This window comes from Pezoporus wallicus, unplaced genomic scaffold (assembly GCF_028554395.1).
Source record: "Pezoporus wallicus isolate ANWC-B61680 ecotype Strahan unplaced genomic scaffold, APGP_CSIRO_Pwel_v1 contig_8732, whole genome shotgun sequence".
In the NCBI taxonomy this organism is placed as follows: domain Eukaryota; kingdom Metazoa; phylum Chordata; class Aves; order Psittaciformes; family Psittacidae; genus Pezoporus; species Pezoporus wallicus.
Genome location: NW_026639809.1, coordinates 2,585 through 74,258, shown reverse-complemented (window position 1 = coordinate 74,258; position 71,674 = coordinate 2,585). Strand labels below are relative to the sequence as shown.

The 71,674-nt window shown below is 41.2% G+C and overlaps 1 protein-coding gene across 3 annotated transcripts; it reads left to right on the top strand.

The window, feature by feature from the left end:
- The first annotated feature begins 16,168 nt into the window (after positions 1-16,168).
- On the top strand, positions 16,169-64,748 carry SMAD1 (SMAD family member 1). 3 transcript variants are annotated; one of them, XM_057416278.1, is made up of 7 exons: positions 16,169-16,190; positions 36,905-37,526; positions 50,502-50,759; positions 53,351-53,467; positions 58,856-59,077; positions 61,196-61,452; positions 63,345-64,748. In XM_057416278.1, the coding sequence occupies exons 2-7, from the start codon at positions 37,127-37,129 to the stop codon at positions 63,486-63,488; spliced, it is 1,398 nt and encodes a 465-aa protein (XP_057272261.1). In that variant the 5' UTR covers positions 16,169-16,190; positions 36,905-37,126; the 3' UTR covers positions 63,489-64,748. The 3 variants fall into 3 exon arrangements, with proteins under 3 accessions (XP_057272261.1, XP_057272260.1, XP_057272259.1); XM_057416277.1 differs by lacking the exon at positions 16,169-16,190 and adding an exon at positions 16,266-16,316; XM_057416276.1 differs by lacking the exon at positions 16,169-16,190 and adding an exon at positions 16,438-16,569.
- The last annotated feature ends 6,926 nt before the right edge of the window (positions 64,749-71,674 follow it).

The following is a 71,674-nucleotide window of genomic DNA, read 5'->3' as shown; positions in this document are numbered from 1 at the left end:
ACTCAAATGCTACATGCTGAAAAAAGTTGTTACTCCTGTTAAATAACCCTCTTGTGCCCATTTCTATTAAGGCTTCACAGTTTAATCTTTGAAAGCTGCTAGTGATGTTGAAAATTATGAAGAATTATGAAAATACTGTGCAAACTAAACTGCGGGTCTGTCCTCTCCCAGTCTGTTCCCACTGTTGCTTTCACTCACACATGGTGCTGTAAGGCAATTAATATGAATTTAGTTTATTCATTTTGCTCATCCCAGAAGTATGAAGTTTCATGCATGTACGCCAAACTCACTGTTTCATATACTGTAGTTCTGTTTACCCATGTTTGGAAGTTTCAGAAAGCTCACTACAGGAAAACAGGTAAAGTTTTTCCATTGCACAGTGGAAGAGGCATAATGGTAGGCCAATATTATACCTGTCACGAAGAGAATATTATACGTGTGTCCCATTGTAATATCTGTGTTAGTTTAAAGACCCCAAGTCCCTCAGGGAGCACCACAAATCCATATAATATCCCTTTGTGCCAGAGTTTTGTATTTCTATCTCTGATTTAGTAGACAGATGTGAAAAACCATATGAAGCCAGATAACTCCCTAGTAACTACACAGCTGCAAATGTTGAAGAGAGCAAATTATTCTGGCTAAGGTCAGTATTAATTTATGCTCAAAACTTTCCTTCCAGACATGACATTTTTTGATGGTATAATATATCTTTCTGTTATTTTGGGCTGATCCCTCCCACATTGATCAAGCTGCTTCCCCATCTGTGGCCTCTTCTAGCATAAAGTTGTAAAGCATTCGAATCCCAGTATTTGCTTTTCCTGGGCAAGGGAAATAGTCTTAACTCACAGACTAGGTTAAAAAAGTCTCAAGACAGTGGAATTTCAAGGCTTTATGATATCTTACATCTATAAGAGTTTGCAAAAACACTTTCTTCTCTTCTTTCATCTTGTTATTTCTGCTCAGGAGGGCAACACAACAGAAAAAAGTTCTAGTTTGCTTTTGTCACTGGCCAAATTCTGAATGTTCATGTCTTTTTTTCCTCCCTTTGATCTGCCTAAAACCCCTACCAAATTCCTATTCTGCTATGACCCCAGGTTTGGCAGAACCACTATATGTACTCTGTATAATATAAACAGATAGAGCAAAATAAAGTACTCCTTTATAGACAATTGGCGTTAGCTAGTGGTCATTCATGGCAGGGTAACATGGTTGCCTAATGCTTTAAAATTTGAAGTGGATTGAATAACCACACAGTTTTAGAAGGTATTTTAATGATGAACTGATCTGATTTAGCTTGGACACCTGCCTTTCCCATAAAGGAGAACATTAGTTTTATTTTTTTCTTAAGTATATTTGGAAAGATACTAGGTTAAAGAAGGTCATTCAGAAGTTTTAAAACCTCTTATGTCATCCCTCTGTGTTTAGTTAGGAGTCTTTCCACTTTCTTTAAACATTAGCGAATCAGTTCTTGAAAAAGAACAAGCAGCTGGCCTTCAATGGGAAGGCTTCGAACACAGCTTGATGTATTGTAGACATATGCCTTTTTGCTGTCAACCAGACAATAAAGTTATAGGTCTGTCCTAACTTGGCACATTCAGCAGTTCTGTCTAGTTTCAGCCCAGCACGATGCTTATGAGGCTGAAGGGCTTTAGGTCAGCTTGGAGCATAAGTGGGAACAAACTGTCATCTGCACAAAATACATTGTTTAGATATACCTGCAAAAGATTACCCCACATACACACTGTCCAATGCTAAATGAATCTATCACATTTTGACAGCATCCCAGCAAATGATCTTATTGACTCTGGGAGTAGAGCAAGGGGAATTAATGTGGAAAGGAAATGATTCAGGTTCAGAAAAGTATTGCAAAAGAAATGTTGTAACCTACTGATGTAGGTGACGCATGGTATGAATGCTACAGTTCTCCTTGGTATTATTTCATAGAAATTAATTATGCCTTGAGAAAAACACCTGTCTGTGTAACATATCTTTTAACTCTTCCAACCCATGGTACAGAAATACCAGATTCCTCACTGGAGAATCTCAGACAATCTCAGTACAGGTCCAAGATCATGACTGGGAACAGACTTTTTAGCAGGGCCTGTAGCAAGAGGACAACGGGTAATAGCTTTAAACTGAAGGAGGTTAGATTTAGATCAGATATTAAGAAGACATTTTTTATGATGAACATGGTGAAACACTGGAAAAAATTGTAGATGTAGATGTTATAGATGCACCATCCCTGGCAGTGTTCAAGGCCAGATTGGATGGGGCTTTGAGCAACCTGGTCTAGTGGAAGGTGTCCCTGCCCATAGCAGGGGGGTTGAACTAAATGAGCTTTAAAGGTCCTTTCCAACCCAAACTGTTCTATGATTCTCTGATTCTATGACTTGTGTCACAACACACAGTGTTGTGGTGTTCATGCCTGGTTTTGGAAATAGCTATTTTATTTCTGCTAATTACCGATTTTGCCTGCAGGATTTCCTCCATATGCACAAAGGTGCAGTGTTTGCATATAAGGCAACATAAGAGGATTTGTTTTTTTTTTTTGTAGCCACTTGCACTTCAAATTAAAAAGTCATAGGGAAAGCATATGGTCTCAGAAAAAACAAATGAATAAAGATGCTTGCATTTGCAAAATTCAGATCTGGAGTAAATACAAATAGACTGTTACCTGTCAGAATTTAGGGAGTATGCTTATTTTGGTCTGGGTCATCACGACGTGAACCCAAAGTATTTACTTCTTTTTGAAATGAAAAATTTCACCTCTGAGAAAGCTTTAGGTTATCTTGAAAAAAGATAGCATAGCTCTAAAATTGAGATATCCAGCAATTCTAAAGGATCTAAACCCTATAAAAGTCACTAGGACAATTTCCATTGATGCCCACTGAATTAGTGTCCAGTCTTAAGAAACAACAACTTTAGTTAGCTTAATCTTTAAATATTCCCTTGATAGAAAGTGCCATGTAGTGTTGAGCAAATAGTAAATAGAAGTTACTAAAGTGAAAAGGCCTTAGATGACAATCGTGCTCTTGGTCTCCCAGCCTTCTAGACCAGAGGCCTAGCCAAAGAATGCCATGGCTCCTTCTGAGCTAACATGCCTGTTTCTCTACCTGTAGTGAAAGCCAAAGTGGGGGCCTGATGAATGGGTGTGTCTCTGCTATGAGCTTGTGACATAGCTGGGATGCACATCCAGGAGTTTGGGGGTATTCTGAGTGCTCAAGTTAAGGTATAGTTACTGTGATCTTTGAATACAATAAACCAGCAAGTTAACTGAGTGGGTTGAGTATGGTTGTAGCCTTTTGCATTCTTTGGACTTTGTTGTTTAAACTAGTATTTTTGCTATTAGAGATACTTTCAAGACACTCCCTATGTCCTTCTCAGTTTTATTAGTGTCTCTCTACTGCTTATGCTAGTGGTTGTATTCTATTCTTAGAGATGTTACTTCGCCAATATACACTGCCCCTTAAAATCACTCTTATTTATTGCCTACAGCATACATGTAATATCCATCTCTAGTAATTTGCAGATGATCTCTCAAAAATGCTGCCAAAATTCCAGGAAGCTTCAGGATGGTCCCCCTTATGTGTTGGATATAGTGTTTAATGGCAAACCCATTTCAGAAATGCTTGTCACGTTTTTTCAGCTGTGCACCTGCTTTGGAAAGGAATCTGAAGTGGAGACTGATGTTGCCTTCACAAGATAGAGCATCCTAACTCCAGGCACAGTATATCACTCAGCAAGCAGAGTCAGCAGCAGAAATTCCAGTTACTGTGTTTTGTAAATGCCAGATGTTAAGCTTCAGCTCTGTAGCACTAAACTGCAAAGTGCCACGGATCTCATGCCAGAATTAAGGTTGCCTGTTCATAGTACAGACATGTCTTTCATCTAAGGAAGAACCAGAGATAAGACAGATACTGGCAAAGGGAGAGAGGAGAAGGGAATTTCTACATTTATTAGTCATGTTGTTAAAGAAAGAGGAAAGATTTTATCATGCCTGCCTTGCTGTAAGCAAGGCTCTGGGTTCACAAGATCGGCTGGTAAGTGTGTAATTGAGTCTTGTTTCGTACATGATAATGCTAGAAGGCTGACATCACTTTTCTTACAGTAAAGAGGAAGAAAGTTGTGTCATCAAGGTGCTTGCTGCACGTATACCTCTGTATGCATGATCAGTAGGTGAGCATTAAACTGCCAATTGCTCTAGCCATTAATAAAATGTGACTGGGCATAAGACAGCGGTAATCTAAACAGGGAGGGGAGGAAAGCTACGTCATGGACACTCCACTGGCCCAGCCTGATGAAAGGGCCAAAGTCCTCCTAGCTACTACCCACTGCTTCATAAATGTGTACCTGGTAATTAAAGCACTTAGCGTGAACGAAATAAAAGCTAATAATGTGAATGGAATGATAGCATTCTACTTATGGTAAGCCCTTTAATGGAAAATAGACTTATTTACTAATGGGTTTTGTTTCACTGGTAAGAGGAGCGTGGTCCCTTTAAAAGCCTTGGCCTCCTTTTCTAAACGTTGTTGCTGAGCTGTGCCCCACCCCTGCATAAGCAACACCTGCATACCTGCAGGGTACTTTCTTCTCTATAGCTTGTACACCTTGATAATGTATGCTGGTGGAGTGGTCTATGTTCGCAATGCTTCGCCATCTGTTTTATTAATATAAGGACATTGATCTAACATTTGCCAGATTCCCAGTGATGTAACAACTTAAAGCACTTCTAATATCCTTTCTGCGGCATTTGTGTTCTTGGTAGCCACTGGGCTGATGAGTTTTAAAAGGAAAAAAAGGCACACACACACACAATACAAAACAATTCCGTATGGCTTGGCACTGCAGGAGCTGTGTACCACAGTCTTATCAGCAAACTGATAGAGTTTCAGAGTGGTTTCTTAGTGTTGACTGACTGCTTCTGACATATGTTAAGCTGAATTGGGGTTTATGCAATTGCTGTGGATACAGAAATGTGTTAACATGTCCAGGAATCCTCACAGTACAGATCCTATGAGGTCTAAAGAAGCATGTTGGATTTTAAGGAGGAGCGAGGCACTTGGGATTGATACAGTATTCAAAGCTTCCAGAAACCTTTCTTCACCAACCTGTACATATGTGTATTGCTCTAAGAAGAAATCATTAGCTCGCAGAAAAATATGCAGAGGATCGTGTTCTTTGCCTCGTGACGTGCATGCTGCTGAAGTTCTGCAAGGGACCAGGCTGCTGCTTTGAGGAGCAGTGGGTTTACTAACAGGCTTAAGGCTACTTTCAGCCATTTCCTTTTCTCACCAGTAGTGTGGAGCGGAGCATTACTGAAGCACTCTGATGGTTATCTGCTTTTGGTAGGGCTCACCAGAGTAGAGCAGACATCCTCCAACAGGTATTTTGGGTCTCCAGCACACTCAACACACAGGCAGCGTATTTATAGATTTAGGTCACATTTTCCTTGTTCAGTGGAGGAATAGGCGAATAGGGAGCTCCAAGAGTGTATGTAAAATGTAAATGGACTAAATAAGATACTCCTTTGAAACAATGTGATCTTCATTCTGTGAGAAGGAGGGAGAGAGAGAGAACAAAATGTTAGGAGTGAGACCAGGGAGGTAAATACATGGAGGAGAATAATAATCATAGAGCATAGGCACAGTGTAAACTGCAGAAAGAGGCAGAGGAGAAACAAATGTGGGGTTTACTGGGTCAGCACAGCAGGAGATAGAGAGATGGTTAGCAAAGAACAAAAATGAAGGCATGTGCATGCCCACCAGCCGGAGCTGCACAAATATCAGCTGGGGAGGAGCTCTCTGCCCATGCTTTACAGGATCAAAGAGCAAGTGCAGTGTTTTGGTGTATGTACAGTGTATAACACAATGCAGTTGCAGGCCTGATTACCATTAAACGATAGTGTAGACACAATCAAAAATTACCACCCCAGTAGGAAAGGCAAGACAAGGGCTTGGCAAACCACTGGCTGACCTAATCTGTCACTCTTTGTTTTGTTCCCAGTTATTCATTGTAGAGCTAATTAGTGGCATGTTGAAGAGCTGAGCTCATTACAACTTAGACTTCTTTGCATCTTCTTCAGCTAATCTTCAAACCAACTACAGAGTTTTGGTGCATTTCATTTTTGTAGACAATGCCACTGTATTCAAACCCCGTTGTGCTTTCTTTTGGCATTTGCACATTGTCACTGCCATTAGTAGGGCTTCTTTCAATGCAATGGCTGGAGATTGCCTAGTGTAGAAATGCTGCTGTTCTTTTTTCTGGACTATAGTCCTTGCCTGGAGTAGGTGGGAGCAGTATACAGATTTTGCCCCACACACTTCATATCACAAGGACCTCACTGGTGTATAGATGGAGAACTGAGCTGCACTAGAGAGAACTTCCAGGTTGACAGACAGCTCTGGAAAATCAAATCAGATTTAAAGAGAAACACACAGCATATAAGGGCTCTGCACTGATAACAAACATTTACAACCACTAGATCATGACAACTGCAGCACGCAGGGATAATTGTCTGTTATAAATGGCACTCTAGTAAGGAGGAGACCAGTGATCTGTCTTTAACATGATTATATACCACAAATCAACGATAAGGCAGGCACTGCTTCTGTGATTCACTTTTGCCAAAGATGAATGACCATAAAGCAAAGAAAAACAAAAGTCAAAACAAAGCATATAATATGTGGATGCTTTTCAGCCTAAAAAAAATCTAGAAATTAATTCTCTTGTAGACTGATAGACTCGTATATCTAAGCAATACAATCATAGAAAGAATGTGAGGTTTATGAATTCATTTTGGCCTTAGCATTCACTCTGCAGCATCCTGCACCATGCAGCACACAGGAGCTGTTACACTGGGGAGACAGGAGAGTAGAGTCCTGACAACTTGCAAGTCCCAGAATCCTTGTGTGCACATTCTTTGTGAGCCAATGGTGCCATTTCATGGCTAAATTTCAGGTTAATTAGTTACACTCTATTGTATTTCCCCAAAAGCGTAACTGTCATTGTCTTTAATTATTTGGAGATAAAAATTTGCATTTTTTTTTGAGTATGACAGTTACGTATAAAATTCTGCATGCATACTGTGTTTTTCAAGCAAAGAAAAAGATACAGTATTTGAAGCAAGGAGCTTAATATCCACATAAGGATGAAACCACATTAGAACAGCATCTGGGGAAATGAGCTGAGGTAAAGGTTGGTAACTGGAAGAGTGAATGGATGGGAAATGTGAATGTAAAGGAAAATAAGTGTATTTGTAAAGCAATAGATTATATAATTTATTTTGCATGTGTCTGGCTAGAAAGTTCTCATGATGTTTGCAATCTTAATGGAATTAAAATTTCTTGCTTTTGGTGCCCTAATATTGAAAAGCTTTCAAACGGGATTTTGCAGAGACAGCAGGCAGGTTGTACCAGGATCACAGAAACCAAACAAGCTGCTTTTCTCTGTTTAATGTTGCTTCTGCAAATGCCATGTCCGCAAAGACAAGAATGATTTATTTAATTAATCACAAGGCATGACTGTAATTTTATTTCTCATCTGAAAAATGAGGAATATGGTTACAGCAGTACAGTGCCCCATCTCCATGACAGACCTTTGGGACTCTAGCCTAAAATTGGGACAGTGCCTTAGCAGTTTTGTCAGCTGAATCCTAAATCTGAATCCTAAACTGTTTCTTAGAGTCTCTGTGTTTTCCCTAGAGTGTATCTCATCTAAACACTGACCAAGCTTGACCTATTTTGTTCAAGATTTGATGAGATCACAGTGCAAGCCTGTCTAACTGCAGGCCATAAATTGTTGTAATCCTCCATCTGGTTGCTCTATGACAAGCATAAACTTTGCTCAGCCAGGTTGATAAAGTCTGCCAGTGCTGTCTTCTATGTGCCTTAGGCATATGAACAGGGTGGGGTAGCAAGAGGGTTCCCCAGGCTGTAGGGCTTATATACTGTGTGGCTGGACTTTGCAGGAGCTGGACCAACTGTTCACTCACTGTAAGTCCACTTCTAGATTGCAGTTTTTGAGACAGAATAAGGCAGCATTGCTGTCGCTTATGATTTGCAGTTTTCTGGGGACCTTCCGTGGTGATGTCCATGCTGAGTGTTTGATCCTTCTCTATAAAGAGGATACTTTTAGACAACCAGATAAAATGCTTTACACTGAAAACTACTTTATACCTTATTGTCTGAAGAGGAAATGGGTGCCTTAATCTTGCCTTTTGGGTTTTTTTTTTTTGTCCTTCCCCATTTTAAAGAAACATTGACTATGGTATTTAGAAAACCATTTAGTTTTCTTAAGTGCTGGTAACCTGTGTAGTCCTTTTCCTTCTCTCTGATACCTCCACCACCAGCAGAATCTCTAGTATGTGTAGCATGCTTTGGTCCTTTAACTGTATTATTAGTAGACTGAGATCGTCACTTGTAATTCAGGTTGCCCAGTACTTCCTACATTGAGACTATATTGATTTTATGTGTTCAGAACTTCATCAAACATTAATTGTCCTCCCTGTGTACTTCAGGCAGGATATGTGTAGAAAATGTCAGCTAAAAGTTCAAGTATTTCTGAAAACAGGATAAAGAATAACAAATTGATTTGCCAAAGCTGAACGTATTAGAGAACCCTTTTTTCAGAGAGAGAGGGTCTAGTGCTCCTGTCCACTCAGGAAGAGAAATGAAATCTGGCAGGCAAAGGAAAGATGAATTTTGTGTCAAGAGATCAGCTATGAGCTGTAAGCCAATCTCAGTTTTGCAACTAAATATTGCAAAACCAGTTTTCATAATGGCTACCTGCAGCATGAACCTGGGGAGAAAGCAAAATCACTCTCCATTATTTGACCTATTTGTTCTGTTCACTGAATGAGACAGGGGTCTTTAGGAAGGAACATATATGAGCATGAAATTAAAGATGCACCCAAACTACTGGTAAGATTATATCAGCAACAATAATTTTGATCAGTCACAACTTTTAGGTGCTTTTTTTTTGTTTTACAATTTTTACTTGTAAGAGGGTTTACAGATGTGATTTATCCAATAGTGTATGAAGTGTGGAGGTGGTTGCTTTTAAAACTAAAGCTTTTAAAGCTGCTCAAACTTGTTTGCAAAAAATTTGGTTCTTCTTGGTCAAGCAAGAAAACAGTGGAGTTTAAAATTGGTCTAAACGTTCTTGTATTGTGTGCAACCTTGTTCAACACTTGGCATGACTACCAGGATGTTTGAAACCTACAAGGTAAATTCCTCCTGCAGGTGCAAATGGAAACTGATACAATACTGTACATTTATTATCAAGGCTGGCTGTGACTGAGAACTCGCAGAGAACCCATTGTTTTGGGATGACTAATCAAATACTGATTTGCTTACTCTCTGGAGTTCAGTTTCTTCCATACCTTATGCAAAGAACAAAGAAAAACTCTGGAACTGGAGAATATAAAAGAAAAAAACATGGGAATGCAGGCGTACGCACTGCCCAGATACTGGCTTCTTTAAGCCAGCTGAGCACAGTTCTGCCTTTTGAAGAGTCAGTTAATGATTTTTGATGGGATCCTTGTGATTCTTTGGCCTCTCTTGGTTTATGAACAGCAGAGGGGCAACAGGTTTCTGCTTTTTACTATATAAAGCAGTGTCCAGCAGTTGCCTTTTCTAATATGCAGTAATCATACCAGCACACTAAATTCCTCAGTACTACCATGCTTTCTCCTAGCTGCCTGTTATTCACCAGTGAGCACTGCTCCTATGCTTAGTATAGTTCTTCTCTAAGCATGTTTGCAGAATTGTTCAACATGAAAATATTTTTTCCTTGTTTAAAAAAGAAAGTTCACAAAGTCTACCACAAATAACCACTTTAAACTGGCTGAAGCCAACAACATTATCAAAAATATAAGTTTTGCCCTTTCTCCCACCTCAGTCCTGCCCCTGCACAAGATCAGCACAAGGATTTGGACAGCCACACAATGAACCAGATCAGGGAATTGTTCCAAATTAAAAATGTGCTTGGCCCCAAAACATTTGTTTTCCCCAGCCAGATCAGTTCCCTGGGCCTGTTCAGCTCGCAGCTGCACCAACAACTCTGCCAGCACAAAGGGGATGGGTGACATGGGGTTAGGGATGAGCAGCTGTTGTGGAGGAGGAGGAAGGGTGGGACTGTTTTACTACTGACTTATACAGCCAAGAGTGACACTGAACTTGGGCACCATGACTTAGACTTGCACCATTTCAGACAAATTGAAAAGAGGTTTCTAAATTACTCAAGATAAGTACCATTTATATGGGGAATTAAAATAAGACATGGTGCCTTTTTATTTTAAGCTTTTGATCATTATATAAAATGGGCTCAGTATTTTGTCACAAAATATCAACAAAACGTGGAAGTAAAGGGATGCATTTAGGTGCAGTGTGTGGGGTTGTTCAGCCTGGAGAAGGCTCAGGGGAAACCTTGCAACAGTCTTCCACTACCTTAAGCAGAGCCTACAAGAAATATGGAGAGGGACTTTTTACAAGGGCAGGTAGTGCTGGACAAGGGGTAATTAATGGCTTTAAACTGACAGAGGAGAGATTTAGATTAGATGTTAGGAAGAGGTTCTTCCCTATGAGGGTGGTGAGGCCCTGGCACAGGTTGCCCAGAGAAGTTGTGGCTACCCCATCCCTGGCAGTGTTCAAGGCCACACTGTATGGGGCTTTAAGCTACCTGGTCTAGTGGAAGGTGTCCCTGCCCATGGCAGGGGGTTGGAACTTGGTGAGCTTTAAGGTCCCCCCCAACCCAAACCATTCTGTGATTCTATGATTTTGCTAGTCTTCAATGGTGTAATATAGTTGTGTCCTCTTCAGGTATAAAGGAGGTAAGAGCCCTGCATGCCAACAGTCGTCATGGTTTTCCCAGCCTTCATCCATTGCCATGATCCAGTCCTCCCTATGGCTTCTTTAGCCTGTGGATGCTAGTGCAGCTACTGACCATGGCACTCCCTAGCCCTGCATAGCCACTTGCACAGTACTGGTCATTAGTACACTAGTAGTGCAGCCAGTGCAACCAAGTGACCATGGTGTAAGAGCTCAGGATAACCAAACCACCTTTGATTCATTTTCTCATAGAGTTATTAGTTTTCATTTTATATCTGCCACTTGTCTGAATAAATTTTAATATATCGTTCTCTGGCAGTTTCTGCAACAAGATATAACTGGGACAAGGACTGTAAGAACTTGAAAACAGTAATTAAAATAGGAGATAAGATTACTTTTAGTGGTGTCTTCCAAGAAACCAGTAACAGAGCTAGGTTATTCCAGTTAAGCTGAGTGACTGAAGAGGAATTTAGTTTTAAAAGAACTACTACATGATGTCCATTATCTCTTGCTGAAGTGATAGCCAGGAGAAAGTGAAACTACCTTCAGAAGCTTCTACCTGGATGCAGGCAAGATCAAAAGGGACAATTTTGTTCTTTAGAAAGTACAGTACTGGTGCGGTACAGTGGGCAGGAGTACTGCGCTTCGTGGCAGCATGTGATTAGGCATCAGAACAGAGTGCAAACTCCCTTCTTTACCAGCAATATATTGCCGGAACAAAGTCCTTACATCAAAGTCTATAGACAAAACAACCAATAAAGGAGATAAGGGAGGGCCCTGCTTATTACTTTGTTTCGGCCCAAAACTTTTGGATTCATAACTTTTAATAAAGATCTTGGCAGCTTTAGCTGGGTACATTAATCTTCAGAAAGTAGCAAATTTTGGTCTGAATCCCATCATCTCAAGGGTGGAAAAGATGAACGACTGCTCATTCTGATCAAAGACCTTTCTGGTATCTGCAGATTTATGGCAGGAGCCTTATTTAATGTAACAAAGGGAAATACATGTCATAACCTTGTAAACTTATCAGTTCTACATTTATTCTATATGAATACCACTTAATCACAGTGGGCCATTTTAGGAAGAACTTCTAAAGGCAAAATGGGTTCTTTGTTCTTTTGCATATGAGAGTGAGCCAGGAAACTAAGGCAGGTCCCAAGCAGACATTTGACTCTACAGAGACAAACTCATGAAGGGTTCATTCTAGAAAATAAACAGATACACCAAAGCAGGAGTATAGAGAGACCTCATGTCACAGCTTCTGTCTTCAAGGCCTTTCACAACTTAGTTCCTTTTTATGTGTGATCTACACAGTGCCAGCTCAAAGCTTCTCTTCCATGAGGTAAAACTGAATCTTGGCCCTCAAGGATGAGAACAGATCGACTTATGTAATAAAACGGCTTACTTTGTCTTCCACTGGGGGATGCAGAAGTAATTTTTGTGAGGATGGCACCAGAACAGTTCCTCCAAGCACCAGTTTCCTTAAACAGCTCAAAGTAACAATATTTCTGCATGCCCATTACAGTGCCGGTGATGGGCCTCTGTGCTCAGCCCCACTCAGCCAGCCTTAGGCAGGTGCTTAGGGTGGCTGAGGCTGCTGGGGAGCAGAGGAGTTGGTAGGGAGAGAGGTGGATGGGAAGGAGAGGAGTCCCAACAGCCCCTTCACTCCAGCTGTGCACAGAGGCCAGTGGTGACAAGAAGGCCACTGAGCCCTCTTTAATGGGGTCAGGATGTCGGATGAGAAGCTTTGCTGCTGCTATTTTGCTGCCCTGTTCAGTCTGTGTCTGGAGGCCCATCCCACCATACTTGCATGGGCTGAACACTTCTGCAGTGGTGCAGGACTGAAGTATTCAAACTAGTTCAAACCCAAGTGCCTTTCTCGACAGTGGAAATCAGCTATGAACTCTGTGCTGCTGTGGCTAGAGAGCTCCTTGTATCCAGATGGGTGTGGAAAACAATATGCAGCTTTGCACAGTTACGATGACCTCCTAAAAATACTCCTTACCTTCTCCCACATGCTGTCTTCTGCCCGAGGCATCTTTCCCAAACACATGTGTGTTGTTGCTAAACAGTCTGCATATCCTATTTTAATAATGCTGAGGTGGGAGGCTTGCTTAATACCTCACCTGTGCAAAGAAGAGGCAGACAAGCCATGAAGGATAGGGGTTGATAAACTTTACCAGCCAGGCCAGGTAGCAAGGAAATAATGAAATAAAATATCCTTAGAAAGCTGTTATACTTCTTGACAGAACTGCCTCTTCTCTCTGAAAATATTGTTGGTATTTTCCCACACCAGGGCAACACTGTAATGGCTAAAAAGTACTGCAGTGATTTTAATGTAAATAATATGTGTTTGATACAACTTAATTATCCATGAAACTGCTTTCTTGCAGAAAGCTGGTGTACATAAAGTTGAAGCAAAGTTACTGAGTTTGGAGCTAAACTGTCTCCAGAAGGCATTCTATCCCTGGAAGCTCCTGAATAAGCCAGAAGAAGCCTGGCTGAGGCTAACAAGAAATACTAAATCATAATCTGCATATGACCTCTAAATTTAGAGGAAGATTGAAAGCTAATAGTAGTAGTAGCAGTATTAGTAGCAGTATTTCTTACATATTTGTTACATAATACAGTAGTATAAAATATGCAGCATAATTAATATCTTTTTAGCACTTTGCCTTCTGATATGCTGATTCTGAGACAGATTTTAAAGGTGATTAGGCAGGTGCCTGGTGGTGCCTGGTGAGATGTCAAAAAGTGCCTATGAGATTAAAGTTCCCTTTGAGAATCTTGTTAGAAGTTTATTTGCATAAGTGCCGCAGGTCCGTTAAAATACAGGTTCACAGGCCTTATGACTGATGGGGTCATTGGATTGTACACCTGATCTGTTGAAAAGTCAGGCTGTTTACAGAAGGGATAGTTCATCTTTTTCTTCATTTCCCCAGCCTCATGGCCTGTTTTCCTTGCACCAGTCTGAATGATCATGTAGTTGCAGAGGAAAAAGAGGAAAAAAACACAAGTTCTCTGTCACCTCTTGATATAGCACAGTTATTCAGGCCAATGCAGAGGAGGAACGCTGTTATAGAAGTAGAATCAAGCAAGACACCCAGGTGTATGTGCCCCTCTCCTTTCCTTTTTTCATCTTCCTCATGTTTTTCAGAATACCTAGGCAGATGCTAATGATGTTTAATTAAAGTATATTAAAATAGCCAATGGAGTTAGAAGTGGTGAACGTACAAGTAAGACACTCCTGATACTACTCACACACAGAGTAATGGGCTTGGACAGTTAGCTACGAGTTGGACATCTTAACCTGAAGTTTTGACTCAGCTGTGTACCAAAACAGCCCAGCCAGGGAAGCCTTATGGCAGATTTGACCATGGAACACTGCTTCTGCTTGCCCTCTGGTCTTCTCACGCAACAAGAACCCATTTCTAACCAGCTCTCTCCTGAACAACCATTCTGGTTGTTAAACATCGGCAAAAGGCCATACTTAGCTGTTTTAGAGCCCTTTTTAGGTAAAGGAGCATATTAATGTGATTCTCTCCAAGCCTCAATGTAAGTAGAAAATAATTTGATTCTCTTATGCCAAAGCAAACCAACCAGTCAACCCTAACAACAGCAAAAGCCATAAAAATGCAGTTCTAACAAGACACCTGACAAACTGCAGTGCTTCCCTAATTATCTGCTTGTCATATCTGTTTAGTGTGAATCATGCACTAAGATACTCAAGTAGTGAGGATCCAGTGGGTGGAGCTTGATGCCACCCATGGTCCTGCCAAGTCAGGCTGCAAAGCACAGCAGACCTCAGGCACATGTAAGGCCTTTCCTGTGTATTTCTCTCTGTGAGACCGTATCACCGAGACTGCCAAGCTCTTGGGGCAGACACTACTGCTGCATTCATCACTCTTTACCCAGGACACGTGGCCCTGATTTAAGCATTGCCATAGTACAAAACCCAGAAGCAATCTCATGTTTTTCATACCTTGCTTGCAAATATCCCCATTACATTGACAAAATTTAAAGGCATTTTAGTTTGTCTTGAGATAAACCCTTATCAGTTATACCTGCAGCCCAGTGTTGTACTGTATCTGTGCATGACTGCATGTAAAAAGTATACTTGCTAACTGTAATTGCATACAGTACCACCCCAAAATACGAGTTAAAACTGATTACCAAAGCTCACTCATCTTGAATCACTTAAGGCTCAAAATTTAAGCAGTAAAATACTAATTTTATTCCAGACTTCCCCCATCAATATTATGGCATCATTCTTTGTGGGAGTTCCTCACTGTGCTTCTGTTGTAGCATGCTGCTTAGCAATGTAGTAGAATTTACCTGTTTGCAATTTATGTAGTATTTCCACAAAGCAATTGATGAATTTTAGATTATGAAGTTAAAAAGAAGTGCTAACATCACAGCCATAACACTGGGTGTTTTTTAGTGCTGCTGTCATGATCCTTCTGTGACCTTGGGCAAGTCATTCCAGTTCTGCATCTTAAGACTTCTAATGAACCTGGGTGGGAAGGTGGGTGACTCCAGGACTACTGGTCATCCTGTAAAAAACTCAGCCTTAGCTTTTCTGGGCCTCAGTTCTGATAGGTTTTAAAGAGAAGTTAATACGTACCTAGAACTTCATATACATGTGAAAATTCACTGGCGTAAGTACAAGGTGTAATTACACCAGTGTATTGTTATATTTTGCCATGTGGAAATATCTCGCACATGTTACTTCATATCTCCTTCCAGGAAGCATGACTTGGTAAAAGCCAAAGGAATTGTTAAATAATCAGTTTCAGTTCAGCCCAGCTTGCACTGTGCACACCCAATTACTGTCAGCATTCCTGTAAGCACAGCAGGTAAGAGAGGCTTTACTGTTCCTCAGGTGGGCTGTGAACTTCCAGGTAGGTCCACTTTCGACCAGACACTTGCAGATTCAGATAGAGTTCAGGTTTTCACTTCAGAGGGCCACCAGGGTGAGACCTCATTGCTGTATATCTGATTGCACAAGAAGCCTCAAGCACTTTAATAGTTTCACTTGCATAAAGCAGGAGTAACCACAGCAGTACCTATGGCCAGGATGAGGTCCACACGTAAAGCACGTGGGGACAGTGACCTGGTATTGGAAGGTGTTACAGCAGCTCCTGCAGTATTAAGCACTGACCAACCTAGGGGCTGAATCACCTGTAAGCAAGAGACAGGATGGATGGACTCCAGCTCCATCGGAGCCTTTCAAGACTGAATTCTAATAGCCAGTGTCGCGGCACTTGGAGCTTTCCCTCACCCTCGGCCGCCACAACATCACGGGCGGATCCATGAGCGCCTTTTTGACCTCCATAGGCCCCGAGGGCGGCCGCGCCAACACGGGTTGACACCGGGACGGAAGGAGCGTGGGTGACAGGGGCTGAACCCACCCGAGCTCCTTCCCGCCTCCACCTCCCCTCCCGATCGAGCCAGGCGCTGAGGCAGGGCGAGCGAGACCCCGCGCCGCCGGTAACGGCAACTTCGCGTTACCCACCCCGCTCCCATAACCAGCCCCTTGCTCCTCTCCCCGTTTATCGCGCCGGGCGGCACAGCCTGCGGCGCTCTTCCCCTTTCTCCTTCCCGGCGGGCCGAGAGAGGTTGCTCCGCGCCGTGGAGGGAGCGCGGCTCCGCTCGTTTCCCCGGCATGATGGCGTCCCTCCGGTTGCCCGGGGGAGACCCAGGGCCGCTTGCCAGCCGGCCGTTCCCGGCTCGAAGTTTGTGGGTAGGTGCCGCGTCGGGCCCGGCGGGAGGGAGAGCCCGGCTCCACCGGGAAGCCGCCCTTCTGCCCCTTGGTGAACGCGGGGTTGCTCCCGCGGCGCAGCCCCGGCCGTCCGGAGCAAGCTCTCCTTTGTGTTTGTGAGGAAAAGCCTGCCCCGGCCGGCCCGTGTCCCTGACCGCTGAAGGTGGGGGTTCTTTCCTCATTCCTTTCTTTCCACAGCCCCTTCCCCTCCTTTTTCTTATTTTAACCTCCCCCCTTTAATGACAAATCTGTGCTTAGAGGTCAAGGTAAGTTCAGTAATTTTTTTCCTCCTCCCTGTTACAAGGTCTGAATGCATGAGATTTTCCCGTCCCCAGTGTAGTTTCTTCATATACTCGGACTCTACAGCCAAGCTGAATATAGATCTTTAAAGCCTATTATAACTTACTGGTGTGGAAATATTCAGTCATGCCTTCAAAAGGATCTTGGCCAAATCTTGACTTTTTATTTTTTTTAATAAACTGAAGTCATTTGGAGTCCTGAGTGAGAAAGGGTTGCCGTGCTTGCTCTTTTTTTAGTAGATCAATCTGACGAAGATGCATGGTCAGACCTTACAGTTTGCTTTTACGGTGTCTGAATAATTGGAGTTTATTCTGAGCAATAAGACTTATTTGGGTGTATTTTGGGAAAAAGTGCTGCTTGCTGCATGTTAAAACGTAAAAATTTTATTCAGGGAAGAAGTATTGTTAGATCCAGGTGGGGAGGAATAAAAATAGATGATGTGTATTTCAGATACAAGCAAATGGAAAAGCTCATCGCATGAAGCATGTCAGTGTTTAATGGATGTAAGCGTTTAAGGATATTATATCTTGAAACTAATGTGCTTAGGAAAAAGCTGTATTTCAGACATGTTATAGCAGGTAGTTCAGATCTCTTTTGCACCCAGAAGTCAACTTTGTATTTTCTCCCCCAACAGTTATATGTGATTTTAAGCAGTGTTTGAGAATAAGAGTGAAAACTGCAGCTAGCACAGCCCACAGAGACTACGTTTCTTTGCTGGCATGTGTCTGTAATTCTGCTTAGGCTTCATGTGGCTAACAGTGTGCACCTTGTCCTGTCAAACAATAGGAGCTAGTCATGTGAGGGAACCTGAGGTGTTGACTTCATTTTTTTTCTTTTATTTGTCAGTAACTGCTGAATTATGGGAGATGAATTTCTATTTGCAACTGATTAATACTTACTTTATTTTCCATAGAACCAGCGAACAGTGCTGTGATGCTTTTTAGAGGTTCTCATTGGATTTTAGTGCAAGTTTTGTGTGATCACTTCTTTACTATGACTGGAAGACTGGAAGAGAATCATTATAAAAATGAAAGATACCTAGCCCTTTCTGAAGTTCTTGCTGTGTTCTTACTGATGAAATCTTGCAATTTACTTCAGGCTGTAATTGGGCACTTGAGAGAAATTTCTCTTGATTTGGGTGATCCAGAAACCTTCACAGCTACCAGAGAAGATTTGTTCAAGGCATGATCAGGTTACCCTAAGGGTAGGGATTTGTCCTTCCTTTGGTTTTGATCCCATCAACTGTTGGATATGTAATCAAATACATTTTTTTTCCTACTCTCTTCTGTTTGGTTTGTCTTTTTGTGTACCCTTGAAGATGTGATGATCCAATACATTTGAGAAAAGGTGACTGAGTAAGCAGATGGAGATGTTTCTGTATAAATATTAACTATCAAATGTTTGAAAGCTGATGAATGTTTGCTTTTCCTCTGTTGTTTGAACACTAAAGAGTTGAACATAAAGAAAAGCAATACAGAGGTTAATAAAAGTGCTGCTAGTGTTTCTGTGTATTGGGAAATTACTCAGATTAAATGATGAGGTTTTGCTTAGTATAAAGATTTAAATTTTAAAAAATGACACTTCCTTTTATTGAAGTGTGAATGCTTCAATATTACAATGCATATTACATATAGCCAGTGTTCTGCTCTACGAAGCCCAAGCTGTGTGTGTAGAATAAAAGCTCATTTGAGTAGTCTTGCAAGCCTAATGGAGGCATCATCTCAGCTTTATAAATAATGTAAGTTGTGTATAATGTGGGGTCCCCAGAGGCTGCAGAGAAAGCATCATTACCAGCCTTTTCAACCTGCTGGAGATCTTAAATTGATTTGCAGCACTAAACTGGTGCAAAATGATACATCAGGATGACACAGGGTCAACCTGTAAAAGTCTATGATGTGAGCCCGTTAGTTCAGTCATCATAATTAAACTGTATTATGAGGGCAGCAAAGCAAGTGTCTGTGACATGTCCCATTGTGCTTCAGATATGGGTGGCTGAAGAATCAAATACAGAGAGCACCGTGTGTATTATTTAACTTATGCAGGAAGTGGTTGAAATTAAAGCTTGCGGCCCTGTCAAGAATAAATGCTGAACTAGTTTAGGTTGACTCTTAACCTCTTTCTTGCAGTCACTGGCAACTGGAATAGATGAAGGCATGTACAGGTTGGAGGTGTATGTGGGGGAAGTGGTTGTGAGTGAATCTCTCTGCATTTTGTATACCTTTCCAAGCCTGAAAATCAGCTAGACTGTACCTGCAGACTGTGCTAGCTGGTATTAAAGGGAAAAACAGGCATTTCCTAGTATTTTATTCTACTGAAGTTTGTAACAGCCTGTTGAAGTGTTCCTGCTGATCTGAGTTCTTGTATAAGACAGAATTTTAGTCATATCTTGAGCTATATGACCAATTTGATTTTGGAACAGAAACTGTAATTTTGAATATGGGTTGGCATAGGTCACTGCTCTTCTTAGTGAAGGTATCTGTGGCCTTGGATTCATGTTTCATCTCTAAGTAGCTTAGGAATTTGCATGCCACAGATAGGAAAACCTTGATTATATACCAAACAGATCTTGTTGTTCCTGCTGATAAAATCACTGTGCAGTGTGTTAGGAAAGTTTAGAGATTTAAGCAGAGAAAATAAATGGTCAGTAATGGCAAGAGATGTGTTGCTCACCAAGTTCAGTTGCATCTTGATAGGATGCCCTTTAGCTTAGGTGCTTTCTGAGTGGCAGATAAAAGAAAGCTCGCTTTCGGTTGCAGCGTCTTGCAGAATTTGTATATGGAACTCTCTTCTGCTGTATGAATGCAGATGAATAAATGGAGCTACTTTATTGAAGAGAGAGCGATAAAATCAGATTTCACAAATTACCGTCTAGTTAATAGATTCTACTAATTTTTGTTTGGTTTTAATTTCTGGTTCAGGTTTTGATGACAAACTCACCCAGTTGTGCTTTCGGAGTGGGGAAAGGTGTGTTCTGCACATAAAAACTTCACTTGTTTTCCTCCAGTAGCTGCAGACTGGTATACTTCCACAGGCCTTTCCTCTGTGTGTAGCAGTGTCTCAAAAAATTGAATGCATACAAGTCTTAAAAGGTGATACGCAGTTCCTAGAAGTTTACATTTGAAGTTACTGAATAGAAAATTTGAGTTTGAAACATAAACACCAAGTTGGCAAGTGTGGCTTGAAATGCTGGTGACTTAAAGGATTTCTGCGCAGGCATCTTGGACTTCTGTAGCTATTTTGCCCAAGCTACGATGGTGTAACTTTAGAACAGCACAGAGGATTTTTGTGTTAGAACAGTGTTTTTAATTTGGGATGGGAAAGATTTTAAATTGATACTTTCTAATTGCTAGAGTTGAATCCCTGCAGGCTGCCCTATAACTGTTTCCTTTAGAATGTCACTATTTCTTAAGATTCAAAATAAGCAGAGAATATGTTAGATTGGGCCTTTTGTGAAGGGCTTTGCAGAGGGTGGATTCGGGGGTGAGGAGGAGAACACTTTTGGCAGCTAATGGCTGCCACAAAGATCCCTATCCTCCTCAGAGGACAAATGTTAATTTGCATTACAGAAGGTTTTGGGGTTTGTGTGTATTTGAGTGGGAGATGTCTTTGTTTTTTAACTGAGAAGCCAAACATTTCATAAAATAAACAGGCTAATTTCAAGGAACTTAAAACGTTCTTCAAAGTGAACCCAGATTGTACAGGATTTCTCCCTCCTTCAGCTTTATGTGTGTATGTATTGGCTTTGAGAAGTGCCTTCTGGCCGAATAGGAGCAAAGATTGAGCACACTACCTCTAATTAGACTGTGTGAGGTCAAGCATTCAGTGCAAGTAAGGCTGAACTCTGCTGAACTGTGTGAATGGGTCCGCGTTTATTTATGTTTTATTCTGGGGGAGGAGGGAGGATGTGTATCAGGTACTGTGGCACTGGGATTATGATGGTGGAAGTGTTGCACAGCTGTGTGACCACGGTGCTGCCCTCTTATAGCACTAGTGTGTGAGACACAGTTGCTGGGTTGAGCTGTCGTTAAGTTACAAAAGCTTTTCTGCAAGTACAGATTCCTTTACTCAGTTGTACTCTTCTTGCGGGTGCTGTCTCTTGCGAAACTGCATAAAAGCTGAGTTCAGATCAAGAGTTGAAACTTTTTTTCCCCTCTAGACTTGCAAATGCAGGGAACTTGACCAGTACAGCTATTCTAGTCACTTGGGCAGTTCAGTCATTCAAACATAGATCTGTAATTGTTCTAGACTATATATCACTTGTATTTCAAAATGAGATACCCACTTGGGAGACTGATACTAGATGTCACCAGTCTTTCTCATTTTAATCTTTCCCACTTTTTCCCCCAGCATGCACAGGCAAAGTCTAGGGAGTAGGGAGGGAAAAAAATTATTTTAAAACATGCATTTTTATAAATAATTATATTTAGGCACTGTTCAAAGCAATATCATCTGATACTGCTGGCATGTAAGCAAATCATTAACGTGGCTCACCAGTGATTTCTGAAGCATTATTTCATATTTCTGTGCTTACAAAGGGAACACTCATCCCAATATGGCAGCAGATGAGACTGAGAGCAATATAGACAGTCTGAGTTCTAGCACTTAATGGTATTCAGAAGCATTTAATTTGCAAGTTTTTGCCATTGAAATCATTAAAATGCCAATCCACATCAAAGTGATGTATGGACTATTGGTCCGGTATTGAGTAACTTGGAAGCAAGATACCCATTAAAAATTTTTGTACAATGCTGAAGTGATTATAGACAGAATTGCGAGTTTTCACTGTCTCCTTGCTGCTGTCCCGATCATGAGTGTAGGGTAACATCTGCCCTCCAGCTTTGACTGGTGGACCTTCACTCAGTACTTGGTCTGATGTACTGTTTGAGGAGAAGCTGAAAATGTATCCTCTAAATACAGATTTTGTGCAAGAGTAGAAGTTGAATTTTAGGATTTACAGCATTACAGTTTCTTCTACAGAGATTGCAAGACTGATGTACAGTTTAAAAATTTGTGTAGGTAAGTGAAAGCAAAAAGGTGTGTGCACACAGGGCTAACATCTTGACACTGATACAGCAGGTCAAAAAGTCTTCGATGAATTCAGAGAATTCTTTATGTTCAAAGTGCTTGGGGCAAGTTGATCGTACTTCTGCTTGCTTTTCTTTGTCACGTTGTTAAGTACTGAGAATTACTGTCTCATTTGTCTGTGTTTACATGAAAGACTGACTTACTGAGGATATTTTTCTTAAAAATAATTTCATATTTTTGATTTCAGGCATTTTAAGGCATTGACAATAATAGCAGCATTCTGTGTGGTGTTGTGTGATGAAACCAGGGCATGAGACTCTTGAGGACACCTTATTCTTATGCTGGTATGTATATAGGGTTATTCACACTTGATAGCTGTGCTGTATGTCCCTGTGCACCTATGGGTGCCTAAAATAACATTCACTGCTGTTGCAAGTTAAGTTACTTGGATCAGATGAAAGTAGACTAAACCTATATATAGTTGGGAAAAGCTTGTAAATTCATCAAGGTGTGTCTATGTAATACTATTTACACATAAATATTTAAATACTGTTTAAATGCTTAAAACCATAAAATCAGTTTTAGTTAAAGATGAATTAAATAACTAGAAATTCATGTTGCAACAAATTGTGGCTTCCACTTAACTATGTTTCTACGGGAGATAGGAGGAGGAAACATCTGCTGTTTGGTTAGATGCTGTTAATGAGCTGCATGGTTGACTTTATTCTACCAATACATTTCACCTTTGTACCTGTTAGGTTTCATTTGAATATTGACATAAGAGGAATTAATCTAATGTCTTTGTGGACTTACATGTACCTTACTAATAAGGACTTTCAGCTGGCATGCTGGGAGCAAAATACGTGGCTTGTAAGTAGTCGTATTTCCAAGACAGGTGAAAGAGAGCTCTCAAAAATTTTCTCCAAGACAAATTTGGAAGAGTGTGTGTGTGAGAGAGAGAATGGAAGATAGTGTGAAACTGACACATCTCATGTTATTTCACTTGATGGCTTAATTCTCTGTGGTGTCCATGTAAATTAGAAAGCTAAAGAATAGCAAAAGTGCATGGGTTGGGGTTTTTGTGGTTGTTCTTGTCTGTTGTTTTTAAATTCTGTCCTTTTCTTTCTAGCTCCCTCAAGGTGTTACAGAACAAACTGCTAGTGTTCTGGTAGGACAGAAAAGTTGGCACCTTTGCTCACTGTTGGCCAGTTGTTTTGTTTTTTTTTTCCAAGGGCTTCTGAGCTGCATGCTATGAGGCAAGTAAGTTATTTCCAAGTTAGGCCACTAGTGCCGACTTAGGAGTGTAGATTCTGCTCACAGGTCCTGGGAGACAAACATGACAAGGGTTAGTCATGGTTACTTAAGTTACCTGGTGCTATAGTGGTCAGGATGGTATAGGAACCTCTATAGATCAGTAGCTTTCAGTAGGTCACAAGCAGTGAAAAAAGGGGTAGAAAAGCATCTTCATACCAGGGCTGTATGTGAAGCAAGGTGGCAGTAGTGAGGACTTGCATTTGAATGGAATGAAGCCATGTGTGAAGCCAGACTTCGAGGTTACAAGCAGTGGAGGAAGGATGAGCGAGGCAACTCAGACTTCTGGATGCTTTGAAAATATTCTGAAATATTCTAAAAGTTACGTAAAATTTGGAGAGGGATTATTTCTTGTGGTATTGTCCTCTGCTTTGCCTTCTGCTCCCCCTTGTTTGGATTTGAAATTCTTAAAGGTAGTACTTGCTTAAGTATAGTTCTTACTGTTAAGTTGGAGGGCAGTTTTTAATAGGACTTGGTGAAGTGGTCAAAATCAGGGAAACAGTGATCTGATTGAGATTTTTATCATTATTTATGAGAGTCTATTATTTGTCGAATTACTTTAGCATTACTAGAATATTACTTTAGAAAGCAGTTCTTCTGTGACTCTGCCTGTGAATGGCAAATAGAGCTTGGGCCCTACCTCTACCTGGTAGCAGTTGATGTGATTCTGTATTTGTGTCAAGGCAAGCAGAGTTCTCTCCAGTTTTCCTGGAACAGTTGTTTTTTTGATGTGGGCCAAATTCTTGCTTTCAAATGATTAGCACATGGTTGTGTTGAGAGCTTGACAGAATCACAGGGTGGTTGAGATTGGAAAGGTCATCTGGTCCAGCCCCCTGCTCAAGCGTAGTCGCCTAGCTTGCCCAGGACTATGTCCAGATGACTCCTTTTTATCCAGTTGTATAACAACAGCATTATTGTTTTATCACAACAGTAATGAAAGTTGATTTGAAATTTACCCGACCTTCTCATAGATATGATGGCTTCAGGGATTGTTAAATGCCTAATGTGATTACAGTGATTTAATTTCAAATGTGTAGTTTTGGGGAATTTCAAACACATCTGAAGTGTGTGCTTCCCTGCACAGGTTGGAAAGAGATGAGGAGCACAGACTCAACTTGTGTGGCTCTACTGAGGTCTCACCATGGATCTCCAACATTTAGGAGCAGAGTTTCATCTCCCATCACACAATCTTTTGGTCTTTCCTCTTGCTGTCAGATGCTTCTGCCTTTTTATCACTGAGGAGACAGGTAGATAGCTAGCGTGCACAGACATTGGTTATGTCTTTGTCTGTGTTCTGCTAATTACCTGGTGAATGTTGTGATTTTGAAAAATGTGAATTTTGACCTTGCTGAATGTCTTGGAAAACTTGGCTTATGTCCAGGTTGCCATCTCGGGTATTGCAGATTCCTGTTTTGCATTTTTTGCCCACTACTGGCTTTACAGTCTGCCATACTTAATAATAGGCCCTTTATTATCCGTGCTAGTTAGTGTCAGTGTTAAATGCTTCCACTTGGATGTGGTAGCCAAATAAAAAATCTTTGTCTTTATTAACTTAAAACCTTAAGATAATGTAATTATAGCTTCTGTAATGTGTCATATTAGATTTCGTCTGGAAAATATTTTAGAAATACTCTCAGAACTCTGTGGTGTGTGGTATTTTTTTTGACAGATGAATAGGGGATAATTTTTCTTTTTGCTGTAGTTTGCTGTCTGGTTACCTAGAACAGAAGGCACTGTCAGCAGCATGGGGGGTGAAGTGCTTCCTAGGGTGGTTATTCAGAACCAGCTGGGGCAGAGCTCATTGCTCTGGGGATGAGATGAGGTTTTGCAAATCAACTGAAGTACTCATGTCTGAGTGTGAGCTAATCTTTGTCTGTGTATCGTGTAAAATCAGAGGGGTGTCAGTTCTACAAGACAGAGAGAACTCTTAACAGTTTGACTCCTCTCAGCCTCAGCCACAGGTTTCTTTGCATATGCTGGCTGGTGACTTGGGTGCTCATCCTGCTCTGAGCTGTTCCAGCTGTTCTGCTGGACCACAGCAGTGGTTTTTGTTGTTGTTTTTGCTAGGTTAGGAAGGTGAATTGGCCAACAGAATGTAAGCAGATGGGAAATTATGTTGGGAGTACCAAAGCTGGCACAAGGGAGTTAAGGGAAACCTTTTCTCTTTGGGTGGGAGCAAGCTGTTGAGCTGCTCATCTGCTTGTGGACCTGTGACCTTGCTGGCCCAAGGCAGCTGTTGGAGGTAGCCAGTTATAAACGAGCACTGTAGTACTCCCAGATGAAGACTTCCTTAATACGCTTGCCAAGCAAAGGTCTAATTTACAGGGTTTTTTCCCAGATACTTAGGTTGGTGATTAGCATGGTGAGGTTAGACTGCCAACAGTTACATCAGCCACAAAGCCCCAGTGTAGTTACATTGGCAGCAGAATGACAGTGATTAATGATACAGTATATTTTATGGGGGTGAGGGAGGATGGATGGGAAGGAGCACTTGAACAAGCTTTTCTGTTGAAGTGCTGTTCTGCTAGTATAAACTGCAAGCTATATTAGAAATGTTTTTCTGGTTTAATAAAACTGTATGAGCAGAGCACATCTAGTGCATGTATGAGACAGGACCAGTGTTTTTCCTCATGGGAAAAGTGTCCTCAAACTTTTAACTTCTTAGTAGTGGAAACCTCTTTTTCCTCTTTAGAGGATGAAAATAAATTGAAACAACTGGCCAACCAGGTACTGTTAGCAGCATTATCAAGAAAGTAAAGAAAAGCTAAATATTAAATCCATTAGAAACTCTTCTGTAAAAGCAGACTGATATTTCCAGAAATCACTGCCAGTGAAGACAGTTAGGGCACCTGAAGCTGATACGTTATGTAAACTAGTGCACTGCTTGTGCATCTTCTGGGTTGTGTACCACTGTGTAAGTCACTTTCAAATTTTTGGCTTTCAATCCGTTTTTCTCAAAAAAAAAAAAATTTAGAAAGCACTTGTTTTAACGAGATAAAGTAGATATATTTAAACCCCCTTTTTCTTGTTACTGCTAGCTATTGAACATCTTCACACACTGCACCTTTGTAATATATTTCTTCAAGGAATCAGACTATGTAGAAATTTAAAATAGAAACTTGAGTTTTTTTTTTTCTCTAGAGGCAGTGCTGGAGTGATTGATGTTCTTGCTGAATTCCCTTGTAACCTTCTGTTATGTGGGAAGTTTTTTTTACTCTGACTTGGCTACGGGCTTCTTTGAAATTTTGTTCTGTGCAGAAAGCATCAGCTAACTTAATTGGCATAAGCACTCCAGAGCTGTTTACTACGGTTTACTGGATAACTGTTCCCTTTGCCTTTGTCCCCACTAGTTTATCAGCTGTGACTGTTGCTCATGGTCAGACCCAATGTATTTGCTGTGATTTGTGAATTGGGAGCATTGGTGGCAGGCTGCTTTAGCTGAAGTCTTGTATTTGTGAATGCAGGCAGGTTTCCATCACACCTTTGCCTGGCTTCTGGCCTTCCCTGACTTGGGACACAAGGGCTCTCAGTCTTCTAGGCCAGCAGTCAGGGTTATTTGAGCCTAAAGGCTTGTTATCTCAGGAACTGGGGAGTACTGGTTTTATTCCCAGAATTAAAGGCTTAATTTAGATTGTTTAAAGCCAAGTAATCTGAAATCTTCATGTGCTCTTTTTGTGCGCTGGCTTTCAGCCTGGAAGTAAGTAGTCATGGAGAGTTGTAAGTTCTCGAAGTTCATCTTTGCAGTCTGACTCAGCAGCGTGTTTGGGGCTTGGAGTCCTGTCCTCTGTAGTAGGATGGCTGTAACTGTTCAGTAGCATAATGTAGTGGAAAATTTAGAAACTTTATGGCTGTTTTAGCTTTCCTACTGACGACCTCACAGAACCTGTCTGTGGTGTTTGGGAATTACTGTGTCTTCTTGTCTCAGCTGTAAGGTTGCAGTAGTGTAACTTTGCAAAACCTGAATTTTGAAACTTGAAACTGGTCTTGGAAAACTGTTGTGGAATGAATAACAAGTTGCCTTAATTCCATATGCGGAATCATATAGACTCTGTTATTAAAAAAAGGTTGCAGATAAAGAAAGGGTACCAAGTAATCCTTTATGTGGCTCGATTCCTTTTCCAAAGTCATAAAAAGCTTACAGATAACCAGGGGATCAGATAGATAAATTACAGCCATTTTCTCGTATTGTAAAACTTCCGTATTTTCAGTAAGCAATGTAGGAGGATGTCTCCCACTTCCTTTCAAGTTATGCAGTTTCCAAGTGCTGTATGAATTATCAGTTCCTATCTGTGGGTTGAGGCCTTTGTACAAAACCCTCCAAAGCCTTGATCTCAGGAATATGAGAAAACAGTTTGACGTGAGATTCTGCAGATGTTCTGGCACAGGGCTGTGGCAGCTGCTTTTGCCTCATCCCACAGTTTTCTTGGAGCTTTCTGGCTTTTCACATATGGTCACTCCCTTGTTTTGCCCTTTCAGAAGAGTGACTTTTGGATCTGTGCTCAGCCGTTCCCTGTTGGCAGTAGTTTGGAGGCACTTTTGTTGGCTGTGGTGAGTCTGATAGTGCTGGTACATACTTCAGCCTCAGTCCTGGTGCCTTTGCCCTCAGGCCCCTCGATGCAGTGGTCCCTTCGAGATCTTATGTTCTTGCTCAGGGCAAGCTGCCTCTGGCTGAATGACTTGCTGCCCTCTTCCTCTGTGGTGTGAAGGCGTTGCTTGGGGGAATGGCATGTGCTCTCACAGAGCTGTCTCGATGCTGCACTGCTAACAAATGTTTTGTGCCGATGGTCACCTCTGTGGCTTTCTTTGTCTAAGACTTGCCTCTCAGTCAATAGCTTTCAAGAGGTTCATTCTCTGTTTGTTAGCAGGAGAAGCTAAGTCTTGACATGAGAAAGTGGCATGCCCAAGGGAAATGGGAGCTAAGTATCCTGAGCAGCAGCCCAGTGCCCTTCACAACAGTACTCCTGCTGACAGAGTTTTACAGGCTCAGGTATGGCAGGAAGAAACTGCATTGATAGCAAAACCAGTTGCAGTCAGTAGACTTGTTTGGGTTAAAATGATCCTGAGAACAGAGCTTTTGGGCTTTGGACTTCATTGGTGAAACGACTGTCATCTGGAAGGTTGCTGGCCTCCAAGCACAATAACATGAGATGCCTGTTTTGTTCTAAGTGTGCCTGCAGGTTTGGGGGAAAGCTAGTGCTCTTAATGCCTGATGTACAGGTGAACCAAGAATTGTTCCTTTGGTTCTATAGAGTTAATTGTCTGATGGAAAACATTTGTAAAAGTAAGAAACCATGTAGATCCTTTCATTCTAGTGTGTCCATAACTTTATTCTTTCACAAGTATAGGTTTTAGTATTGATGAAATGGTACCTTGATCTAGGATTACACTGGGGTGTAGTTGAAGGCAATTCAAGTTTTTAGCATAGGCTCAGACTTGTACCTCACATGCCAGTAAAGGCCTTGATCAACCTAGATCTGGGCTTGCTGGTATATTTTAAACACAAACGTGAAGTTTCCTTGACCTGATCGTCAGGAGGATCCCTACAAATTTGTATTTGGCTGGAAATCGTAATATTTAAAGAGTCTCATTTTCTTGTGTGTAAGTGGCATCTTGAAATACTGTGATCTTGGCTGCTTCCATTTGTAAAGGGTCTGTTGAGTTCAGGTGGCTTGATGCATACCAAGATACTCAAGGGAATCTGCTGTGATGTGGTAGTGCAGCTCTGCTCACAGGGACCAGAAACAGACTGGGTTTTGTGTCATCTGAAGTCCAGTTCCTGTTTTCAGCAGGCCACTAGTCATATGCTGCCATGATTGAAATCTGGCAGATCTTCATGTTTGTTTCTGGGTTGTACTAACTTGGTTTTGAAAGCTGTATCATCTTTAAACACTTACTCTGTCCAGAATGGTATTTGTGAATTGCAGGACACTTCACAAAATTTAACCTATATATTTTGCTCTGCCTCTTGACATTTTAAAGACATGATAAAGGTACAGTGCTTTAAAGGTCTATCTAAGGGAAAAAATAGCTCCTTAGTTTTTGCAAATAAGGCAAAAAATAGGAAAGCTAGAGAGATACTTTTAAAAAAGTAAAGCATGCATCTCATGAAATGCATTGAAATATCTTCAGTATTGGCAAACTGAAGAGGCTGTTCTTATTTCAAGTACATAAACGGTGGGTGGGGGACTAATGTATAAGAAGATTAACTGATTTATTTTAATGATGTTCCTTTTTGGTTTAATTTTCATCATTTTTTTCTGCTTTGTTGAGGCTTGACCTTATAGTGTTTCTATTACTGGAAGAGTAATTTTTTTCTCAGCTTTTGTTGTCTCTTGCTTTGGTGAAACATTCTGCTCTAAAGCTGGGGATCTTGAGCTGTAATTTAACATCTTTACTTAATCTCTGATAAATGAGGTCTGGGTCAGTCTTTAGAAGTGGTTTAATGCAGCTGACGTAACTGTATTGGCGCATGCTCTTGGTAAAATGAGTCATTTGTAGGAGCAGCGGCTTGCATAAGCTGAGCATAACTGGAGTGCTAGTGGGGTTCCCTTAAAAAATACCCTGTTGTGGCTCTACTGTGGTTGGGGCTGACAAATTCCTTTCTAAATCTGTGCAGCCTGTGCTAGGCTTTGCTGTTCTGTGAAGACAAAAATGTATCTTGCATTTTATAAGCTTTACTCAAAAAATCTCGATGCCTGGGTGGTGAGGGGCTTTTTTTTATTGTTTTAAAAGGTTTTTCTTTATGCTGCAAGTAGATGTTTTAACTACTGTAAAAAAAACTCCACAACCTGAATCCCTGAAAGTGACATCAGTAAATTTTCCCCATCTCACCTGTGAAGGAAGTTCCTCCCGCCCTGTGCTGATGAATTGGAGGGAAATGCTTTTTTCAGCTGATAAAAAGAAATAAAATTCCATGCCCTTCCCAAAGGAGGAATTCAACAATTGGACAAGTGGCGTGGGACCATGTGTTGGTTTGTAAAAGGATATAGTTTGTAAAGATGTTTCCTTTGATGCCTGTGATGAATATAGATGTGTTTCCGTTGGAGAGGGTTTTGATTAAATTATGCAATTAGAGCTGACCAGACAGATCTAAATATAGGAAGAGGTTTCAGTTATCCTGCCTTTGTGTGTATTAACACACCCACACAGATGTGTGTTTGTTATTGTTGTAAACAACACCTGTTTTCTAAAGACAGTTCAAAAAGTCAGGAAAGGGAATGGTCTTTGTGGAAAAAGGGAGTTATGCAGGAGTTTTATGATTAAAGGGAAAAAACCTCCACTGTTTTCCTCAGCTTTTTGACCTTTTAGAAAAGGACTTCCAACTTTAATAGCTAGAATAGTCATGGCATCTTTGCGGATATCTCATGTTCACAAAGCTGTAGTCAGTTCTCCAAAGCTGGCTGTCAGTTGTCCTGCATTTGTCAGGATATTTCCTGTGTCATCTAACAATGCTTGGCCAAGCTCCTTGCACACTTCTGTACTCCATAGTGCTCCTCATGCCTGGTGGGACAATGTGTGGAGTTAAATACCGACCAGCACAAGAGGATAAACCTGCCCCAAATTTCACAGTGAAATACCCACTAGGATGGCTGGTAACTCATTCTGTCTCATAACAACTGTTCATATAACTTTTTCTTTGTAATGTTTTGTCTTAATTCAAGAATTTCTTTGAGCTCTTCAGCTTGGAGAGAGTGTGAAAAATGAAGATCATTTTCTTCATAGTATTTGGGGGTGGGGAAGCACACCTCATGAACACCAATCTGGCAAGTTTTGTGGTTCATAGCGTTTTATTCATTTTATAGGTTATTTCAGTGAAGCTCATGGTTTTGTAATCCCACCTGTGCTGGAGTTTTGACTGAATCATCAAATTACAGTTCCTTCCTGACTTCAGTCAAAATATTAAATTGCTGTTTTAGAGTTATCTTTGATAACACATTCGATTTAGTCCCAACTGCTTGCCAACACCAGAAGGGATTTGTCCACACCTGAGTGTACCTTTTGATGTATCCTACTTGTACTAACCCTGGTGTGCAATAGGCTTATCCATCTTCCTGACCAAGTAATTTGGCAAAGTTGGTGTTAGATTTTTTTTCTGTGGTCTTGGCAAGTCAAACTAGCATGGCAAGGAGACAAGTGGGTGTTGGAGGAAGAGCTGGCAGTTTGTGACTTTGTGGAGTCTTATAGTTCATCTGAACACAGGAATGCATAAAATTCAGCAGTGCAAGCTAGAAATCTACCATTGTTTCTCAACTCTGGTGAGAACTGCATGATTTGAGGATCTGGTGATCATTTAAGAGGCTGTATGTGTTAAGTGTTTTTTGTAAACAGGCAGGAGCTGTCCTTTAATGAAGGTGTAGGTATGACTCTTGCGAGATGTGTTCAAATTCGTTTCCAGTACAGTTTTTAATACATCAAAACAGTTGCAAAGGCATTGTGAAGAAGTAATCTTGATCAGAAAAAGGGCAGATTTAATTCTTGATGCATCTCTTAACTGGGAAAGCACCTTTGCTATGTTCTTTACTCACAATTACGCATTTGCTTACAAAAACTTATGCCATTTTAGTGGAATTGTAACACAGGATTCAGTTTCTAATGTATATGGAAACTTGGTATTTTCTCTGGAGATGCAATAGTGAAGACAAAAATAAATCTTTCATATCTAGTAACTTCAATTTGAGAAGGCAAAGTACAAATCCAGAAAACCTATAAGAAGAATTTGCTGCTGTTTTACTCTTGGAATTGGCATAATGGAGACTTCAAGGGCAAGGAGGACCTTGCCTGCCAGGAGCTGAGTGGTGTAGATGGAGGAAAAGCTGTGGTTCGTTGTAGAAACTGGCTGGACATTGTGTACTTGGTTTGAACTGTGGTGAGCATTGGGAAGGAGCTGTCAGATAATGATAGTATGAAGTTATTTCTTCATGCTCTGAAGTAATTGGGCAGTGGGGGTTTTATTGTTTGGGTCACTGTTACCCCACTCGTCTCTCTCAGTAAAACATACGCTGGCCCTACTCCCTCATTTTGACCAAGTGGTGAATCTGCTCTTTGGTGTTCAGGTCACACTCAGAACTCATAGATTTGATTTGTCTTATCAAGTAAGTTAGAAGTTGTACAAGTCCTTCTTCTAAAGTCAAATGTTACTGCCCTGTTGGGAACATGTAGGTGTTTCTTACAAGAAGCTCTACGAGCTGCTGTTACAGTTAGCTGGGGTGCAGTCAGCACCTGCTCTTTACATAACACTCTTGCTTTCCTACTGCCTGCTGAACTAAAGGGTGCATGTAGGTACCTAAAAGGATTTTCTCTCTGGGCAGGAAAATGATATATGGGAGGTTTTCTTGGAAGGGAATCCCTCAGGCAAGTAGCATGAGCAGTGGGCCTAGAGGAGGTTTCACAGACCTGGGTTTTTGGTTTCTCAGGATCCAAGGCAGAGAGAGGCTGCTTCACAGAACAGGCTGGAAATACCCTCCCTGCCGTTACTGGGCATAAGTAAGGGAGGTCTAATGCAGCTTGAGGGGAAAAAAGCTGCCAACTTCCAATAAAGATGTTAAAAGTGTTTCAGCACCAGTATGCTCCTGTTTCCTCAAATAATATGATATGTGTCAGAAATTAACACAGAATCACGTATTTGTTTTCTTTAATTCTTTCTGCCATGCCAAGAAGACACGTAAAAAAGTTTTGGTTTTCTTCTTCTTTTCCTATTTCAGAAATACAAGGGGAGCCAAGTCAGGTGCTGTATAAACTCTCTAAGGAGTTTTGCAGTACTTTGAAATGAAACTTGATTTCTTTTGCATCTGTATTGTAATGCCACTGAGTCTTCTACTGGATTTCTGTGCATTTTTCCAAGATGAGCAAGATCTGATCTTCTACTATAAGAAAGTGCAAAGAAAGAACTTTTTGATTAAAACCAGAGTAATTCAGCAGAAGACTCTGGACTTTTGTTTTACAAGTCACATCTCTTGAAGAAAGAAGTCAAAGCGTTTTGCTGTTTGCTCTAGAGAATAGGGAGTCAGAGGAAGTTAGTGCACAAGCTTTGTAACACATTCTAGCGTTACAGCTGCTTAGACTGTGTGCTTAGTAAGACATAGAAATCATTCTTGCAGGAGTAAAGTGACAGCTCCCTGGCTTCTATGCCAAAATCTGATCTTTTTTTTTCTGTTTGTAAAAAAGCTCTAAATACTGTACTGAGTACATGAGTTGCTGAAAAGATGTGTCTTTCAGAGAAAGTAAGTTACTAAATATTTTTGAGAAGCAAATTAAAAATCTCTCTGCTTGTTATTCCTTTATATTGTCAGTAAATAATGGACTCTAGGAAGAGGTACATTGAATAAGTAAGATAAATTGAATTTTTGTACTGTAGTCAAAGGCTAGGCAGTTTTCTCTCTTACAATTATGTAGATTCTCTTCACTGTGGTTCCTGCCACTTATGTCAAACTGCTGAGTGTATATTAAAAATATTTAAAAGAATACTTTTTGCCTGCATCACTGAGCCTGTAATACAAACAATGAAATTAGTAGAAAAGTTAGAACTGCTTCTTGTTTGCCTGAAACTTGGGCTAGGATTTGTTTCACTTCCCATCCTCCAGGAGAGGATCATCTAATAGTCCTAACCCTTTCTCCACCCACCAAAACCAGTCATTTATGCAAAGTGAGACAGTTTCCTATGGGCTCTCCTTTGGGAATTTGAAAACATTCTCTTTGAATATTTTACTGTCAGCTTAGTATTGCTGACAGAATTAACTATCCCTTCTTTGAGGGCTAGAAAAATAGAACATTCCATGACATTTTGCCTAAATATATTTGTTTAAATACAAGGCTGGCAAAACATCTATATCTGTAATGCTCACCTTTTTTCTTTTTTTTTTTTTTTATTAGCTTCTCACAGGCTTCGTACAGGTTTGTATGTAGTCCAAAGACTACAAAAGAGACGGCAGCAGTGAAGGAAGACAAATAAAGCAACATTGCCATTTAAAATAAATTTGTTGATTTCAACTCATCTATCACCAGGCAGAACATGTAATAAAAAGTGCATGGGTTTTGATATGTAAAGAGTGGCAGATAAGTGGGTAACAACTCGATTTCCTTTAAACTGACTCCAGGCTGCTGTTTGGGAGGTGTCCTGTCACTTGGTTTAGGCTTCTGTTTCACCCATACCTTGTGAATAAACATACCCTTCAAGGGCTGGTGGTCCTTCAGTTACTGGAAATACTAACTCCCACTTTTCCAGAAGGGCACAACGTATTTGGGGAAGAAGCATGCAGGCTGTGTCATCTGCTGACTCGTGGTTTAATCTTTATTTTGCACTTCCAGCTGATAAGACCACTTTGTGCAAAAGTTAATACAGGAAATGATGCCCTGCAAAAACCAAGAGTGACAGAAAGGGAAACGGAATGTACTGGCAAGAGCTCAGCACTCTGGATGTGCTCTCTGCTTCTTGGAAATTAAAAACTCCACCTACACTGCCTTTTAAACTTTTTTTTAGCTTAATGCTGGTATTGGAGTTTAGTGTGTGGAGTGTACAGTAGCCTGTGGGTTTTCTCCCCTTTTACTTTATCTTGTGGCTTGTTCAGGGTTTGCAGTGTGCTTAGATTTGCAGGCAGGACTTCAGCAGGAGTCCCTGAGCTGGAGGCCTGTGGCCAGCTAGGTCCTGCTGAGCTGCATTACTTCCAAGCATATCCACAGTACCTGATACTGCTCCTTCTGCTCCTATTGGATTTCTTGCCACAGTTGTTGCGACAGATGCCAGCTGTTAAGATAATACGTTTGATTGTGATGGTGAAATAGTTTTATGATTTTGGGAGTGTGATGTGTGTATGTTGGGAGGATTTGATCCAAAAACTTTGGAAAATCTGTTCCTACGGCCTGACTACTCGGGGCTGCAGCTGAATGTCATCTTAGTCTTTGCTGAGTTTGTATGCTACTAGCTCATGTTAGGGTTGCATTTTCAGGCTAGTATAAACACAGTCTTACTAGACAGGCAAGTAGGTTGGCCACTTATTTTTAAAGTAGTTTGGTGAAAATGGGTCAGGCCTAGGTAGAACCATGTCTGCAGTCATTGTTAATGTTGACAGAAGTTTGGATCAAGATTTATACTTCATACTTCCTTTTTGATTAGAACTTCAATCAATTCAAGTCTCTTAAATATTTTTTTGTTTCATTTGAATAAATGTGAAGTAGAAAGCTCGGCTTGATTTCTTCACGATACACCACTGGAATTTCTAACTTTTGTGTGTGGAACCTGTACATTTTGTGTGAAATAACATTTATGATTTTAAGAGCAGCAATCTTTTCTTAGTATAACTATGGAATTGTGTCTGATGTGGGTGTGCTGCCTCCTATTCTCTGTGTGTGTGTAGGTTGCTGGTTGTTTAGGGGTTTTTGTGTCTTTCTGATGGCAACAAAAACATTCATATCCTTTTCCCCTTCTCCCTTCCTCTGCAACCTGTTGGTATCCAGTCCAGGATGCGTTTCCTGTCTGTCTTCATGCTCTGTTTGAAAATTGGTGGGTTAGTGCTCTTTGTCTCATTTTCTCCTCCCTGACAGTGCAGGGTCTCTCTTGCTTCCCTTGGCAGAGCCTTTTGGCTGATCCCAGCCTGGACAAGTGTGAAACAACAGGGACTTCTTCATACGTGGTGTTCCTCTCCTTCTTCACCCATTGCTGCATTCCATTTCATGTTTCCCAAGTCAAGGACCACTGTGCTGCCTGAAATCTTCTTATCAGGACTTCCTTGTCCTTCCCACTCTTTCATATGTCCATGAGTGCACTGGGCAGGCAACGTGCTCAGCTTGCAGTGGGAAGGGTCAGGATGTAATCAGTAAAAGTTCATGATATCTTTCCCTCACAGTCTGCTTATGAGCTATGTGAGGGATTTTTAGTGTGATGAGAAAGTGTAGTTTTCTTTCTTATGTGAGATGAGTGAGGGTGAAGATCTTTCTAGTTTTTTTTCTTCCTTTTGGTTTGTTCCTCAAAGCAAGCCAACTGCTTTGAGCTCAACTGGTTTTGTTTCAGATCATAGTATGTGCAAGTCTGGTGCAGTGATTTTTAAGATGCATCACTGGTATTTATATATATGGTATATATATAAAATAAATAAGTAAAGCACCAGTGATCTTGCACAGGTTCCTTGGGACATTTTGCTCTTTAAGGTCACAACAGGTAATTGGTAGACAGGAGTGCCCTTCACACTGAACAGTGAAAGATGAAATCTGGGGAGCTTGGTTTAATGCGAACTGCATTTCTAATATAGGACTAGATGATCTCCAGAGGTCCCTTCCAACCCTAACTATTCTGTGCCCTTTTGTGGAGTATGTGTGGAAACATAGCCATGTCTTCTTGTGTTTTAGCTTTTTTTTATCATGCCTTTTGTGGTACTAACTGAGGCCATGCTCAGACATCAAGCAGAAGTATTGTTTGAAGTTGGCAAATGCAGTTGCTCTCCCTCTTGCTGCCTGGCACAAAAATCCAGGGTGACCTGGGGAGAAGGATATACAGGGTTCAGCAACAGGCCCTGTGGCTTAAAGGTCTTCATCAGGTGTGCCTTGAGTACAGTTCTGGAGGCTGTCAACCCTTTTTTTTTTTTTTTTTTTTTCGGTTGGTTTTGGTCACTTTTGTGGGTGGGTGGTGGATGTTTTAATTGTTGCTATGTTAATTTAATATTTTTTCTATCCCTCTGATATTCTCCTGTAGGTTGTTTGCCAGAAGGGTTTAGAGTCATGAGGAGGTTGTGCCTGTCAAGGGGGGATGTCAGCCCCGCCTTCCTGGGACTGGAGGACTGAAAAGGGGGAAGGACCAGAATTATTTCATACAGGCTGCTTTTAACTACTGACACAATCTGCTGTACCCTAGTGGTGGTGGAAGAACAGGAGAATCTGCTGCTTGGTTCTGTGGTACCACCACAGTGGGGTCACCATGAATGTGACAAGTTTATTCTCCTTCACCAGCCCAGCAGTGAAGAGGCTGTTGGGATGGAAGCAGGGGGATGAAGAAGAAAAATGGGCAGAAAAGGCTGTTGATGCATTAGTGAAAAAACTGAAGAAGAAAAAAGGTGCTATGGAGGAACTGGAAAAAGCATTAAGCTGTCCTGGTCAGCCCAGCAACTGTGTCACAATTCCTCGTTCCTTGGATGGTAGGCTTCAGGTTTCGCACCGGAAAGGGCTACCACATGTAATTTACTGTAGAGTGTGGCGCTGGCCGGACCTTCAAAGCCATCATGAACTGAAACCACTGGAATGCTGCGAATTTCCCTTTGGTTCAAAACAGAAGGAGGTTTGCATCAATCCCTACCACTACAAGCGGGTAGAGAGTCCTGGTAAGTTCTTCCTTGTCTGTACCTTTACACCTTATCTGAACAATGCAAAGTATGGCAATTAATCCTGTGACTGCCATCTTAAATAAGCAGAAGTGGTTGTTTGCACATGTCAGATTCTTCCTCTGCAGTTTATCTGGATGTAAGCATTAATAAGCAGTTCTCTGTTTCACATGGCAAATGCTTCACTTGTGTAAATGTTTTATCGCTATACAGAGGCATAGTCTTAATATATGCCTTAGGCTGCTAGGCTTGGTATCACCTGGTTTTGTTGGTGACCACTATCCTTCAATTAGTTTGGTTTTTACTGTGCGGACCAATGTATAAAACCCTGCAAGCTAATGTAAAGGATTACTGCAGTCTGTGCATGAAAGCCATTCTAACATATTGCAGTAGCGGTATTATTTCCAAATTACTGTTATCTTCAGTCACTTCTGTTTCTTCAGACCCCTGAAGAAAATACTGTCTTTAGGATGTCCCAATTTTGTCCTTTTGAAAAGACTGTAATTTTAGACAGCAGAATATAATTCCATCAGTTTAAAGCTTTGATAGCAGTGTTTCATTGTATGTGAAGTTCTACCATCAGCCTTTCTGTAAGCACAGTTTGTTTACCTGTTACCCACTTCTTTTTCAAGTTGTAACCCATTCTCGCTGTCTTCTCTTAAAAGGCCAAATCTCTTTTTGATAAATCTGTGCTAAACTTATGCAAGTTTGTTATCAGGGAATACTTACTCCCAGGGACTAAGATGAAATGTGCTTGGACACATCTACACTAGTTTCCAGCTACTGAGGTTGTACAGGGACATCTGCAGAAATGCAGTGCAGGCATGGGTGGACTTCCCCGCTTTAAATGTGTTAGGCATTCCATAAACTGCAAAGCTGCCTCTCCAGACTCGCATGGACACTTTGAGAACTACACTGAAAATCAGGTTGTTGCAAGGTTGTTTTTCTGGGGATGGACATTGCATTTGTCTTGGATCTACAACAAATAATGCATATAGAGATGTTAAATATTTCACTTTGGTGTGTTAGTATTAACTTGGAAAGCATGTGAATTGCAGAATACCCATAATGTATGTATTTATGCAGCAGAAGCTTGAACAAAGGAACTCTGCACTGGAAAAACAGTTCTTAAAAAGTTTAAAAAAAATAAAGGTTAAAATTGCTAACAATTCCATGTTAGGCAGAAGTGGGATAGTAGAATAGTTATGTCCTTTTACTGCTGGCTGTTTGCATATCTCTGTGCTAGTTGTTTACATTCAGTGTTCCAAAATATTGAAAATTAAAATTCCTGAAAGAGATTTATTCCTGTCAGATTGAGCAACAGTTGGGCTTTGTTATTGTAATGTCAAATGGCATGGTCTAACTCATTTTGCTGTAATCTTGAAAACAATTACTCAGTTTCAGAACATTCTCATTTGAACCATCTATACCATATTTAAAAATAGGTATTTGTAAACCTGTTGTCATTTTAATAAGATATGTAAATTAAAAATAGTTTAAAGTTTTCAAAAGATGGCTGAAATATGCATTTTAGTTGAGTGCTGCTAAGTAGCTTAAGTGGTTAGAAAGCTGGGGTTTGCATGTTAAGTCATCTTACGAATTTTGTGTTTGGGAAATGAAGCAAAAGTTATTAACTGTAAGCTTAAATTCTGGGTTGCTCTTTAATTGGTTTTGGATGAGGTAAAAATCTCTACATTCATGTAGCTACAGAATTTTTGTTGGGGGAAAAAAAAATTCCAAACCAGTAACTTAAGTTGGAGATGGTAGAAATAAAATGCTTTCTGTTTTGTCCAGAGAACACCCTTCTTCCGGAAAAGCTAGATATGCTGCCTAAAGGGCAGCTGGGCAGTTTTCCTGTAAGCATGCTGGTTATAATCAGAGCTGGCAGAAGTATTCAGTCTTCCACAAGCTAAATGTGTTGCTTTAACCACTTAAAATATCCTGGAGGTAGCTGCTGACCAAGAGCTACTGTTGACCTCTGCTGAGGTGCCCTGTTAAATCCAGGTCTGGAGGTACAGTGTTACATGCATGATGAAGTTATGTCTTGAACTTTATAAACAGCTTGTGTGAGTGAGAGTGGGGCTGAAGCCCATTGTGGCTTTACTGAGTTCTCTGGCTGGCTGTGTAAAGGAAGAAGGGTATATATTTAGTCATCCACAGGCCTGCTGTTGTTTGGGAAGATACTACATGGGGATGGTGGGAAAGCATGGCTTTTGGAAATGGGTGGTAGCTGAACTCCTGTTTGGCTTGGAGAGCTGTGCTTCATACCTTTATGACTTCTTTTCCTGCCCCTTCCCTGTCCTTGCTGTCCTCCAAATGTCATCTTTATCTTCCTTTCCTGACAGTCACTCCCAAATTCTGCTAACCATTTTTTCCCATTTTTGCCAGGACATTAAAACACCACTATTGCTGCATAAGTGCTTACACTTTGAGATTAATGGGTAGTGGGAATTCATGCATGAGCCACTGTTTCCAGCAGTGTATGGGCACGAGCAGATATCAAGGTTTGCATTTCCAAGGCCATCATAACAGTCAGGAGGGTTTGAAATGTACTGTCTCTTGACAAAATAAAATTGAAGCTCATATTGCATATGATGCACATTTTGTGTGCAAGGTACGTCATGAAATTCTGGTCTGATAGTGTGGTCTGTATTTAAAACTCCTTTGTGCAGATCCAGTTACTGGAGAACTGAAGCGTACAGTGCATGCATTGGGTGGCATCTATGTTAACTCTTCTGGTTGTGTGTGGTTTGTTTCAGTGTTGTGTAAGTTTTGAGGAACAGATTAGCAGTAAATCCTCAAATACATAAAATCAGGCAAAGCTCTGTGTTTGGAAGTTAGTGCTATGGACGCATCACTTTTTCTCCTTGTGCCAGAGGGATGCATGGATTTTCTATCTTTATACTTTAATTCATCCTTGCTGTTCAACTTGAAGATAAGCTTGGAAAACACGAGAATTGGCATGCTGTGGTGTCTGCAAGCTGCAAATCTACACCTGAATGCAAACAGGAGATTTTTCTGTTAGTAGGGTAGATAGGAACCAGTTGTAAACAGTCAAAGGAGGTGGAAAACTATCCGCAGTCTCAAATAGGGAGCCTCCCAGTGTCCCTGAGCACAGGCTGTGCTGCTGCATCTGTGCAAAGGGGGATGTGGCATCTGGCAGGGTAAGGTGTGGTGGTACATATGAATGCCTAACCTGACCTGGAGGTTCTGTGCAGGCATGGATGCCTATCTGATCCTGCAGATCAAGAAAACTAAACGGAAAACTGCATTTTGTCACAGTTAGCTTGGCAAGCTTGGTGCCCTTGTCTCACTCTCTGTGGGGTCAGTTGGGGCAAGGCAACATGGGGGCACGGGGTGAAGGCGAGGAAGGGTGGCCTTCCTGTCATGGTCAGCTTGGTATCAGCAAGCCCCCCAGGCGATAAAGACCTGGTCCATAACTGGGTACATAAACAGCTCCTGCTCGCTGTGTTGTGCCAGCACAGCTGTTTGTGTGGCCTTTGCTGAACCGGCTCACAGTCACTTTTTCCCTCCCTGGCTGTGTTGTCTTCCAGGATGATCAGAGCAGCGCAGGGGCTTGCTGTGTGATTGGGGGAACATCAGTACTAACAGAGCCCTGCGGATGATGTGGGGAGGAGTGGAGGTAATGGAAAATGTGAGGAGAAAGTAGAGGCTGCTTTGTTGCTGGGGATGGGAACACAACCTTGTACTCGACTCTTGGGAAGAAGTATTTCCTTGAGGTGTGTTATGGTAGCTCACTGGTGCTGTTTCATATGTCTCTTGTGTGCAAAATTATTTCTGGTGCAGGGTAGTTAATGGCTGTCAAATTTCTCCTTTGGCAAGGCAAAGCAAAGCTTTTAATTAAGGAGGGCAGGGTCTAAATTTGATGCCTTTTATAAACTGGCATGCTCAGCCTAACTGGTGTGCTCACTTGGCTGAATCTGCTTTTTCTTCTCAGTGTTTTTTACTTTTGTTTTGAGATATCTGGAATTCAGGGTTGTACCTGGCTTGGGACTATCCTTAAGCATGATCAAGACTTGACAAATAATTAGGTGTAGAGTGTAGGTAGGGAGTGTGAGAAAAAAGTGAACACGATGTTCTTCATCTCTCAAAAAATGCCCCAAATAATCTCTCAGGTTTTGCTGGCGAACATGTGAAATGACGCTTGGAAGTTCTTCCTGGGATACTCCCTTCCCTTCTTTTATTCCTTTGGTTTCTGTGGAGAAACAGCCTCTGTCACTTGCCTCTCTCCTCAGTTATGTCAATAGGATCAGGTGAAAGATGTCATCCAGAATTTAGGGGGGCAGAATGGGATTTGTCTTTTAAATCTTGATCCTGTTTGCTCTAACAGCAGAACAAAAGGAATGGGATAGGGAGCATGGAAGATGAAAGGTGCTTAAATTGACACTGCTATTAAAGATGTAAAAATAAATCAGACCTATAATGTGACTTTAGGAGACGTAGTTAAGTTCTTTTGCCTTAGCTAACAGGAAGGAAGGAAGATGAAGAAACTGAATATTTCAGTTTATTAAAATACTAGTGAACACTAGCTGTTGGTTCCATCTGGTGCAGAATTGTGTTCATTTGCATCTTGCTCATCAGCCTCCTAGGAGGCTAAAGAGGATTTGAGTTTATAATATGTAACAAAGGAGGAAAAAGAGGAATTAATTTCACTTCTGTGCTTTATATGTGGAAGTAGTTGAAGGTGCAGAGTGTTTATGTAAACTCTTACATGCTGCCGCACAGCTGCATGATGTCTCCTCAGAGTGTCCAGAATCTGCTGATGCCTCCTCAGGGGTCAGGTTTGGGAAGAAACTGTGTTCATTGATCTGAGTGAGCTTAAACCTCCCTTGGGAAATGCAGTTGTTAACTTTTCAGTATTCATTTCTGGAGGTGCCTCTGATGGTCTGCTGTGTTTGCAAGATGCAGTGCTGGGGGTACTAAAACCAGTCAGTCTAGAAGCAGCCAGTCTGTCCTCTGAAATATTCTAGTTCCGTGGATCAGCCTGTCAGCACAGACACTTGGAGGTAGAAGATAACTACAGTGGTTCAGGTGTTTTTGCAATTACCAGTAAAGTATAGATAAATAAGGTTGGATGTTTTCTTCTGTTAAGCATCTCCTCTTTGGGAAGGCTGGCTGCAGTCTGCTCTACGTCATGGGGCTTTATGAAGCCAATGGTGACCGTGTTCCACCCCAGTCAGGCGATGAGCAGCAGTTACTTTTTCATGACACAGGCAAATACAGTTGAATTGTCAGTTCTGCTTAAAGATCATGATGTTCCTTTACATTATAACCAAGAATTCAAAGTGGACATGTGCTCCAGCAAGCTTGCTGTTGGCAAGGAATGTTTTACCTTATGTACAGCTGTTTTTTGCCACAAGAAGAGGCCAGGTCCCCAGGCTCTGCAGGAACGGTAGGTGTCATGCTGTTTTTTGCTCCCGGTGTGGACTACTTGCCTGTGACTTTAACCTGATTGTTTTCATATTTGTCTTTGATCTCCTCTGCTGTTTGCTCTAAGCAAGACTCCATGAGGCTGCACACTTACTGCAGGCACCAGGGGTGCAGAAAGAAACTTGAAATGGTGGAAATCCTGGGTAAGGCAGGTTTAGACTCATGTGGTCCTGGAAGTAAATGTTCCTTGAATGCTCCACTGTACAATGTTGCAGCTGTGGTCCTCAGTGAAAGAAAAATAAGGCATGTTTAAAGGACCTTTTTAATGCTATTTGAAATAAACAGATTTCTGTTTGTGTATATTGGTCTGGTAATGCTTTTGAGTTCTCTTTTTTTTCAGTACTTTACAGAAAAACGGAATGAGTTAGTCTGCTTTATCTGCCTGTATTCAATTGTCCCAGGATCACTGCATAAAAAAAGGATATTCCTAAGCTAGTTCTTGACTTGGATCGAGAAATGAGAAGAGGATCTTTAAAACCTGTCATGGCATACTCCCTCTGTGCTTCCAACCTGACTCAGCCTGTTGCAGCAAGTCACCTCTCAGATTGCTCACACCTGCAAACAGCAGGGTTCAAATGTGGCTCCTGGGACTGTCAGATTGAGTCTGTCCAGATCAAATTTGGAACCAAGAGAGAAAAATTGGGAGTAAGAAGCAAGTCCCTTTGGGTCTGCAAGCTTGTCTGGCTGAGCTCTTTGGGGTCCTGGCACTTGCTTGCTGTCTCCCACCACCCAGCACCTGGGAGACCAGGGCTCGACATGAGAGCCTCCGTGCCACTTCCAGCAAGATGAAAGAGCTTTGATGGCCCAGGCCAGAGGGAGCCCAGTGGAGCGGCTCCTGTCAGCACCAGGCCTGGTGGAGGATAATGGCATCAGTGCCAGGCATTGGAGAGAGAATGGCCAGGAGACCAAAGGCAAAGAAGAAGGTGCTGTGGGGGATGTAAGGGAGGAGCATCCCTTTGGAGTTAATATGTAGAACGCAGTTAGAAAAATCCTTGTTCCCTCATGGGAACAGCAGGATTTGTGCACCTCTGCAGGCTGCACCTGAATTTTGCTGTATTGCTGTGTAAGGCTGCTTGGTGTAACTTTAAAAATAGCTTGCTACAACAGGTGGGCACAATTACAGGGCTGTTTCCCAAAATAGCAAGCAACTGTCAGTGTGCTTGGCAAGCAGGGTAAAACTTTCTTCACTTTTGCAGGATTCAGTTCTAAAATTTTCTACCGTAACTATGGGTGGTGACATGGGAAGCAGGATTTGAAATCAGGAGGCAGAAAGGAGGGAATAGTCTTAACAGCAGGGTTTTCTTGTCTCACCTCACCCCATGTCAGAAAAATGAGCTGCAATAAAGGAATAAAAGTTGTCAAGAAGGATATGTTTGTGTCTTTTTTTTTTTTTCTTTAAAATTAATCAGATTCAGAAGTTTCTTCTGACTAAAAGACCAGACTTCCAAGTTTTAACCTACTTGGTAGGATAGTGGCCATGACTTTCATACAGGTAATTTGAACCCTGATCTGTGTAAATGTCCAAGTTAACATACAGTATCACTGTAACTTCTTCCTGTATCAGGACTGCTTTTCCCCCAGATCTGCTTACAAGAACTCCTTTTGTGCATACAATTAGTACTAAATTCTGAAATTTGCCTTGACAAATGTCAGTTTAATCAAAATATTAGCTTATCAGAGCATCTGCAAATAAAATCTAATGTTAGCTGAATATTGTAATGCAGGAAATGTACTAATATTACTTGCCAAATGCATTTAGAACAGATGTCTGATGTAAAAGTAAAGTCAGTAAAAAGCAACAACTGTTCTGTCTTTTTAAGTGCAGTCTTCAGTGGTAACTATGTAAAATGACAAATCAAGCCATGGGGTCTATTGAAACTGTAAAATAAAAGAGTTGAGAAAACAAGAGAGTTTTCAGCTTTCTCCTGGAAAAGGAAGTCTGGCATGTTTGTTACCCAGAACAGGCTGCTGAATAGCTATTATTGAGCCTTTTCACTGGCAATTATTAGAACATAGGTTTGGAGCAAAAGTCCAAAAGGCTGGCATTTCTGCCTTTTTGAGAGAACAGTAAAGCAAAGTTGTGCTACCACAGTCAGTAGCACAGCCTTGCTTAAGCCAGGTGGTATTGGAACAACCTAAAGTAGTTAGATCCTCAGAGACTGCTTTTGCCAGAACGCTATTAATCTTTTTTTTTAACCAAGAGTAAACTCTATCCTAAGTATAGCCATGTAAATGTCTTTGTATGTGAGAACTTGTCCTCTGGTGAAATAATACTTAATTTTGCCAGGTCTTGTTTTAGGCAGCATGGGAAAATCTAATGACATCAAAACTTTTCTTTCTACTTGGCGCTTTCTTGTTTACAAGCAAGATGTTGAAAGTCCCATTTCAGTCAGCATGCTTTGGTGACTCTCTGCTGCAGGCAGAGAGCCAAACTAAGCGTGCTGAGCTGAGCATATGGTGGTACTTGTTCTGTTCCCACTGTGGGACTGGGCTGCTCACCAGGATGCCACAGCCCACTTCAGCTGTTGTGGCCTCAAAGCCAGGAAAATAAGCTGTCTTTCAGAGGGATGAAATTTATTAGGTTAACTGCTGCTGTGTTTTGTTTCCCTTTCTCCTACTAACACGTCATTTTTTCTTACTGCTTCATTTTTGCAGTATTTTGTATCTAGTGTGGAGTGCAATCCTCAAGCTTCTCCCCCGTCCATGTTTTTGTACCCATTTCAAGGTAGCACAGACTGGTGTGTGAGGATTTTCCTCCTTCCCAACAGACAGTTCTATTTTCCTACTAAAACAGAAGTGGCTTTGCATAGATTCATATGAAAACACAGCTATATGGTGCTTGGAAATTAAAGCATGCTGTCTAACAGTAGTGACCTCAGGTCTTCACTAGGGCTGAGGGCCCTGTTGTGATAAGAAGCTTGTATAAACACTTCTACAAACATACTTCGACCAAGTTGTCATGATTTTTAAGAGCAGAAAGTGCAGCAGCAATTGCTTATCTTTTTCTTTCTTTTATTTTGTAAAGCTCACAGAAGAAATGGAATCTACTTCAGCAATGAAAGGTGATCAAAGTCTGCTTTCTTATATATGTGGCCCCTTGGTGTATTTCATTACTTGGTCTTTCAATTGCCAGATGTGCAGACAGATGTACCTTTGCAAATCTTCATGTAACATGCAAAGGGGGAACAAAAATGAGCCCTCAAGGGAAACTAGCTGTCATCTGGGCTTGTGCATCTGTGTAGAAAATATGCTACTTTGAAAGTACAGTAGGTCCTTCAGCTTGGATTAGGTGTGGAGTTCAGGTTTGGTTTTAATAGAAAAACTTAAAAAGTCATAATAATAAATTGCAGACTTTCTAATTTATTTCTAAAATTATCTCTGGAATGTGAAAACAGAACAAAAAAAAATCTTCACTCTAGGACAGCACACCTGTTAGTTTTCTGAAGAACAGCATGATGTGCTAAGAGATTAAAAAGAGCAGAGATCAGTAGCTTTCTTCAAAGGCCACAATTACATTTTCATAAAAGCACTTCTTTCTTGGTGTGGTTAGTTGGAACATTTATCTGAACAGTCAGATTGTCTTAGATCTATCTTCTATATTTTTGGCATTCTTGGCTCTTAGATGGAATAGCCCTGTGGGTGAAGTTGCCCTGTAGCTGTAATTTCTTGAATACAGCTGCACTTGCTTGGTGCTGGCATACTCTGGGTATTATTTGCATGGTAAAAACAAGCTGCCCAGTTCCCAGGCTGTCTTGATAGATGCAGGATTTCTTCTTAGCTAGAGTTCCAAAAACATACCCATCCAGGCAGCTTATGTTCCAGGTGGTTTATCTTCCTCTTCAGTACTAGTAATATTACTGCTAGTAATCACATATTAACTCTCAACTCCAGGTCCACATTGACACAAAATCTTGGAGCAAAATTTAGCCATGGTATAGCCCATAAAACCTTTAAATCTGGTGTTTGAGAAAGTACAGAAATCAAGGTGTCTGATGACTTGTAGTTCTATTCCATTAACTGGTTTTCACAATTCTAATGAGGTTGAATTTGCAAATCTGTTGCAGGAGCTTTTTAAGCAAATGGTGTATTCGATAGTATGTTTCCCTTAAATATATGCATCCCTACTGAATATAGAAACAGTTATCTTTAAGAACAGATCTTACTGTCTTTTTTTTGGTATCCATGTTCTGTTCCGTTGAAGAAGGTAAAGAGGAAGGGAAAATTCTGTCTGCAAACTGTTAGGGCAGCACCCTGCAGAGATCAACACAGCAAAGATGTGTGTGGCTTCATTATTCTATAGCAACAGGTGTGTTGGCTTAGCGCAGTATAACTCTCGCATGCTTTCTCCACTTCAATTATACCTCTTCCTGGAGCTGGCAACTGCAGCAGAGATCAGCCTTCTCCCCTGCTGAACTGAGCCTCAGTAATTTGTTACTCCATATGGTTGAGGTCTACAGCCTGACCAGAAGCTCAGCGCCTTACACAGGGGAGTGGGAAGTAAGAAGGGTATGTATCCCCGGTTAGGTTTTGAACTCCTGGCATCCTTCCATACTTGATAAGGTCCCAGTCCGTGCTCATGTCTTCACTCCTGAGTGAGCAGGATTCACATTAATCCTTCTGTGACTCCAGTAGGAGCACCTAGCCTGCGAAGAAGCCTGAGAGCTGCAGGGAGATCAGGTTACTGCAGCAAGTGACTGTCTTGAACTAGAGTGCTGTAGTCTCTGTCTTACCTGACTTGGCCTTTCAGGGCTATTGCTCCTCATTTAAGGTTGTATACAGAGGGAGGATGTGAATTAGGGGCAGCTCTCAAAGTAAATTATGCAATGGTGTTTTTGAGACTGTGGTGTATCAGTAACAGTTGTATTCTTCCCCTCTTCCCTTTCCACCCTTTCCATGTTCATTTTGAAGTTGGCATTTAAACATTTGAGGTAGTTGGAGAAAAAGTGTAGGTATGTGTGAAGGAGAGCTGGGAAGAGACTTGTTCTAATTTTGAGTCCTTCTAAATGTCACCAGTGATTCTGCCCAACAGGAGAAAATATGTGTATATACCATGGGAAAATTTGGCACTGCTTTATTTTAATTGCAGAAAACATACAGAAAATATCCTGTTCTGCTATTTTAAAATGCTATAAATTGTGTGGCTTCCTGTGATGTCATATGTGTCATTGTTTAATGTGAGGTAGGGGGTGGGAAAGGTAGGTGATGTACTTTCTGCACAAATTAACTTCAGCAAAGTAATGGTTTGACCTTCATCCACAGGAAAGGAAGAGATAGGAAAGCTGTGTTTTTAATGCTTGGAAAAGTAAGGAAGAATCATAAAAGCAGGAAAGGGAAAATACTTTTTAACACATGATCTCATTGTTACTTTTTTCACTGGTAATTTATTAGCCCAGCAAATGTTGACTATGACAGTTAAATAGGGCTTAGCCTCACTGCAAAAGGACTGTGAGGTTTAACAGAATGAGCTTATTTCTGAGAGATCCTAATATTCAGAGAGATTGGGTTTGACGTGCCACGTTGTGAATGAGGGGTTTTGCGATCCTCCCTGAATGTTGAGTAACTTTTATTTTAATATTTTTTCTCTGTTTTTTTTCCTAGTGACATATAAAAATGAATGGCTACATTGGAGGCAAGGGACAGTCTGCACAGCCAAGGGAGATGCAGCTTCTCCTTGGGTGTTTTGCAATTGAGAACTTCTGTAGGATGGCAGATGGTTTGGATGTTTTGTTTCAGAAAATGTTGTAATTACAAACTTCATATATTCCTTGTAAAGTGGGGTTAGTTAAAATTTTCACATCTAAATAAATCCACTTAGGCTGACACCTCCCTCAAATACTTGAGATCTGTTGGAATCTCAGTGAAGCCGCTCTAAGAAGTGAGACATGAGACATCAGAATAAATCTTTAAAACCTGCTCCTGACTTTTAACAGGCAGCCTTAATTTCAGTAGTGAGGGATTTGTTTGGTTTTTTTTTCCCTCAGTATATGTTCAATGAAGATTTCTGGGATCAGGTTTTACATGCATTAATGCCACTAGTGGGCAAAAATCAAGTGGCTTAATTTCTCTCTTAGGCATATGCTGGGAAAAAAAAGGGTAAGGCAAACCTGCCTTTTTTGTTGTTAATCTATGACTTCCTTTAGGAATAAAGGGCAGGTTTAATGTGGCAACTTTTTGTATCCATTTTAAACATAGATCTAGACCTCAGGCCTGGTGCACTGAGCAGTGTCCTGGCACTGTCAGACTCCAGGACACTCACATAAATATCTGAATGCTTTTGGACAAGTAAAGATGCCCCATTGTCTTGGAAGAAGCTGTTTTGACAAGATGTAGCAGCAGATGTCTGGGAAACACCTTTCTTAATCTGAGTGATGATTATGTCTGTATAGCATGGTTCTGAATACATGCTCCTCTTCTGTGTGCCCACCATGTGTTGAGGACAGGGCAGGGGCCTGGCTTGCTTCCACAGGTTTTTGTGGATTTTTGGCACCCTGTCTTGAAGGCAGACTATCCCAGGGGGTTTCTTCCGGTTGCCCTTAGCCACAGAGCTGGGAAATGAAGGTGCTGAAAGGAGGCAGGTGTGGAAAGGAGTAACTTCATTATTTCATTTCTGCTACTTTGTGCATGGATCTCCCTCTCCCCAAAATCTCAATCTATAACAAGCCTAGATTTTAGTCCTTTGAGTTGCTTGGACTTTGCTGTGAAACATTCAAGGATAGAAGCTGAGGCACTGGAAAAAGAGCTGATTCTTTTATCTTAGTGTATCTGGTATCATGTTTGTATTCCAAGTTAAAGAGAGAGCTTTGTTTCTCTGCTGGTGAGGAGGCTTTTGGAGTGTGGTGAGACTAGACTAGTAGTTTCTGATGTGTGTTTCTCTGATCCCACAGTAGTATATGGTTGGAGCTCAATTGCTGTTCAGTTGGGTTTTTTGAACTACGTAATTTTGTTTAAATTGTACATTTTGTAAACTGACTTGAAGAATTAATAACTGTTTTAATACTAACTTGTAAGAACATAGTCCATGTTAAAAATAAAATTACAGCTGTTGGGACCAGCCTGAGTTCAAGGCCTATTAGTATTGTCTTCAGGAAAAAATATGTGTCCTTATTAGCAAGGGTTTGGGTTACAGGCCATTACATGATTAGCAGAATCACAACTGCAGCAGAATGAACTGCATGTCAGCATCGTAGTGTGCTTACTTCCCAGCATTTCTGTGTGCAAATAAAACTAGACTGCAGAACTATGGTTTGTTCTTGGCTCTTCTTCCCTGGCCTTCTGTGAAAACAAGCTCCCATCTGGCAAACCAGGTAGCTAGCACAATTGCTATGAATTCAGGCTATGCAGTAACTGGATATAAGGAAAAGAATTCTTGCTTAGACAAACACTCCTAGATTTGATTACCTTGTTTTTAAGGCAGATGTGAATATGCCCTAGAGGAGGAAGAATGTGTTTTTTTTTCCCCTGTATAACCTAGTCCTTCAGAACTGAGTGTCTAATGCTGTGCCTTTTCTCTTTTTCCCTTTCCAGTCCTTCCTCCAGTGCTGGTTCCAAGGCACAGTGAGTACAACCCTCAGCACAGCCTCTTGGCCCAGTTCCGCAACCTGGGACAAAACGAGCCCCACATGCCGCACAACGCTACTTTCCCGGACTCTTTTCAGCAACCCAGTAATCATCCGTTCCCCCACTCGCCCAATAGCAGCTATCCAAACTCACCTGGAAGCAGCAGCAGCACCTACCCACATTCTCCAGCCAGCTCAGACCCTGGAAGTCCTTTCCAAATGCCAGGTACAGTCAACTTCGGTTCTCCTTCAGAAGGAAGAAGGTGGTTGGCCATCTCTGGTATTGTGATTTTTTTTGTTTAATAATAGCAAATTATCAGCCAACAGTTGTGTTCAATAGTGAGCTGAGAGATGCAAGGTAATAATGACTAAGTAAGTGCTTTCTAAGTATTTTAATATCGTGACACAATTAAAACATTACAGTAAAACTTACGGGACAGGGGAGAGATTCAGAATGTTGGGGACCAGTTGAACAATTTAGCCCACAAAACATAGTGTTTAATGAACAAGAAGTGTAATGCTAGAGAGAATCGTTGCTTAGGAAAGAGATCATCATAAATTTGGCACAAGGCTTTATTTCTGCTGAAGAAGGATGTTTCTCAAGGGCATCATGCTGTTGCTACTTGAGAAAAGTTCTTCACATAAATGTAATTTCAAGAAACAAATACACTTCAACTGAAAACCAGGTCTTTAAGGCCCTGGGAAGAAATCTTCAGGCTGTTTTACTTCCTAAATTCAAAGAAGTAACAATCTTTCTTTGTTGACTGATGTCCATAGAAAATTCTGTGAAGCTGTCTTTTTTTAGTCTTTGTGCGTGGGTGGGTTAAAGTATTACAGAAGCAGTCTGAGAGAGATTTCTTTATCAAAATGCTAGGAGAAGGATGCCATACAAATACTTAACTGATGTTCTGTTTGCATGTTTTATTCGAGGGCTGAGGGAAGGTGTGTGTAATCAAGGCGACAGACCTGTGAAAATCTGTTTCCTATTACATGAAGTTAACATCCTTAGATGTCTGCTGCTGATAGTTGTTTCTCTTTAAAATTTTTCTCTTGTGAGTGGAGACTACTGAATTTGCAGAGGCAGGAGGGAAGGAAAGTTTGTGTTGGCTTTCTAACAAATGTGAAAAGTTGTTGCAAAATCAGCTGCCTTTCCTTCCTTTCTTTCTTAATATGATTGGTGTGGTTGGGGCTCATCCAGCAGAGATAAAGGCTTCTCTAAGAAGGTCTTCCTGAGCACTGGCTTGTAGAAGTTCTCTTGATCTTTTGAGGGTCTGTACTGCCTACATGCCCATAAAGACAAGTCAGCAGCTGCAGTGAAGAAATTGAATTAGGGGGGAGGTGAAGATACTGATGTCTTTGATGCTTAGCTCTGTACAATTGTTAGTCTTGTATTAGTAGGGAAGGAGGCTGAGTTTTGGCAAATACAAAAAAAAGGAGCAGCGCAGTTACCCAGAGATCTTGAAAACTTTCTAGATAGTGCCTGATTTGTTGCCTGTGGCCTTACAATTTTGTTTCCGTGCCTGTGCATCACTAACAGTATGTTTGAACACACACCAACATTTAAGGCTTAGTGAAGCACAAGACTTAAACTCCAATGCAGGTTGTTAAGCTTTTAATGCAGCCTTGGTATCATCTCCATCTTTCTCTGCTGCTCATCATCCAATTGAGGGTATACACATAAGGGAATTAGCAAGGTACCTGCCAGCATTAGATGTAAAGCTCTCAACAGATTATCTGCTAAACAATAAGTAGTTAATAGATTTAAATGAAAACTAAAAAAATCCCACACAAAACCCCTGCCACCCCACAAAACCCAGTGCTTACATAGCAGTGATTCTCCTGCCTTTTGTTGATTGCTAATTTGATTTTCAGGGTTTTGGAGGCCCGTGTGATTATTTGCTGTGGTAGTTTGCCATCAATGTTCTCAGTAATGGAAGTTAATGTGGGGTGAGCAGCAGCCTTGTTTGCCAGAGATAGTACAGTGGTAATCTAATCTCCCTTTGCATGAACCTCTCTGCAGTTGATTTGGAGGAGAGTGTCCTCTGGTCTATTGGAAAATGGTGACATTGGCAACTTCCTGCAACTTCTAAGAAGCCATTTGGGAAGCTTTCCCAGAAGTGAATAGGCCACTGAAGAGCAACTTGAGTACCTGTCTGGGAAGCTTCAAATAGGGCAGTGTGTTAGTGAGTATAGTCATTGTGCATGGGCTGGTTTTATGCTAGTGATTCAATCCTGAACAGGTCAGTAAAACCAGTAAGAGACACTAAGATAAATTCCAGACCAGGGTGGCTACTTCTGTAGAATTTGGGTTCCTGAACACTACTGTTGCCAATGTAGGGAAATAGAGCTAACACTTTGCAATGACAATAATAAGGTCCTTGGATATATCTGGGATGTTTGCACACTTTTCTAATGAAAACATCTTGGCAACAGGAAAGTTCAAACTGGAAGTTTTCTGCTCTGACTTCTGTTCACATTTACCATATCTACTTCTGTCCTGGTGCTGAGACCTTTGCGCCTTAATGTCTATATGTCACTTTCAACCAAAAACTGTGGGTTGGAAACACAGCTGAGCTTTCTTTTGTGTCTTGGCAGGGGTGAAGTGACTTGTTTTTATTTCAGTTGTGCTTAATATGCACAGTAATTCTTTGCTTTCCTGATTCAAGGTCTGTGATTGCTTTCTCAGATTTCTGGTGGGTGGAAGTTTATAGCTGAGTCAGGCTGGAAGCATTTCCAGGCTTAAACTGTTTATGTAGGTATGTAACTATACTTTAAAGAGAGGAAGGACTCGTGTATCTCTGTCTTTTCTACATTTAGCTGATACACCACCTCCTGCTTACCTGCCTCCGGAAGATCAGATGACACACGATACTTCCCAGCCAATGGATACCAACATGATGGCACCTGCAATTCCCCCTGACATACACAGAGGAGGTAAAAAAGACTTCCTTCTTGTCTTTTGCTTTACTTCTTAAAAGTAAAGAATTTTCAGAGCTTACTTTTAATAACTGAGTTTCAGTTTTGGATGTGTGTTATGAAAATTTTTATCTTTATTAAAAAACAGTCGTAATTATTTCTGTTGCTGTAAGGGATGAAACAGTGAATCTGGAGATAAAAAATTGTAAATATTAATTTAGGACAAGTCGCTATCACATGACTCTTTGAAAATGTAAACTGTATGGGGCTTATTACTTCCTTACTCCCAACCAATTCAATGACCAAGGTCATTTTATGTTTTGTACCTGGAACTTCCACTAATCCCCAAACAGAAGGAATCCTATGATGCTGCACGTTTCTGCATGTGATGCTGAAACTACAGGTGTGCAAGGAAAGGAATCTCTTTCTGTCTTATGATTACATTGATTTATTGGGATAATGCAGTTAATACTCTATAAAGCCTGCTGAATTGTGGATGACAGTTGATATGGTCATGCATAACTCTCCAAGCAAAGATTAGATGGATGCTGATACTGTCAGTTATGTAAACTCTCAGAGATATTTTACATGGGCAGCTGGAGTATCTGTATTTTTATCTGTGAGACAGTAAATCTTATAAAATTGCCTTTTCTTACTAAGTTTTTATCCTGAATTCCAAACTTCAGTATGCTGTGCTTTTAACAATTTACCCTTCTGGTCATAAGGGCATTGGAGGGTTGTGGGTTTGGTTTTGGTTTTTTTTTTTTGTATTTTGTGTTGTTCCATGCTATCTTCCCATTTTTGTTCCATCTTTGCGTCATGCAGTGATGGTACTTGGTTCAGAATTCAGAGCTGTTGGCCTGTGGTGTGGCATTGCCATAGACTTCAAAATTTGTATTAAAACCCTGTTGCTTTATGTGCTATCACACAGATATCGTTTACGCATTGCTTTTTAAAGCCTTTGCAGCCAACCATGACTGCTGACTAAAGGGTTTAGTGCATTTATCACATGATCACAAGTATATGAAAAATTTAATTGTTGTTTGATTTTTTTTTTTTAATTTTTAGTTTTTCTTTTAACTTGCTTTGTTGTGAAGCTTAATGTCCGGTTTCAGGAAGTATATTTGCCCTCTTAGAACAATTTGGATAACTTTTGTATAAGCCTGTTTACTCTTTGCATGGAGTGAGTTTTGCATGTGATAAAACCCATCTCTAGCATTTCCACTTTTCCTTGGCCCCTTACACTCTATGTGTAGTCCTTGCTGGCCTGAAGTACATTTATCACCGTTTATGCCTAACTGCAGTCCTTTGCATGTTTGTCCCTTAAACAAAATATACAAGTACTGTAGAATTCCTCTAATACATGACAGTTGATGAAAAGGGTTTGCATTTTTCTTCTTGCTTTTTAACATTTCACCCTCTAAAAATAAAACCTGTGTCTATTAGCATTTTTCCCTCCTAGTAGTTTAGTAAATGGATTTTCATCTCTGTTCCGTCATTTAAACAAACTGACCAACCCTTACATCTCTGTGCCTTAATGTGTTTATTATTCATGTATTTCTGCTGGAATAGCGCTACTTTAAAAAAATCTGCTGCAGGTTGTACAAGAAGAGCTTTTACTGTGAATTTATTGCAGCATTTTAGTTGCAGACTTTTTAGAAGCATGTTCTTCATGGTGATTTGTTAGTCTTAGGAGATTTGATTTAATAAGCTGCATCCTGTCAATGAAGTTGGGTGATTTCCATTGCTGGCCCATGCTGGGAATAGAGAGACTGAACACACCTGCTCTGCATGACTTAAAGCAAATATAAGGAAGTTAGTATGAAATCTGTGTGAGAGAGATATGATTAATTCTGTAAGAACGGCCAGCTGGCAAGATTTCTTTCTGACTTTGAGAACTGGGACAAAGTTGCAGCTTTGATAATGTGATAATCTTCATGGGAATTAAAAGGGTAGCAACATCTTAGTGATAATTAATTAGTGGTAGGGGTTTTTTCTATTTTTTTTTTTTTTACAGTGACATGAAATTATAGACAATGCAAGGGTATCAGGAAAGATCAGCTCATTTCTACCAGGGTTTTAAGGAAGTTATTGGTCAGCAGTGCACACTATGCTCAGAAGTTTGGCAGTGATAACACAGTGTGTTATCCTGCTCTTGATTGTTTGCCACCTTTGTATCTGCTGGGTTGGGGGGGGTCTTTTTGGTTTTTGTTTTGCATGTGTCAGAAAACTCATAGTGGTGCGATCTGTGAACAGAGGAAAATACGAACTCTAGTCTTAGTTTGCTGATTTCAGTAAAGATTTGGGGCTTGGAGAAGAAAATCTGTGGCCAGAGAAACAAGTTTTCCTATAATACCAATCTGGTTTACATTTTAGCACTTCAGCCTCTAGTTGGAACTTTAATCTCCAAACTATCTTCAGCATCAAGTCCAACTGTGCTAGGCTTAGCAGTGAAATAGTCTCTTTCATTTAAAGAAAACCACATAAAGCAACTGTATCCCTTTACTAGCCTCCTTTTATTTGGATGCAGTTTAGTAATTTGTAGCTGTATTTGTCACTTGAAAGAATGTGCACTGGGTGGAGATGTCCGAAGAAACCTATGCCGTTGTTGGACACCCACAGGGAAAGAAACTCTTTGGTAGACCTTTGGTATCATCTGGAGAAATTGTTCCCTGTCCACAGTCTCAAGTGTTACCTCAAGACTTAATGTGTTTCTAGAGCTTGATGGGTGGAAGTTGTGAACCAGGAATTTCCTGTTGGCATTCTGCGTAATTCCCAGCTTCAGTGAGGAGCTGCTTGGTTTTAGGGTAGAAAACCATGTTCCAGGAAATCCTTGCTATTGCTCAACAAGTAGTTCTTTTGATGATGAACAGTTGCAGATTTTGGGTTTGGTAGCACTTGATGAATAAAAGATTCTAATTAAATAATGTCTTCCTCTATTTCATCAGCTCTTCAGCCCAGCATAATTGTTAGGATCCTGCACATTATACCCTTTTTCATCCTTCAGTCCCAAGCATTATCTATTCGTACTGAAAATGTGCTTCATGCGTGTTCTGCAGACAAATGTCTCTCTCTCTTGGTTTTTGAAGTCTCCTACCCTTCCCTCGAGAAGCTCAGGAGAAAGATTTGTGCACACCCTGAATGCTGAAAGATTGATCTGCCAGCTATATGTATTTAAGTTACCTTGCTATGCTTCTTGGTATCCAATGTTATAAATGGTCTTTTGTGCAATGGTGTGATGTTGTTTCTCTCTGACACTATGCAACTTGCTGAGGAAACTTGGAAGGAAAAAAGGGGCTTATAAAAGGTGGAAACAAGGACAGGCGGCCTGGGAAGAATAGAGGGATGTTGTCTGGGAATCTAGGAACCAGGTTAGGAAAGCTAAGGCCCAGTTAGAATTAAACTTGGTTAAGAATGTGAAAGATAACAGGAAGGGATTCTACAGTTACGTTGCAAATAAAAGACAGACTAGGGACAGCATAGGCCCCCTCCAGAAGCTATCGGGAGAACTGGCTACCCTGGATTTGGAGAAGGCTGAGCTTCTTACTGACTTTGATCTTCACTCTCAAATGCTCTGAGCACGCCACTGAAGTCTTGAAAGGCAAATGCAGAAACTGTGAGAATGAAGACCCTAGGCCCACTGTAGGAGAGGAGCTGGTTCAAGACCATCTTAAGAAGCTGAACATACACAAGTCCATGGGACCTGATGAAATCCATCTGCAGGTCCTGAAGGAGCTGGCAAATGAAATTGCTAAGCCACTGTCCATCATATTTGAAAAATCATGGCAATCAGGTGAAGTTCCCAGTGACTGGAAAAAGGGAAATATAACCCCCATTTTCAAGAAGGGGAAAATGGATGACCCAGGGAATTACAGACCAGTCAGTCTCACCTCTGTGCCTGGCAAAACCTTGGAGCAGATTCTCCTGGAAGGCATGCTAAAGCACATGAAAAACAACAAGGTGCTTGGTGACAGCCAGCATGGCTTCACTAAGGGAAATCCTGTCTGACCAATTTGGTGGCCTTCTATGATGGGGCTACAGAACTGATGGACAGCGGTAGAGCAGTTGATATCACCTACCTGGATTTGTGCAAAGTGTTCGACACTGTCCCACACGACATCCTTGTCTCTAAATTGGAGAGACATCAATTTGATAGGAGGACCACTAGGTGGATAAAGAACTGGCTGGATGGTCACATGCAAAGAGTTGTGGTCAATGGCAAAATGTCCAGCTGGAGACCAGTAACGAGTGGTGTCCCTCAGGGATCGGTGTTGGGACAGGTCTTTGTTGATGAGAAACTTAACATGAGCCGGCTTCAGTGTGGGTTCGCAGCCCAGAAAGCCAACCACATCCTGGCCTGCATCAAAGGAGCGTGACCAGCAGGTCGAAGGAGGTGCCCCTCTCCTGCCCCTCTCCTCTGCTCTTGTGAGACCTCACCTGGAGTATTGTGTGCAGTTCTGGTGTCCTCAACATAAAAAGGACATGGAACTGTTGGAACAAGTGCAGAGGAGGGCCATGAGGATGATCAGGGGACTGGATCAACTCTTGTATGAAGATAGGCTGAGAAAGCTGGGACTGTTCAGCCTGTAGAAGAGAAGGCTGCATGGAGACATCATAGCAGCCTTCCAGGATCTGAAGGGGGGCTATAGGGATGCTGGGGAGGGACTCTAGCAATAGGACAAGGGGTAACGGGTTAAACGGGTTAAAACAGGAGATCTTTAGATTGGAGGTAAGGAAGGAATTCTTTACTGTAAAGGTGGTGAGGCAGTGGAATGGGTTGCCCAGGGAAGTTGTGAATGCTACAGCCCTGACAGTGTTCAAGGCCATGTTGGGCAGAGCCTTGAGTGACATGGTTTAGTGTGAGATGTCCCTGCCCATGGCATGGAGATTGGAACTTGATGATCTTAAGGTCCTTTCCAACCCTAACTATTCTATGATTCTATGAACTTTGCAGTAAGCACTGAGGTGGTAATTTGGTAGCTGTTTAAAATAAAGTAGAAGTTCATTTACTAGATTAGAAAGGAAGCTGAGTTACATAATCACAGCATTTTCTGCTGTTCAGGGCCGCATCATAATGTGGTGTAGAAAACTGAGCAGGGATACTGGGGCCCTGTTTTTTGTGTGCCCATGAGCTTCCTGCACTTTTCTGTTGATACTTCATGCCAACCCTTGTCTTTTGTGAGTATTGTGCAGGTAAAGGTATGGTGAAATATTCTGTTATATGTCTGTGGCTACGAAAAGTTCAAATATAATTGATAATACAAAAGCCTTCATTTAGCTGCAGTTGCTTATCCAGCTCATCTTTCAGTGATCTGCAGCCGAAATCTGAAGCTTTGTTAATCTTTACAACCTGAGCCTGTATTCCAGTGCCATTAGATTGTAACATTTTCTGTCGTTGCTTTACAGATGTTCAGGCAGTTGCTTATGAAGAGCCAAAGCATTGGTGCTCCATTGTCTACTATGAGCTGAATAATCGTGTTGGGGAGGCGTTCCATGCTTCTTCCACCAGTGTCCTGGTGGATGGCTTTACTGATCCTTCCAACAACAAGAACCGATTTTGTCTGGGACTGCTCTCGAATGTTAACCGCAACTCCACCATTGAGAATACAAGGCGGCATATTGGCAAAGGTAAGGTTTGGATCTTTCCATCTGTTTTTGGGTTTGGGAGAGGGTGGGCATTTCCCCTAGACATGTGACAGCCTAGGTCACTTGTCTCAAGATGAAACTGGTCTTCCCAAGTACATGGACTAAGTGCTTTTGTTGGTAAGTATATAATTTTCTGGCCAGTTCTTATGAGCAAAGTATTGTTCTTACCTGGTGTGTAATTACAGGAACCTTTTACACTTAATCAGTTTTTAATTGCCAGAAGGCTTATGGTCTTAATTAGAAGGAGAGCTTAAGGAAGTTTGTCTAATTAAATGTCTTGACTTACCTTGATTATTGGTGTATATTGTAACTTCTAGTTCTTGGCGTGAGATCTTCAGCTAGCCCTAGTTCCAACATAAATTAACTATCCTAACACGCATTTAGAGAAACAAACTGATAAAACAGTTTTTCCAGTGCATTTTTCTCAGGATGGTGATTCTTTCAGTGAGAATTTTGTGCTTCCTTTCTATGGCTGTGACAGTGTTCCATGTATGAGAAAAGTTTCTGGGTTAATACAGTTTTATAAGAACTTGCCATACAAATGACACACAAAGCTTGACATTGCCTTCTGCAATGGAGCATTCCTGTGATACATTTTTTAAGGTGTTTACACTAGTAGTAAACTCTAAATCTCCTGAGACAGTTGAAGGTTCAGCGTGCCCTAGGCAGTGAGGTGTGTTGTTGAGCATGTCCCAGGCAGTGGGATGTATTCTTGTAAGTGCCAATTAATGAAGTATCTTCCTCCTTCTTAGAGGAGGAAAGAATTGAAACTGAAGAGAACTGTTGGGTCTTCCAAGTTTGAGCCCTTGATCTGGAGAGCTTTACTGTACATGAGGACTTGTGCAGCTCTCATGCAGTACACCAGACCTGTGTTATGCCACTCAAGTCCTAATATTTCTTTCTTCTTTTTCTCCCCATCCATCTTAGCAAGTATCAGGATATTTATTTAACACCTCATTCATTTTCCTGTTAAAAATAACCCAGCTGCAAGCAGAGTTCTGCCTATGTACTGAAGCAGAGTGTGGAAGAGACACACTTGAATAAGTAAATGTATGCAGCTAATGATGATGTAGAACTGTTAGTCTTTGAGGAAGGAGGGAGGAGTAAATCCCAAACTTGAAGACATAGGCGTAAATGTTATTGCAGATCAGGTGGAAGTATATATGTACTCACACAAGTACACGCATAGTAAGTGGTAAAATCTTACATGATGGAGCACATCATGTAAGACTGGACCTTGGTTTAGTTTTTAAATTCTGTCTGTTCACTTCTCTGACTTGTGACATTGTGGGAGGTTAAAGATCTAACTAGCAAATAGCCCATTTTTGAATGTGAAAGGCAAATTTTCTTGCTTTCTCAAAGCCTTCGGAACTGAGTCCTATTGACAGCAAATCTCCACAAAGGTTCCATATATGTTGCTCTTCTGGGGCTTGCTGCCATCAGTGGCAGGTGAGGGAGCAGACAGTAGAAGGGGAAGGGCCTATAAGATTTGTGTATATGCCTATTTGGTGGCTAAATCTGAGGAATGTAAAGGCCAGACTTTTTCCCCAGTTTTCTAGAATTAAACCAAGCTGAAAAAACTCATGCTACCCAAAATAGCATTGAGGACATTTCCAGAGAGAATCCAGCTTGGGGCTGGTTTAGTATCTACAGATTATGCAGTAGGTTGCTGCTCTCTCCACCTGCATTCCCAATTATTGTTTTATATAAATATAATGGGAAAAAGTTCAGGTGGTCAAGCCATCCAGTGTACTGCATCAAAACTACTGCTTGTTCATTTCTGTTGAATATACAACATGTTAAAATGCAGGAATTGCCGATTCTCCTTACATATACATGCATACACACCCTCTTTTCAAGTTGTCTGCTGATAAAACAAAAGTAAAGATGAAATTTAAAGACAGATGATGCCCATGGCAGGGGGGCTGGAACTAGATGACCTTTAAAGTCCCTTCCAGCCCAAACCGTTCTATGATTCTGTGGTCTGATATGCAATTGTTTATCTCTAAGCAGAAATATATCTCTGTTGAGGCAGAGCATTAAAAGTAGATACACAGTGTGAATTTGTCTAACCTCTTTATGTCAACCTTCTTCTCTCAGGTGTTCATCTCTATTATGTTGGTGGGGAAGTGTATGCTGAATGTCTTAGCGACAGCAGTATTTTTGTGCAAAGTCGCAACTGCAACTACCATCACGGGTTCCATCCCACAACGGTCTGCAAAATCCCCAGTGGCTGCAGTTTGAAGATTTTCAATAATCAAGAGTTTGCTCAGCTTTTGGCTCAGTCGGTGAACCATGGCTTTGAGACAGTGTATGAGCTTACAAAGATGTGCACGCTCCGTATGAGTTTTGTAAAGGTATGTGAAAATTTGCTTGAGATTATTTTGTAAGCAAAACACATTGTTTTTTCTTAATGACATGATTTTGAATGGACCAGTGTCTCCCTCAATTGACCTGTTAGTAAATTTGGAGTCTTAGGTACAGAATAATTATTGTTAAGTGTAAGACCATACAGATTGTCATGAAACAAAGTTGCCTTTCTGGACAAAAATCTGTCTTGATGCACATACTTTGAAAGCTTGAGGTGACTTGCAGAAGGTGTTCACATAAGTCTGTAGTCACTTGTGAATCATTTCTGTCACGTCTGTTGGCTGTTTTAATTTCCTTGAATTGCCACTTGTAAATTTTTAGTGTTTCAGTTGAATTCTTGCATTTAATACGTGTATAAATTGTATGTATGTAGAATTGTTTGCATAATTACTCTGGAATTATGGGGCTTGTCTTTTTAATTTGTGGGATATGGCAAGATACAGTACAAGTAAGTTTTGAAAAGAATTGAGTCATTATTATGTGACCTGAAAGTGGAAAAAACACCAATTCATTATGTAGCATCATCTTTTGTCCCTTTTTTTGTCCATTGTTACTGTCCACGCCATCTCCTGCTCTTTAAGAGGCCCATTGGAACTTCATGCTCCTGTTCCTGGGGATAGTGTTTTTGGATACTTGAGCTGGGACTGCATTGTATGCCATTACAGTTGTGGAAGTGTAGATAGAATAGCCCTCTAAATCGGTCTTGACCAGCAGCTGCCAAATATATATAACTTTCAACTCCCAAAATATACAGAACTTTCTATTTTAGGGGGGCATGCAAGGTCAAGATTAGTGATGTGGCTGTGTCAGCATAGGCAGTGATATAAAAGGGCTGGTCACATATGTAAAAGTAGTCAAATGAAGATGGTAATACGCTGAAGTGTTCTGCTTGACAGGAGGATAAAAATTTTCAGATCTGTTAGGACAGGGGTTCCTAAAACAGAGTGAATTGTTTAGAGCTCTACATCCTTAAGAGTTGTGTGGCAGTGTTGCCTGAACAGTTGCATAGGACTTTGTGTGTGTTGGATGTTGTGCTGCACAGTTTAGAGCTGCTGACACCTGTGTTGGAGTTGGGGAATTCCTTCATTAGAGGTTAAAGCAGAGCAGAGCAAAGTGTACCTGTGGCTGTTTTAGTCTTGTCTCCAGACCTACCCCCAAAACGTTTCACTTAAAAAAAGATTTTGCATGCTGTTTAAATATCTGCTCATATCTGTGGTAATTACTGCAACTGAATCAGGTATGAGCTGAAACAAGACCTGTTTTCTCTTAATTTGAAGAAATAGCCTACTGGGGAATGATCATGCACTCTATCTCCAAAGAGAAATATTTCTCATTTATCTCTCTGTTTATCATGTCCATTCTGCGAATAATGCTTTGGTTCTTGTCAGACAGATGCCTCACCCCCACTTCCATGGTGTCAGTTTATGACCCCTTTTTTTAATTTACTGATCTGTTTGGCAGCATTACCCCCCTAGTTTGTTCTGGTTTTGGTCCTGGCAGAGAAGACTTGATTATCCTCCTCCTCAGAGGCTTTACTGGGACATCATGCAGCTGGCAGTGAGATATGGAGAAATTTTGCACTGCCACAGGTTATGTCTTCAAGAATTCAAGACTTCCATTCTATGAGATGAAAAGATCTCAAAATGACACTTCCTCCAAATTTAATTATTTAAAAAAGAACGAACCCTTCAGATTTGTTTGTTGAAATGTGTTAATAGTTGGTGCCTGAAGGGTATTATGCTACTCTGCTGATAATGACTGTTAAAGCTAGATTATTTTGGTAAGAAGGAGGATGATTGAAGTATGCTTGTAGCATGTTTGATATTATAAAATAAGATGATAATTTTCCTTTCCCTGCTTACTACCATTCTGTTTACAGGGTTGGGGAGCTGAATATCATCGCCAAGATGTGACAAGCACTCCATGCTGGATAGAGATACATCTTCATGGTCCCCTTCAGTGGCTGGATAAAGTACTTACTCAGATGGGCTCTCCTCATAATCCTATTTCTTCAGTGTCTTAAAAGGTCCCAAGCTCCTGCCTTTTGGAAACAATTGAGCCTTGCGTATACTTGAAAGATGTATGAGTCAGACACACACATTTTTATTCCCCCTCTCTTCTCACCCCAAACTGGCAACAGCTGAATAAGAGCCATGAAAAGACTTGACTTCTGTGACCAACTGTTGGATTCAGAAAAAAAAAAAAATCCCTTTGACATACTGTTCCTATCAAGAATTTTAGCTTACATTGTAATGTACTCTTGCAAAGTTGATTTGCGGGGCTTAGTGGAACGGGGATGACCGAGCCAAAACCACAATCTGTCAGACCAATCTCCAGAAAGATCTTCCAGTAGCTGGCATTGTGAGATTCTCTTTCAATTTCCTGTTGTTATCCCCTTGTCCTCTGGCGTGATGTTGGTGAAGCCTGCTCTTTGCAGGCTCTCTGCAGTACATTTTAAAACCATTTGTCTCAGCTGATGGTTGCTTTTCTCTCTAAAAGAAAAAAAAAAAAAAAACAACTCATAAGGTTTAATCTCAGTAACTGTGTAATAACCTTTGAAACTGTGTCCTGACCATACTGCTGTAAGAATGTTAGGTATGTTTTTTGCTAAATGTATGTACGGTGTATTTGAAAGTTTAGAAATTAACTAGATTTAGACCATAAAGGAATTAGGAATATTTGAAGGGGGGGGAGGTGGCAGTGGGAAGGCAAAATGACAACTGAAATGTAGGATATATTGTAAACATAGCTTGTTAGTTTAAACTAAGGTCTGAGTTTTGCTGTGCATTTCATTTTTATAATGGCTTCATCTTGTTAATTCTAACTAATTTTGCCTCTTCATTTCCCCCCCCAAAAATCATGCAGCTGGCTAATTCTTTTAACCATGAAGAGGGCAAAATGATTAATTCCTGCAGTTTGTGAGATGCAGCTCTATGTATTTCAAGACAAAATTGTATAGAGTGCTCTTAAACTATTGAGTGGTTTTATACAGTTTATGTAACAGAAGTAGGCTTTTAATTTTGTAAGATAATCTTATTTTGCCAAACCTAGTAACTGTTGATTGTTTGGAGGACTTAAAAATCCCTGTGTGGGTCTATTTCAAACTTTAAAGAAAACATATATTTTTAATTTTTTTTTTTTAATTTTTTTTTACTGCTTGGTTTATTTTCTTCTCATTGATCTTTTATATTCATGTAAGCTGTAGTACTTCAAGTACCTTTATTCCAAAACTGGTGGGTCCTCTTTACTGGAAGTTTTGAATAAAACCTGTTGTTACTGCTTACATTTGATTAAAACCTTGTCTTGTCCACTTCTTAGTAGACTCTTAACAAATAACATAAAGATACGGTCTTGGAGAAGGAACAACTAAAAATGAAGATATGCTGAGCTTAGACACTTACGATCAGTACAGGTTAGTAACCCTGCTAAACTCAGTATATGAGATAAATGGGTACTCTAAAGGGGTACTCTAGAGAAAGATTTGTTAGCCAGGAAAGATTAGAATGGTTGCAGTACCACTAAAGTATTCTGGCCACTTAATTAAATGTCTGTGAGTTTTCAACACACAATATTTGTATGAGAGGAGATTTTGCTGAGGTTGCATGGTCAGTGGGCTCTCACTGCTCCTTGCCATGGTTGTGGTGGAGAGCCTCCATGTTCCTTTTCCCATGCCTCTGCCTTTGCTCAGGGGAGGTGACGGAAGGACTGTCCCTACAGCTGCCAAGTGGCTGTCAAGTGCTGAATGATGGGAGTTTGAGAGAACTGGGGTTTGGTTAGAGATCCAGTGTCTGTGCCTGGCTATAATGGTCCATGCAGTGCTTGAGCATGAGGGAAGGCTGAAGAGCAGAGATGAATGTGTGTCCAGCCACATGTATGTATGTATGTTTATGTCACTGTACTGAGTAATAAATAGCCCTTTTGGGAAAGTCAGTCCCTGTTTTGTTGTTTTGTTTTTTTTTTATAAAGTTAATTCCTTTGCTTGGTTCAGTATACATACATACATTTTTTAAACTAACCCTCTTTTCTCTGCTGAAGGAGAAAAATGTCCATAATGTTCAAGTTCCTTTTTTAGGAGAACATGGTTAGTGACTTTTTTTGTATTTATAAGTTCCATGAACAGATCTATTTGTTTTTTTTTAATTCAGTTTAACACATCTTTTTCATAAAGAAGCATTCATAGCACAAATGTAAGTCTTAAACATAAGTAGAATTTAAAGATGACCAAAAAGAGAAAAAATGCTCTTTGCTGTTCAGTCACTGTCTTTGTTTTTTCCATTTTCAGCCCCTGCTACATTAACTTCCAGTTGTTCCCAGCCACTTTCCTTTCTTTAGCTGGAATGCAGCACTGAGGAAGTTACTTTTTTTTTATATCAATGCTGTAACTATCCATCATGCAAGTTTTAAGAGCATTTCTATTTGGATGGTTTCATATTTGGATGATTCTGTGCAGGTTTGAAATAGCTTTGGAGTAAGAAAAGACAGCTTTACACTGTTGCTGGTTTTGAATGCGAGTGTCTTCTACGTTTTAGGCTGTAATACCTCTCTGGTTTTCCTAAACAGGGATTAAAATTAGAAGATACTAGCTCTGCAGTGTCTCAGAAACCTTCAGTGGTAATATTTCTGATAATACTTTCCAGTCTTTGTAGCTGTTGATACTGTTGAAGTGTACATTCCAATTTCTTTCATTGTTACCCTGCTTTTTGTTTGTGGTGAGGAGGCATTAGATGTAAGGAAAAAGTGTGTCTTCATGTAATGGCACAGCTGCACAGTATTAAACCAGTTGATTGGATTGGAGTAGCACCTGAGACTGTGTGCTGGTTATGGCTGGGGTAGATTAGGTTAATTTTCTTCACAGTAGCTGGTATGGGGCTATGTTTTGGATTTGTGCTGAAAAAAGTACTGGTAACACAGGGATGTTTTTGTTGCTGCTGAGCAGGGCTTACACAGAGCCAAGGCCTTTTCTAACCCTCACCCCTCCCCATGAGCAAATAGGCGGGGGGTGCACAGGAAGCTGGGAGGAGACACAGCCAGGACAACTGACCCCAACTGACCAAAGGGATATTCTAGACTATATAGCATCATGCTCAGCATATAAAACTGGGGAAGAAGAAGGAAGCAGGAGTGCGCATTGGGAGTGATGGCATTTGTCTTTCCAAGTTACTATCAAATGTGATGGAGCCCTGCTTTCCTGGAGATGGTTGAAGACCTGCTTGTCAATGTGAAGTAGTGAATGAATTCCTTTTTTTGATCTGCTTGTGTGTGTGGCATTTGTTTTACCAGCTGAACTGTTTTTGTCTCAACCCACAAGTTTTTTCACTTAACTATTCCAATTTTCTCCCCCTTCCCTGCAGGGGGGAGTGAGCAAGCAGCTGTGTGGTGCTTAATTGCCAGCTGGCGTTAAACCACAGCAGACTAATAGCCAGAAAAATAGGAGGTAGGACAGAAGTTACCTTGGAGGAGGTAGCTGCTAGCCTGGTGCTTTTGTGAAGACTTTTGGAGTGCCTTGGATAAATTTTCTTACTGATTTTCTCCACTTTGTATAGTTGGAGTCAGAAAGGACTGAGAGAAGGACAAGACAGAAGGAAAAGTGTCTTGCTGACTTCTCACAAAGCAGAGAATTATGAGAGCTAGAAACTCAGTCTGCAGTGTCAGTTCTGTAACCAGGTGAGTTCCTGCTACCTATTTGGTTTTCTTTCCCCATAATGTCCTGGGTCTAGTCTTCTGAACAGCAGAGTTAAACACAAGACACTACTTCAGGTTGAAAACCCAACATGGTCCCTATTAGGAGAAACTGATAAGGTATGGATAAGTGCTTTAGAAAAAGAATTTGGGGAAAAGCAGGGAACATATGTGCAAACAAATACTTCCATGGAGCTAAATCTGTTTTGAAATCTGTGCTTTGGCTTTTAACTGCTGGAAAGAAAATAATTCTACCCAGGTGGAGATGGCTTTTTAACCATTTAAGTCTCTAGTGAATCTTTAAAAGACTTGTTGAAAGCTAAGAGAGCTAGTCATAGTTACTTGTGTGGTTTTAGGAAGATATGGAGAGAAATAATTAATGTTTTAACATATCGTGTATCTGAGTTCTGGACCTGATTTTATAATGCTCGCTAACTTTGTATTGCTGCCTAGTTTGATAAAGCTACTTTCTTATTTAATCGCTTTTCTTGCTACTGTAGGTATGTTTCCACAACTGCAGTTGTATTTTTTAGCCTCAGAGTGCAGTTCTGTGTTTGTTGTCAATTGAAGACAATAAATCAGTGCAGACATGTATGAAATTTATATGGTCCTTTTTTAGTGTGCTGTCCTGGGTTCAGCAGTAGCAGTCATTTTTCCCCTTCTTGGTAGCTGGTGCAGTGCAGTGTTTTGACTTTTGGCCTGGGAGCAGAACTGATAGCGATGTTTTGGTTTGGCCAAGGACTTTGTGAGCCTCATGCTCTGCCAGGGAGGAGGGGAAGCCAGGAGGAAGCAGAGACAGGACACCTGACCCAAACTGACCAAAGAGGTATTCCATACCACAGCACGTCATGCCCAGGATGTAACTGGGAGTCAGCCGGAAGGGCTGGGGGACTGCAGGGTTGGAGGAGGTATCGGTCGGAGCTTGGTCGGGCTTGGGGGGCGAGTTATCGGTCAGCTGGTGCTGAGGTGTTGTATTCTCTTCCCTTGTTATTTCCTTTATCATTATTATCATTGGTGGTAGCAGTAGTGATCTGTGTTATATCTTAGTTACTAAACTGTTCTTATCTCAACCCGTGGGAGTTGCATTCTTTTTGATTCTCCTCTCTGTCCCTCCGGGAGTAGGGGGAGGGAAAGAAGGGGGGGGGGGGGTGTGAGTGAACGAATTACCTGTCTGGGTTTAAACCACGACATGTGCCTATCTCAATTTTTTCCTCTGTCTTGCCACACTAAACCTTTGAATTGACATTATGGAAGTTAGCTGTGTTTTGATGGTCTCTTTGTTAATTGCTGCTGGTTGGTTCTGTTCAGCACACTGTAGCCTCTTATTCTGCTCTTAAAATTCATGATTCATAACTGTGAACTGGCAGTCACGTTTTTCTGGATGTATGCCTAAATATACAACATAACTCTACCATCACCAGTCATGGCAGAGCAATGTATCTTTTACATGTATCATCTCACAGTTCATTTTCTTCAAATACATTTATAATTCTGTGCAGAAGAGAAGTGAAAGTGAAAGAAAGTGTCTTTACTCTGTCTCCTTCTGTCCTTGACTTAAACAGTTTGACCTGGGTACAAAGATGAGCAGGTCTGTTGCAATGAATGGACAAGATGGGTATCATTTTCAATCTGGTCTGATAAATGCTTTACAGTTAAAAATGACGTGGAAACTTGGTGTATGTTTACTTGTCATGTGCTGCTGAAGTCATCAACAGTAATGTCAAACAAACCCCCAGATTTTACTGAGTCTAAAACTCTGAATTTGATTCAGTCATTTTTCAGGAATACAAGAATTCTTATTCCAATGGGTGCAGATTCCTAGTTTTCTCTTGGAAACTGGTTTGTGATTTCCCCTTTTCATCCTGCTGCTAAGGTGTGAATTGAAAAATTGATACCATCTCTTCATGATTCTGCCAGCTCATCTGAGACTTTAAATCCATAAAGTTCAGATGAGGCTACTGTGGAGAGAGCATTTTGAAGAAATGAGCATCTTCATATGCTTCAGATGGTAAACAGGACTTAAGATCTCTCATTGCAGTGATAAAAACTCCCACTTACGACTGTCTATTGCAGTATATGTAAAATGAGCTATAATTGTATTACAGAGGGGATTCTGCCAAACGGGCTGTTCTTGCTCAAAGAGTTTGGTTTAAGTAGACAGGTCGCTTGCTTAGATGTGATAGTAACAACACAGTTTGCCTTTGTAAAGAATATTCTAATTTTCCCTTTGCAGCTTCTTCCTCCCCCCCCCCCCCCCCCCCCCCGCCATCCGTGTGACATGTAAAAACATTCCTTTATATGAAGATATGTTTTAGGCATTCTCCAGAAGCTATCGGGAGAACTGGCTTTGAAGAAGACTGAGGTTCTTAATGATTTCTTTGCCTCTCAGTCTTCACTGGCAACTGCTCTGACCACACCACCCAAGTCTTGGAAGGCAGATGCAGGGACTGTGAGAATGAAGACCTGAAGACCTTAGGCCTACTGTTGGAGAGGATCTGGTTCGAGACCATCTTAAGAACCTGAACATACACAAGTCCATGGGACCTGATGAAATCCATCTGCGGGTCCTGAAGGACCTGGCAAATGAAGTTGCTAAGCCACTGGCCATCATATCTGAAAAATCATGGCAGTCAGGTGAAGTTCCTGATGACTGGCCAGTGTAGGCACGCAGACAGAGCAGATGAGAGGGGAGGCTGCAGTGCAGAGCTTGGAGTGTAGAGAGTGCCTGCGCTGGTCTTGGGAGGTGAGGGTGCACAATGGGCAGGGCTGCACACGGTGGTCCCTGGTGGAGGTCCTCCTGCAGCAGGTGGCCGAGCTGCGGGACACTGTCAATAGACTAAAAGATGTCAGGGAAGCTGAGAGGAAGCAAGACTGCTTGCTGCAGGCCCAAACTGTGCAGGGGCCTCAAGCGTCCCATGTATTTAGGGTAAAGAGCTGCTGATGAAAATTCGAAGGAAAGAAGAGGCTTATAAAAGGTGGAAACAAGGACAGGCGGCCTGGGAAGAATACAGGGATTTTGTCCAGGAACCTAGGGATCAGGTTAAGAAAGCTAAGGCACAGTTAGAATTAAACTTGGCTGGGGATGTGAAAGATAACAGGAAGGGATTCTATAGGTACGTAGCGAATAAAAGACAGACTAGGGACAACATAGGCCCCCTCTGGAAGCTATCCCTGGATTTGGAGAAGGCTGAGCTTCTTACTGACTTCTTTGCCTCGATCTTCACTCTCAAATGCTCTGAGCACACCACCCAAGTCTTGAAAGGCAAATGCAGAAAATGTGAGAATGAAGACCCTAGGCCCACTGTAGGAGAGGAGCTGGTTCAGGACCATCTTAAGAACCTGAATGTACACAGGTCTGTTCATGGCTATCAGGTGAAGTTCCCGACGACTGGGAAAAGGGAAATATAACCCCCATTTTCAAGAAGGGGAAAATGGATGACCCAGGGAACTACAGACCAGTCAGTCTCACCTCTGTGCCTGGCAAAATCTTGGAGCAGATTCTCCTGGAAGGCATGCTAAGGCACATGAAAAACAACAAGGTGCTTGGTGACAGCCAGCATGGCTTCACTAAGAGGAAATCCTGTCTGACCAATTTGGTGGCCTTCTGTGATGGGGCTACAGAACTGATGGACAGGGGTAGAGCAGTTGATATCACCTACCTGGATTTGTGCAAAGTGTTCGACACTGTCCCACACGACATCCTTGTCTCTAAATTGGAGAGACATCAATTTGATAGGAGGACCACTTGAAGGATAACTGGCTGGATGGCCACACGCAAAGAGTTGTGGTCAATGGCAAAATGTCCAGCTGGAGACCAGTAACGAGTGGTGTACCTCGTTGTTGGGTCCGGTCTTGTTTATCATCTTTGCTGGTTACATAGTCAGTGGGATTGAGTGCGCTCTCAGCAAGTTTGCCGATGACACCAAGCTGTGTGGTTCGGTTGATACCCTGGAGGGAAGGAATGCCATCCACAGGGACCCTGACACGCTTGTGAGGTGGGCTGATGCCAACCTTATGAAGTTTAACCATGGCAAGTGCAAGGTCCTACAGCTGGGTCGGAGCAATCCCAGGCACAGCTACAGGTTGGGCAGAGAAGAAATTCAGAGCAGCCCTGCAGGGGACTTGGGGGCGCTGGTCGATGAGAAACTTAACATGAGCAGGCAGTGCACATGCGCAGTCCAGAAAGCCAACCGTGGACATGGAGCTGTTGGAACAAGTCCAGAGGAGGGCCGTGAGGATGATCAGGGGACTGGAGCACCTGTATGAAGCTAGGCTGAGAAAGTTGGGGCTGTTCAGCCTGGAGAAGGGAAGGCTGCATGGTAACCTCATAGCAGCCTTCCAGTATCTGAAGGGGGCCTATAGGGATGCTGGAGAGGGACTCTTCATTATTGACTGTAGTGATAGGACAAGGGGTATCGGGTTAAAACTTAAACCGGGGAAGTTAAGGTTGTATATAAGGAGGAAGTTCTCTACTGTAAGGGTGGTGAGGCACTTGAATGGGTTGCCCAGGGAAGCTGTGTATGCTCCATC

What these genes read in the sequence shown, in the direction of transcription:
- SMAD1 (XM_057416278.1), top strand. Translation starts at nt 37,127, where the DNA reads ATGAATGTGACAAGTTTATTCTCCTTCACCAGCCCAGCAGTGAAGAGG. An exon ending in CCCTGACATACACAGAGGAG is followed by an intron (nt 53,468 to 58,855) that starts GTAAAAAAGACT and finishes GTTGCTTTACAG; the next exon opens with ATGTTCAGGCAGTTGCTTAT. An exon ending in TCCGTATGAGTTTTGTAAAG is followed by an intron (nt 61,453 to 63,344) that starts GTATGTGAAAAT and finishes TTCTGTTTACAG; the next exon opens with GGTTGGGGAGCTGAATATCA.